The sequence below is a fragment of the Eptesicus fuscus genome, chromosome 20 (assembly GCF_027574615.1).
Source record: "Eptesicus fuscus isolate TK198812 chromosome 20, DD_ASM_mEF_20220401, whole genome shotgun sequence".
In the NCBI taxonomy this organism is placed as follows: Eukaryota; Metazoa; Chordata; class Mammalia; order Chiroptera; family Vespertilionidae; genus Eptesicus; species Eptesicus fuscus.
The window spans coordinates 43,333,320-43,401,970 of NC_072492.1; the positions used below are offsets into that span (position 1 = coordinate 43,333,320).

Below are 68,651 nucleotides of genomic sequence, written 5' to 3' on the forward strand. Positions count from 1 at the left end.
TGAGGTCTATCTACTCTTGCACTCCTTTTTTTTTTTTTCAGATGAGAAAATTAAGATTCAGAGAAAGGAAACGACTTGTTTAAGGTCACACAGCTTTCAGCTCCCACTGGGGGAGGGGGATTATAATTTGGGGAGTCTGGGCTTGACAGCTAGGGCCAGAGGCACTGAATTCACTTCCCAGGTTTAAGAGTGTGTGTGTGTGTGTGTGTGTGTGTGTGTCTGGGGAGGGGAATGTGATACCACACACTGCAGTCCTTTCTCCATCGAGCCCTTTTCCCACTCTTTCCGCAGAACTTCAGCTCCTCGCTCTGAAGCTCTCCTTTTGGGGCAGAGGGAGGGATTCTCACAGATTCCCACGGTCCAGCCTTCTGCTAGGCGCGGCTCCTTTAAGACTCGCCCAGTCTCGGGTCTATTAAGGCGAGGAGAGTGGGGCGTGATCCTGTGGGCCCGCCTCTGGCTGGTGATTGGCCAGGGGGCGGGCAGGGGCGGGCCTGAGGGAGAGGGCCTCCCCCAGCCCCGTACCCTCCGCCCCCCAAGTCTGGGGCTCCGGGTAAAGTTTCAGCCTCCGCACGTGACTCGCCATGGCCGCTGCCTTCGGCCCGCGCTGCTGAGCTCGGTCCCCCAGACGGCTCCTCTCCCGGGATCCCGCGCCCCTGACGCCGAGCTAGACCGAGGCGCAGGGCCAGGGCAGACGCCGTGCCCGTGGGCGCACGGACGGATCGCGTCCCCCCGCTGCGAGGTAACCTCTACCCCGGGGGTTTTGGAGAGCCCCCGGCTCCCACGGGCATCGGGGACCCTGGCTCTGCTCCTGATAGGAGCTGCGGATGGGGACCGGGAGCCGGGCGGGTTCCGACGGGAACCCGGGGTTTCCTGGGCTTCCCACCCCGCTGCCGCCGTGCCCGGGGTGGGGGAGCCCCGTCTGTGCGTCTGTCTGCGCCCGTGTCTTCGCGCGCAGCCGGGCGGCGTCCGAAGCCGTCTGCCGTGCGTGTCCGCGGCGCCCGGGCCGTGGCAGGACCGCCGCTGGGAACTCCGGCTCTCTCTCCTTTCTCTTCAGAAACGAGCAAAACAAAAAAGACTTTCAAACCTGTTTGGGGAGAGATCGGATGCCCAACGGACGAGCCCCCTCCTTCTTTCCCTCCTGTTATCTGAGCTGCTCTGTGGTTTGGGGAGAATCAGCCCGGGGGCCCACCCCCACCAGAGGCAGCGGGCTTGGGGGGCGGGGCCCGCTCAGCTGGCGTGCCCGGTGGAGTGAGGGGAGCCGTCAGAATGGGGTGGGGGAACCCGGGCCGCCGGGAAAGGGATGACTGGATCTGGTGTTACCATGGGGTTGTGGCAGCTTTTTGGGTGAGAAGAGGATGGAATCGACTGGCCGCCTTTGCTTTGCTGAGGGTGTCTGGGACATGGTGCCACCCACGAGGCGGGGAAGCTGCTGGCCAGATGTGTATGTGGGAGGGGGGGCACTGGAAAACCAGCTTGGCTGTGCCCCCTCTCTGGGCACTGCCCTGTTGTCAGGCTGCTCCGTGGGAAGGGGGTCGGGCCACCCGAGTGCTAGGCTGGGGATGGGCACCCACTCATATGGAAATCATACCAAAAAACAGCCCTCCCCCCTCCCAGCCTGGGAGATTTCTTTCCCATCCATTCTGTCTTGGATAGGATACCCACCTGGCGTGGGCTTCCTCTTCTGTAACTAGCTTGCCTTCTGCCCGCGGGCTGTGTGCACATGTGTGTATGTAGATGTTCTTCAAGGGACTTGTTCCTGAGAACACTTCCCCACTCCCCCACTCCTGCTGCGTACCCCCAACCCTCACTTCTACCTCCGACCACCGCCCCCTACTCCAGTGTCTCCTGGTCAGGGGATTCGGGCATGTCTCTTGTCCCCTACCCTGGCTGCAGGGGTCATAGGGCAGGGCTGGTCTGGGGAAGCGGTTCAGTAAGAACACCGGGTCTTACTAGGACATGGGCTCAAGCCTTAAACTCCCCCAGGGCTTTGTGCTTGATGGGGAGGCTGGTGGGGGAAGCCCCAGGTTGGAGTAGGGATGGCTTGGAGCCTTGGGGCTTCCCCTGTGGAGAGGGGGGTGGAGATGAGTCTGGGGGCGGGAACAAGAGAGGGTATTTGGAGCTGGAGGAAGAAGGTGGGTGTGGGGGGGCGGGTTGCGGAGTCAGGGAGTTGGTGGCTGTGAAAGATGTTGGTGCACTGGGAGGGGCCGGGACCTCAGTTCTGCCTGGGAATCTGGACCCTGTGGGCCCTGAGACAGAGCGGTTACTAGGGTCACCCTCGAGTGGGCCCCTGAGGATGTTGGATTTTGCGGGATTTTGCGGGTGTGAATGAGCGTGAGGCAGTGTCACTGCAGGAGTTTCCCCACCAGACCGGGAGGGCGGCCCGAGGCATTGGCAGTTCTGCGAAGACTCTGGGCTCGGAATGGCTTAACCTGGGCACCTCCTCCCGTAGCCCCTAAATCTCTGCCCTTCAGTTTTACCCTGGATGCCCCTGCTACTCTAGGACACCTCTCTGGCCCCCCCTCCTACTCCCAACCATGTGGCAGCCTGGCAGGAAGCTAGCTGTGGGCAGCACCGTCCTGATCACCCCCATGCATTCCCCGTTGGGCACAGTCACCCACATGTGCCATGACGTGGTTCCTGCCACCCTGTCTAGTGTGGGGGAGAGGGCATAGTCTGAGTGGCCCTTCAGGCCTGCTTGGGGGGTATTGACCCGCGCTCCTGTTAATTCACGTTCCTTCCCCTGAGTCATTTGGTCAAGTTTATTAGGAGGTTCGAAGTTGGCTGTGCCCCCTGACACCTCCCCCCGCCCCCCCCAAGCCACTCCTTGCTCAGACTCTAGGGTCTTAGGTGGGGTGCTCCTCAGAACTGTGTGACATGAGGGCGGGGCCTGCCCCAAAACACCAGCCTCAGTGCCCAGTTCCCTGTCCCCTGGGCAGCATGGGCAGGGCAGGACCTAGGCCGGGTGTCTGGGGGTCTGTTGGTGAGCACTGAGGTCTGGGTGAGGGCCATCTGGGGAAGGTAACCCTATCCCTGTGATGAACAAACAGGGTTAGCTCCACTTGCCCAGCACCCCCACACCCCTTTCTGGCGGTGGTGGTGTGGGGAGTGTGGGAAGCTGGCAGGGCCCCTGGCGAGATGACCAGGGTTGTCTTCACTTACTGGGTTTTGGGAAAGGAGTGTGGCAACCCTGCTCCAGCTCCCAGGGCTCTGGCTGCGCAGCCCCTGCCGCCTGCTGTCTTTCCTCCCTCCGTCCCCCTCTCCACCCTCTGGCTGCTGTCTGGAGCCCACACGGGTTTGTGGGGGGTGAGGGCCTGGATCTCCGTGTGTGTCCAGGGAGCATACTGGGGATTGGCAGAATTGGCGGAGGGTGTCTGGGTGTCCCCGCAGGGTGGGCGGTGTGCGGGGACCGGGCCCAGAGTGTGAGAATGTGTCAGGGTTGGTGCGTCTGTCCCAGTCTGGCTCGGGTGTGGGTGTCTCTTGCTCCGTCTGGATCTCGCCTCCCGCTCCAGTCCCCGCCCCCCCCTCCTTCCCCAGCTGGGACCGCCTGCCTGCTCTCCCTCTCTCTCCGCAACTGGAGCCTCCCTTGCTCCTTCCTGGAATTTGGAGAGGAGGAGGAGGAGGAGGAGGCAGACAGACCTCCCACACTCTAGCCTGCCCGCCTGGCATGGCAGGGAAATGAAATAGGCGCTGGGGAACTAAGGGTTCCTTGGCTTCCCCAGACCCTCCAACACACACCCCAGTGGGGGGGGCAGGTTTTACCGAAGGCGCGTGGCTGCCCCCACACCCGCCAAGTGGAAGCCAGGCCTCTTTCTTCCACCCAGCATCCTGCCCGCCGGGGCCCCTGCGGGGACCTCCAGGCACCGCTGTGGGCCCGGGAGGGGGGTGGGGGGGATTAGACTGCTGCCAGCCTGGCCAGCACCTGTTGCCAACCCCCAGCCCCGTAACTGGAGCTGGCTGGGAGGGGGCTGCAAAATGACAGGTGGAATTTCTGCAACCAGGCAACCCCCCCTCAGCCCACTGGCTCTGCCTTTCCCTTCCCAGAGCGAGGAAAGCCTGCCCCCTCCCAAGTGTCAGCCTGATCTCAGGGATGATGTCCCTCTCCGGTGGGTGGGGGCAGGGCCCGGGAGATGGGGAGGGGGGTGAGTTTATTGCTATCTGCCCAGGGACGCCCCACTGGCTGCAGAGCTGGGCTGCCCTTGTTCACGTGTTCTGAGCTCTGCTGCTCTGGCAGGGCTGGGGGCGCGCGTGGATGGGGGCGCTTTTCTGTTAATGTTTTAATTGCATAAAAACTGGGAGCTCAGCTCTGGGCCAGTGGGGAGTCTGGGTCTGGCTGGCCTCCCGGTTTGGGCTAAATATAGTCTGGGACATCTGCAGAGAAGGGGAGGGGGGCAGAGGGAGCTTCCATTCCCCCCACCTCTGGCCAAGGTGCCCTCTCTGGGCGGGCACCTTGGAGCAGGGAAGGGGATCCTTCAGCACAAAAGGCAGGGGAGAGGCGGGTGGGGGCTGGGCACAGCGGAGACCTCTCCAGTCTGGAGGCCAGTAGAAGGCTGGGATGAACCCAGAGGCTCAGGCCAGTGCCTGCCGGCCCGAGTGGGGCGCAGGGGGCTGGAGCGAAGGGCTCTGCTCGCCTCCCCTCCGAGATGCCTCCATGTGTCACTGCGCCCGGCTGCATGTCACCGCGACCCACTGGCTGTGTGCTTGTGTGTACACACCTACCTCGGAGCGGCTCCCTCCCCCAGAGCCTCCGTCCCCTGGGTCCTGCTGCAGGTTCCCAGCCCGTCTTCCTTTTGTCCCTTGCCCCACAGTGAAACCTCCGGCCCAGGAATCGAGACTTGAGAAGGGGAAGCTGCGGTGGGGAGTTCTCTGATCTCCAGTCACGGCAGGAAGTGGAGGGGAGGGGGACCGAGGAGGGGACCTGAGCGGCAGGCGTGGAGGGAGGGCCCGTCGTCAGTCCTGCAGCCAACCTTGAACGCGGTGGTAGGGGGCGGCCCACCTCCCAGCCACCCCTCTTCCCTCCAGCTCCAAGTGGGGCCAACCTCGGGAACAGCTGATTTCCCAGGGGCTGCTAACCATCTTCATCACCCTCCCCACACTGGAGAAAAAAAAGTCTTCCTGTCATGTGACTGTCACTTCCTGTCCCACTGTGGTTCCTGGGATGTTTGTTGTTGGTTACCATGGAGATGGCCGCTGTAGGCTTTACCCTGGTTCTTGTGGGGAGGAAAATGCCCCCTCCTCCTAGACCCACAATGGGGGGGGCCTGGGGGGCCTGTCTTGGGGGCTGTGTCAGGCTGAGTGTGTGTGGTCTCTGATGTCCCCGATCCCCCTGGACCCCCCAGACTTGTGTCTATGGGAAGGAGTCACAGCTATCTGCTCAGATGAGTGTTGGGGAGTCTGTGACCACATGTGGCTGTGCTTGGCTGGCTGTGCAGACCCTGTCCCCTCCAGCCTGGGTCCCGCGCTGCCTTATACAAACGCCAGTTCGTGTCTCCTTTTACTTTCGTCACCTTCTCCCATCCTGTGTTCTCATGGACACTATCCTTCCCAGGGAGTTTCTGTGACTTCTTGGGGTCCAGGTGGAGTGGGGTGGGGCTCTGGGCAAGATCTCTGGTTGTGTATTTTTTGGGGGGGGGGCGGCGGGGAGAGGGGTGCCCCTCCCACACAGCCTGCATCAGCTTCTCCCTGACCCCAAAGGCCTTGTGCTTAAGGGGCAAGCCATTGGGCTCGGTGACCCATTCTTCCCCCCCCCTCCTGGGCTTCTCTGCTCTGTTCACCGGGGAGGGAGAGGGGAAGAGATTCCCCCAAGTTTTAGCCCCAACTGAGTAGGCGTGGAGTAGGAAGTTCCTGGGGGGTTGCTGGAAGGGGGGGTATGGGGCAGGGCAGAGTCTGACTCAGGCCTAGTCTGGGGTCAGAGCCAAAAGGATATCCTGAAGCAGGGGAGGGGGGGCGTTCCCGGCTTCCCTGCAGCCGGGGTCCCCAGGGAGGGGTGCTGGCCGGGAGGGGGCTGGGAGCACTGAGTCCTGCTGACAGCCTTTCATGCTGGAGGACTCAGAATCGGGGTCGTCTCTGGGTTGGGGCAGAGTTGAGGGGATGGGGGCATTGCTGTAACCTTACACACACACACACACACACACACGCGCGCGCACACACACACACACACACACACACACACGCCTCCCGTGTGCTCCATCCATCCAACGCCCCCGTGGTGAGCGGGTTGTGCTGCCTACACCGCGGAGGCTGGGAGACGGTGGTGCGGGGCAGCTGCCAAGGTGAGGGTGGGGAAAGCCCCGTGCCAGGACGGGTGTGAGTTCGGTGGTTTCCAAGCTGGGGGGTCCCTTTCTGTCTGTGCCCCTTTGGCCCCCTCCCCAGACAGCGCTGCCTTTGTTTGGGCCGCACACTCCTGTGGTCTGGCTGTGGCCTGGGCTGGCTCATCTCTTCCTCTTCCTGTTTCTGCCTTCCCCAGGCTGCTCCCTCCTCCGAGGCCTGGGCTGCCCCCTGCCCTTTCACCTACTCTCGGCGCTGAGAGCCCGAGGCTTCCCCCCCGGGGCTCTGAAGGTCCTGAGCACAGCTCCCAGGGGCTCTGGGATGTGGTCCCGGGGTGTGCAGGAGTCGGGGGCATCGCCCCGCCCACCAGAGACCCCCCATTTCCTCCTCCTAGAACTTGACCTGTCATGGCCTTGGGCTTGTCCAGTTGCTCTTTCTGCCTGTGACTCAGCCACGGCTGAGCGTGTGGCCGTGGAGGTCAGGTAGCCCTGCGTGCCGGGGCAGCATGCGGGCCAGGTAGGGCACAGGCTGGGGAGGCATCAGACCCGCTCTCCTCGAACCCGGCGCTCGTCCTGAAACCCTGGGGCAGTGAGTGGCAGCCTCCAGAGGAAGACACTGGACTGCAGCCCTCCCCCTGCCCCTCCAAGGATGTGCTCAGGGCCATCACATGCTGGGATCAGGTTTTCAAACAAGTCCTAGCCCCAGCGGGGCTGGCCGGCCTGGGATTCTGAGGGGCCGGTGGGGAGGAGCTACCCTCCACCTGTCCCAGGTGATCCTCTCACACACTCCTGGGGGGGGTCTCTCTCCGGCCTGCAGCCCAGACCCTGGTAACAAAGGACCAGAGTGGCCAGAGAGTGGGCTTGCTGGGAGGAGAGGGACCCCTGGAAATAGGGAATAGTGGTCATCACTGCTCCCCAACCCTTGCCCGCAGCTCCGAGGAGCATGGGGGAAGGGGGAGGTTGTGGCTTTGTGTGTGCGTGTGAGTGTCTTTTCCTGGAAAGTTTATAAATAGATCCAGCCCACTGCTGGGGTTTGAAATCTGCCCTGTCCCGCCCTGCCCTGCTCCTGGCAGGGTAGGGGGTCCAGAGGGGCCAGGGGTTTGCTTCTACCAGGGCTGGAGTTCCCATTGCCATGCCACCCCCCCCCCACCCCAGTGGAGCTTGAGCTTTGGGTGTCATTTGCATATGATTCATTGACTGTCTAGAATTGTTAGGAAACCCCCTGCGCCCCCTTCTTTTAAGCTCCCCAATCCTGATTTCCCTCTCTGAGCCCCTCCGGGACTGACTGCCTGACTTCCATTCATTGGGAGCCATTGTTTCAGGAGAGCCTGGGGAGTGGAGAGGAGAGAGTAATGGGGGGCGGGAGTGGGGGGGCCGGCTGGGCCAGCTGGGTTTGGGGACCCCTGGCTCATCTCCCCTGACAATAGGGAGGAAATGGTCAATTTCTCTTCCCCTCCTCCCCTCCCCAAATCCAAAGGTTTCCCCTTTTTGGTTTGTGAAATGAAAGAAGGGAATTTAGGAGAGGGTTGTGGTCAGGCCTCCGCCCACACCCCAAATATCCCTCTCCCCACATCCCTCTCCTCCGTCTGGGGGAAGCAGACCCTGGAAAGTGGGTAATTCTCTTGCCCAGCTCTGTCCACAGATGCTAACCGTGGTCGGGGAGAGGAAGGGAGAGCAGACACCGCCCAGGGAGGCCCCGGGCGGGCGGTGCTGAGAGGTTGAGGGGTGTGGGGGGAAGGGGGGGGCAGTTGCCCAGCACCTCCCGTGTGCCAGGCGCTGTGCTGGGTGCTTTCCAGGACTTTTATCTCTTAAATCACACAGCCAGTTGTTGAGGTAGACAGTGCACAGGCGAGTAAGCAGATGCTGGAGAGGTTAAGTGACTTGCCTAAGGTCACCCAGAGTGGCAGAGCTGAGATTTGACCCTTCACACCTCTGTTCTTTTCTGCCATCTTCAAGGCTCAGCCAGCGCCTGCCTTTTCCTCTGGGCGGGTGACTCCGGGGCACCTGACCCTGGGCAGGGATTCTGGCACCGTGGGGAGGGGGGGCCCCGGGGGCAGGGGCCTGTGGCTGGTGGCAGGCGCTCTGGCCCCCACCCCTCTTTCTGCTGTGCTGAGTCTGTGGGCCTGCGGTTTTCTATCCCTCGAGGGAGGGTGCCCCTGGGCCGTGGAGGTGGCGGGCAAAGGGTGGGGGTTGGATGTGGGTAGCTTGTTTTCCCTTTCTTGGGTGCTGGTTTCGATTCTGTGACTGTGTCTTCTCACCCCTGGGTGCAGGGGCCCGGGGCCCGGGCGTCTCCTTGAGGGTCACGGCTCCAGAGGGAGCTTCCGAGGCAGAGCCTGTGCGCGTTGGCTCTGTCCCCATCCTCCATGCCCTTGCCCATCCCTGTTCCCTCACCAGCCTGGCCCGTGGCCCATTTCTGTGATCTTTACCCCCTCCGGCTGCTCAGGGCCCTCCCCAAGGGGCTGAGTAACTGCACTTGAAGTCTGAGGCTCAGATCAGGGTGGGGAGACCGGCCAGCCTCTCCCTGGGGTGTGTATCTGTGGGGGAGTCTGAAGTTTGGTCCAATTTCCGACTCCTCAGGGGCAGAGGAGCGGAGGCATTAAGGTGACTGTCGTTCTCTCTCCTGTGGGGGCAACCGTGGGTTCCAGAGGGCTGACGGGTCCACCCCCCAGTCCCCCAAAGCTGGGCCAGGACGCCTGCAGTCGGAAGCGACCGGCTTTCCGGGCCTCACCCCCTGGGCCCCACCTCAGGGCGGCAGCCCCAGCGTGGATGTGCGTCCTCCGAGTATGTCTGAAGGGCGCACCTCTGTGTGTTCAGGGAGCGCGGTGTGTATGGGGGGGCTGGACCCCAGGGAGGCAGGCATAGGGGCCCGCCTGGCTGTGTGAGGGCCAGGGGAAACGGGGGGGCTGCGGTTGTGTGTCTGCGGGGAGCTGAGTCCTGGGGCTGGGCACGCAGGCCCGGAACCATGTTCACTGTGGTGGAGCCCAGGTGCGGAGAGATGGTATCTGCAGGCTCCCCCTTCTCCCGTGCGTGCCACACACACACACACACACACACACACACACACACACACACACACAGGCCGGGAGTGCGAGCGCGCTCTTGCCCACCCGTACGCTTCCCATAGCCCTGCGTGCATGCGTCTCTGTAAGTGTGTGTGTGTGTGTGTGTGTGTGTGTGTGTGTGTGTGTGTGTCTTAGTCTGACTGTCAGTGCTGATGAGGCTCAGCCAGCCCCTCCTTCCTTTGCCTGAGTTCCGTTGTGTGGGGCCCCACAAGGGTGTGGGGGGCCTGGGGTGGCAGTTTGCCCAATGGGTGGGGCCCTAGTTCCTCTGACGTCAGCCCTCTCAACCTGGGAGGGAATCCGCAGAGTCCGATGGTCGTCATCATTAATAACAGTAAAAATCATGGTCATTAACAAGGTCCAGCCCTAGCCGGTTTGACTCAGTGGCCAGAGCGTCGGTCTGCGGACCAAAGGGTCCCGGGTTCCGTTCTGGTCAAGGGCATGTACCTCTGTCGTAGGCTCCTCCCTGGCGCAGACCTCGGGGGCCCTGGTCGGGGCTCTCTGTCTCTCCCTCTCTCTTCTACTCTCCCTAGAAACCAAGGGGAAAATATCCTGGGGTGAGGATTAACAAAAACAAAAACAAAAACACAAGGTCCAGATTTCACTCCGAGGAGAGCGGCCCCCGCCCGCGCACGTACCTGTCCCCACGTCCCCGTGCCTGGCTCAGGCTGCCTGGCCCAGCTGGGCCCAGAAGCCCTGGCCTCGTCCACAGTGGCCTTGGCAGCCATGGTCCTCCGCCAAATGCTGGCCATGTGCTTGTCCGCCGGACTCCAGGGCTGAGCCTGGGGAGCCTGGAGCTTGGGGGGACGGGGCTGGAACGGGAAGCAGTCCTCACTTTGGCCCCGTTACTTTCCTTTTCCCTCCCTCCCTTCTCTCTGTCTTCACAGCTTTGTTGAGGTGTAATTCGTAGACCATAAAATTCACCCACTAACGCACACAGTTGAATGGTTTCAGTGCATTCAGACTTGTGCAAACCACCACCATCCATTTTAGAAGGTGTTCATCGCTGCAGACGGAGGTCCCATCCTCTCAGCAGTCACTTCCCATTTCCCTCAAACCCACACCCAGCCCCTGGTAAGCCACAATCTACTGTGTGTCCTTATAAATGGCCTGTTCTGGACATTTTATGTAAATGGGATCAAACACTACAGGGTCTTTTGGAACCAGGTTGATGTTTTTCAGGTGCATCCATAGCGCAGTGTCTATCAATGCTTTAACCCTTCTTTATGGCAGAGGAGTATTCCATTGTATGGATATAGGTGTCATTTACCCGTTCATCAGTGGACGGGCATTTGGGTTAACTTTTTGGCTGTTATGAACAGTGCTGGTATGAACACCCATGTGTAAGTTTTTGTGTGGACTGATGTTTTCCTCTCTCTTGGGTAGCTACCCAGGAGTGAAACGGTTGGCTCATTATACGATGATAACGCCGTTCGTTTGACCTTTTGAGGGACTGCCACCCTGTTTTCCAGGGCAGCCGTTCTCAGTTCCATTCCCACCAGCAATGTAGGAGGGCTCCGGTTTTTGACATCCTTGCCAACACTGGTTATTATCAGTCTTTTTTATTATAGCCATCGGAGTAGATGTGAAGTGGTATCTCATTGTGTGTTTTTTGATTGGCTGTTCTTTTTTTGTGTGTGTGTGTCTGTCTTTGCTTTTGTCTTTCATGTATGTACTACACATGTATGTATATGCATGCATTTATGTGTGTTTCGGTACGCGTGTCCTATAGCCCAGGTGGATGGGAAGCCTCTGCTTGTGGATCTGCTCCTCCGTTTCTCTCTCTGCGGTCTCACCGTGTGACGGAGTCTCTGGGTTCGCCTCTGTCTCTCTCGGCCCTGTGGTGTTATCTGTACGTGTCCTCTGGCCCCAGCTGTTCAAACAGGGTGTGGATCTGTGTACACACTGGTGGGGGACATCTGGCCTTTCATCTGGGGCCCACCCCCACCCCCTCCGGGGATGTTGCTTCTGCAGACAGAGTATGTGGGTGAACTCTGAGATTAGCCTCCCTCACCCCTTCAGTGTAGGCCCTGCCCTCCGGACACACTGCGCCCCCCTCCAGCCCATCCTGCTGTTAGGTTCGGCACTGGGGGTGATGCCCAGGAGCCCTCAGTTCGCATTTCCCTATTTTCACGTATGTAAACAGGCCTCCTCCCCTGGCCTGTGGGACAAACCCATCTGGGGTGCTGGGGCTTGGATTTGGGGGGGGGGAAGTGGTGTAAGAGGGGCCCCTGGCTTAGGAGTCATTTTTCTGAGAAGTGCCAGTGCTTTAGGGAAGCGGGTTTTCCTCCCCCTCCCACTCCCCTCCAGCCCTCATTCTCTGCATCTTGACCTCAGGTAACCCACACGGGGGAAGGAGCTCAGCCGCCTGCGTCCGCTACAGGGGACCTTTGGGGTGGCACCGTAGACCCTTCACCCTCAGGACTGTGGGTGAGAGGCCTTCCGCGGCTCTGAGCTCTGCCCCCGTCTCCCCGGCCTGGCTGTGCTGTCCTGCCACCCCCAGCAGTGTCTGGGCCCCGCTCCCAGGCTGTCTCTGCCAGCCAGGCACGGTGCCAGCTGTCTGCCCTGCCGGGTGCCACAGGAAAATCTCCGGCCGCCCAGGTTGGGGAGCTCCACGGGGAATGCCCGTGTGCCCGCTCCTCTGTGCCCGCTCACCTGTCTTTCCTCTCTCTGCAGCGTCACAGGACATGGCCCCCCGAGCTGCCTAGCCGGGGCCCACCTAGGAGAGGCATCCTTTTCGGCGCCCCGAAGGCCAGCTCTGGACCTTGCCAGGAAAGTGCCAGCTCGCAGAACTGCTTGACCGAAGGACCAGCTCTCGGGACGTCCCCCAACCCCTGGCCCCCAGCTAGCGCGGGGGCTCCAGGCGGCTGAGATTAGCCTGCTAGCGTTGGACAGCGGCCCCAGGACAGAAAGGGGGGGTGGGCTGACCGCCCAAGCCCCCTTCGGGCCCAGGCCCCATGCCCCGAGGAGGGGCGGCCTGAAGCCCGCCGGAGCCTTCCGCCAGACTGTCCGCCTGCCTCCGGACCGTGGCGGCTGGGCATGGCCAGCAACAGCAGCTCCTGTCCGACACCCGGGGGAGGGCACCTCAATGGGTACCCGGTGCCCCCCTACGCCTTCTTCTTCCCCCCGATGCTGGGTGGACTCTCCCCGCCGGGCGCTCTGACCACTCTCCAGCACCAGCTTCCAGTTAGTGGCTACAGCACACCCTCCCCAGCCAGTAAGTGGGGTGATGGGAGGCTCGGTGGGGGAGCCCTGGAGGGAGCAGGCCCGGGGGCTGGCCGCTGGGTACATCTGTCCTGCTGCAGCCGCGAGGTCTTCTGCGGACAAGGGACACCATCGTGTGGGGGGGCTCCGGGAGGAGAAGCTTGTAGGCTGACCACGTGGTTGTTTGATGTGGGGGCCGCAGAGGGAGAGATGAAACAGTGTTGCTCCGCGGTGCCCCCCACCCCGCTTCTGTGCTGAGTCTTTGAGGGCCTTATAAATAGCTCCAAGGCCTGGACACAGCCTGGAGGCGAGTAAACAAACCTCTCGACATTTGGTGGAAATGGCAGCTCTGCTGAGAGCGCACCCACCTACTCCCCACCGATCCCGGCAGAGAGGGGCAGGCTGCTGGAACCCCCTCCCACTTCCAGCTCCGCCCCGGCGGGAGGGAGAGAGGGAGGAACCCAGGAGCAGCCTGGGGGACAGGGCGAGTGTCCCAGGAGGGGCTTGGACTCTGGCTGTGGACACATGCATGGTCTTGGCAGGGCCTGTGTTTTCTCCCTACCTCCTCCCTCGGCCATGGGGGCTGCCGGTTTGCTGGACGGGGGTCTCAGTGCCCTTCCCTGGCTGGCCGAGCCAGGTAGTGGGAGGTGGCGGCGGCTATGGCCAGCTGGCAGAGTCCAGGCCTCGGGCCTGCCAGGCCGCTTACAGTAACTCTGGCCCCCAGGGCCCAGCTGGGCGCCAGGCCAGGGCTTGGGGGGGAGGAGGGAGCCAAGCCGGGGCCTGGCCTGGGGCTGGAGGAGGGGTGGAAGCAGCCGAACAGACCATGGACCGGCACGGACCGGCAGACTGGCGGGTCCGTCGCTGGCCTGGGAGACGTGTCCCACCTCTCCTGGTGGGCAGGGACCGAACACCCTGCCCCGGGCACCCACTGCCCCTCCCGCAGCCACTGGCAAGCTGCCTGGCATCACTGGTCTGGCTGGGTCAGTGCCCCCTTCTCCGTGCGGGGGCAGCGCACTCGCCCCAGAGCCAGGGAGTCTCTGTCCCGGGGGCAGGTCCTGGCTGGGCGCCTCATGCCCGCACTGGCCTGGCGCCCACCGCCACCACCGCTTCCTGGTGGCCGCCTCTGGCTCCGCCATGGCCCCCTTCCTCCCAGGCCCCACCGGCTGCTGGGAGTAGGAGCCCTATGTCTGTGCCCCTTTAAACCCTGGGGCCCGGGGGGGGGGGGCAGTCAGGTACTGCCTCAGTTCCCACCCCGCCTTCTCACACCTCTGTCATCTGTTTCCTTCCTCTCTTCTGTCTTCCTCACATGGGATGCGAGGCGGGTGGCACAGGGACCGGAGAGTCGGGAACTGATTCTGGCCCGGCCTGCCAGGGGGTGCCAGGTGATGGCGAGGCCAGTCCTTGGGTTCAGGGTTGCCAGGGAGTGGGTGGGTGTGGCTGTGGTTCTCAGTATCCATAGGGGGCAGTTGCTGGGTCGTTGCTGTGTCTATAGGGACTGGGGCTCATGTTTCCACCTTGGAAAAGGAGCATCTACTTCCTGCGGGGGGGGGGGGGGAGCGGGGGGCCGGGGGTGGGGATTGGGGAAGAGGTGGGGGGGGGCTGTAACCTGGTGTCTGTGGCCTTGTGCTTCCACAGGTGATGGGAGCAGAGTCCCCGACACTGCTCCCCTGGGGCCTACACTCCCTGAGGGTGGGAGGGGGCCTGTGCCACGAGAGTGAATGCTTTCCCCTCCTCTGAATGTTGCAAGCTTCTTCCTCTTTCTCAGAGGTGGGTGGGGAGGGCTTCCGGGTCCCCACTTCCCACCCTGGTAACCTTTCCCCCCAGGGTGGGGTGCCCACATTGCAGGCGAGCGAAGGCTTCTCTGGCTTTCTCCGCCCAGGTTAGGCAATGCCCCTTCCGGCCCCTCCCTGCGAGCCCGCGGCTTCCCTGCTCCTCTCCGCCTCCTCCTCGTCAACAACAACAGGACTCGTCCTACCCAGACCCCCGGCTTCTGAGCTTCTCCCTAACCCACCCCTTTTCTGGGACCATCTCCCTCCTTATGCAGAGCTGGGGGCCTGGATCTCAGCTCCGGGCATGGAAGCAGGACAGATCAAAATTCCCATGCGTGGGGCAGCCTCGCCTGCCTTCCCTGCCGCCCCTGCCGCCCCATTCCTCCCGGGAGCATTGGCGGACTCTGGCCCTCTGCCACCCTTTTGTAGGAAACCTCGCTGATGAGGCTCCCTCCTCCCACTCTCCACCAACAAAGGTGTTGGGACATTCCCTCTCCCCCTCCCATCCTTCTCCCCAAGGGGAGGCTGGGTCTGGGGTGGCCCCTTCAGAGAGACCTGGTGGCCTATGGAAGGACGTAAATATTCTTGGGGTATTTGCCCTGCTAGTCTCGCAGGAAGGTCCCCGAGACGGTACAGGATTCTCTACCCCAAACCGGCCCCCGGGGCTGGGTCTCCCCCGAGGACTGGTATTTACTGTGGAGGGCTGGATTCTGTGTGCCTTGTGGTGAGGGTCAGGGCTGTGTGTGTTTAAGGGATGGGTGGGGTCAAGGTTGGGTGTGTGTTGGGAAGGGAGTTAATGGTTTATGTGTATTGGGTGAAGAGGGTCACAGAGTCGAGTGTGTTTTGGGGAAATCCAGTTGGGGGAGCTGGGGAAGGGGTGTCACAGCTTGTGTGCCGGAGGGGCCTTGACTTAGGGCAGAGAGTGTTTCAGGGGGCGTGGCCTGTGGATTGTGCTGTGTGTTTGGGGAGGGGCAGGCCTCTCATTCTTATCATCTAGGCTGGAGGGGAAACTAACCTGCCTTTTTTTGTTGCTCCCCCAGAAATTCCATGGTGGGGTAGGGTAGTGTGAGTTCAGGCTTTGTCACCTGCTGATCTGATAACCTCTCTGAGCACCAGAACCCCCTAAGAGGGCCGGGATGAGGCCAGGTGGTGGTCACAGCCGTCGCACAGCTATTGTGACAGTGGGAAGGGCCCGGACCTCGGGCCCTCATAGGTGGGTTGCTAACATCTGTGGAGCACCTACTGTGTGTGGGGCCTTATCTCTGGTTTACAATCTTAATCCTCACAATCTGGGAGAGGGACGCTATCTCCATTTGCACACGAGGAAGCGGCTCTGGTGGAGGGTGAGGCTGGGTTCCGTGGCCGGGAAAGTTGGGCTATTTTCCAACAACCAGACTGGCAGCTTCGGGAGGGTATTTTGAGGGGCACTCCTGGGTGTGGGAAGCCCAGCGGGGGCCGTGCCTCTGCCGAAATCCCCCCATGGCCGAGGCCCTGCTTCTGCGTCAGGAACTCCCGCCTTTCCCCAGTAGGGGGCGAAGGCAGCATCGCCCAAGCCTCACCCTCTCTTCTCTGTTTTGGATTCTGAAGGCTGGAGGGAAAGAGCGATAAGAGGCCCGGGCCAGATCTCCATCCTGTCCTGGAAGCTGCGGATACAATCTGTTCACACCCATCCCCGCCCCCCCCCCCCCAATCTACCCACTGCCGCCCGCCCGCGGGAGTTTGCAGAGCTCAGCAGGCAACCTCCCCCCATCTCCAGACAGACACTGTAGGAACAGAGTGTAAAAACCACAGTTCAGATTCCTATTTTGTTTCCATGTGTGGGGTGGGGGCAGGGAACTGGAAGCCGTCAGTGGAGGAGCCGGAAGTGGGAGCCCCGAAAGATGGGCGCAGCCTTTCCCTTTCTGTCCCTATACTCGCTGTGTGGACCCTGGGGAGACAGAGGAAGGGGTGTGCCCTTCTCCTCTGCCACTCTCTCCCCATTGCGGGCTGCGCCCTCCCTTCCTCCCTCCCTCCCGCCTACTCTTTCCCTGGACAATATAGGAGGGGCAGCCCAAGGGGAGAGGGGGTGCAGCTAAGCGATGCCTTTCCTGGGACCCAAAATGTAGAGTCAGCCAAGACCGCTGGATGGGATTTTGAATGAAAAGGGGGCCCCTCACCTTTTATCTGGCGGCATGCGTAATGCACAGGCCCCCTCTGGGCAGGATCCCGGCAAGGGTTGGGGGAGGGACTCCGGGAAGGAAGCCTGCCCTCTTAGACTGGCCCAGACCTGGGACATGGTAAGGGCCATGTGCCCGTGGGGACCTGTCTTGAGGGGTGGCCTGTGTAGAAGGAGGAAGAGGTTTCCCTTCTGCAAATGACTTTGGGGTGGTGCCCACCCCGCCTTCCTCCCCCTCCTCTTCCTCCTTCGTGGGGAGAAGCAGGTGGACAGCCGGTGCAGCTGGGCCTCCCAGGGTGGACTGGAGGCCCTCAGCCCTCACCAGATCAGAAATAGAGGCCCTCCCCTCCCCCCCCCCCCATTTTGACGACTGGGTGCTGGGAACCTCAGCCAGCCCACAGACCAAGGCTCTGTGGGCAGCAGTCTCACAGGAGAGCTCTTCCTGTTTGGCCGTGGGCAGGTCACCCAAACCCTCTCTCAGTCTGTTTCCTCCTCTTGAAAGCAACACTCCTGATCCCCCTCTGGCTGGGCGAGTTGCTGCGAGGCCACGGTGACCTGCTTGCTGGTGGTGCGGGCTTGGGGGAGCCTGGAGTCCCCTGGAAGTGATGAGCAGCGATGATGCGGGGCCGGCAGAGCCAGGAATTGTCTTGGGGGACGGCCACCCTGGACTGGGACCTGATGTCCGTCTGGTTCAGAGCCTCATGATTTCCTGTTTATGATCCTCTCCAGATGGGGTTGGGGACAGGAGGGAGCCCTGCCTGGCACAAGTGGGGGCCGGTTCAGTGGAGCCCACAACTGCTGAGGGCCCGCTGAGCACACAGCCCTGGAGGAGCTGTGGGGGGTGCTGCAGGGGAGGACCCCAGGCCTGCAGCCGCCAGCAGCCACCAGCGGGCTGGCCTTCCTTTCCCCCTCGTCTCTCGCTGCCCCAGGACCCTGTGTTCTGCTCTGACCTGTCCCATGACCTTGCTGTCGCCCAGAACAGGCATCTCACCCCCAACTTCTCCCCTTCCTCAGCTCCAGAAATCCTATCCATCCTTCAGGGAACATCCAACCCAGCCTCTTTCCAGAAACCTTCAGAGACGCTCCCCACAACTCGCTGCACTCGTTCTCCCTCCTTAGAATGCCTGTGGGTCTTCATTTTTTTTCGCTTACAACACCCATCCCTGCCACGAAGGGACGTCTCCCCACCCAGCTCCTGCTGCGAGCTCGCATCCTTTAGGAGATGCTTTCCTTATCCCTAGGTCTTGGGTGGCAGGGACAGTCTCAGATCCCTTCGTACCTCCCAGTGGTGGACACAGAACCTAGAACAGGGGTCGGCAAACTGCGGCTTGCGAGCCACATGCAGCTCTTTGGCCCCTTGCGTTTTTAGCAAAGGCCAGCTTAGGAGGACCCTAATTAAGTTAATAACAATGGACCTCCCTATATAGTTTAAGTTTAAAAAATTTGGCTCTCAGAAGAAATTTCAATCGTTGTACTGTTGATAGTTGGCTCTGGTGACTCATGAGTTTGCCGACCACGGGCCTAGAACATACCTGGTGCCCAGGAGCTACATCGTTTGGGGGGAAAGACGCCAAGGGCGGCGGAAGCACCTGTCTCTTCCCCAGCAATCTCATTCACTGCCGAGGCTGGCATTCGTGCCCCAGCCCCTGGCATGCCACCTGCGGCCCAAACCTCACTTAGGTGAGCTCTCACTTTGGAGACCCACACACCACCTGCTCCCCAGCCCAGGAGGCTTCTCTACTTTTTAGTCTCAGGAACTTGGCTGGTGCACAAGCCACACACGAGTCCTCTTGGCTATCTCCTTTCCTAGTCCCACTCACCCCGCCCCCGCCCCCTTGATTCTACCCTCAAAAAGTCTCAGACCCTGACTTGTGTTGTTCAGTGGTTACAGCGGCAGCCTGCGCACCAAAGGGTTGCGGGTTCGATTCCTGGTCAAGGGCACGTACCTGGGTTGCAGGTTCCATCCCTGCCCTGGTTGTGGCGCATACCCGAGGCAGCCAATCCATGTGTCTCTCTCACATTGATGTTTCTCTCTCTCTCCTCACCCCTCCTTCCCGTCCACTCTCTCTAAAAACCAGTGGACAAGTGTTCTCAGGTGAGGTTTAAAAAAAAAGTTTCAAGAATCCACCTTCCTCTGTCTATCAACACAGCCAGTTTCCTCGACTGCACTACCGTTGTGCGCTGTCCAGACGGCTGCAGTAGCTTCTAACTGGTCTCTCCTGCCCTCCCACAATCCATTCCTCACATATCTGCTAGAAAGATCTCATAATGCTGTAACTCAGATCTTGCCTCTCCTCTGCTTGGGATTTTTCCTGTGGGTTCTCCTTGCATTTAGGATAAAATCCGAAAGTCTGAATGAACAAGCCCACGTGGTCTGGCCTCAGCACACCTCTCCAGCCTGGTCTTGTGCCCCTTTTCCTCTTGAATTTTATGCTCGGTCTACTCTATTCCTCTGCCGGTTCCTTGAATGAACTCACCAACTTCTGTAACCCCAGGACCTTTGCACAGGCTCTTTCTTTTTATGAGACTGCACTTCTTCCTACTCTTTGCCTGACTAACTCGGTCTCTGCTTTGAGGTCCTCCCTGACCCATCAGGACCTACATTAATTCTTCAAAGCACGCTATACTTGTGTCATACTACCAATTATCTCAGTTTGCAAACGCACGCGTACGCGTGTGTGCGCGCGCGCGTGCACACACGTATAATCAATATCTGCTTAATGGCTGTTGCTCCATAAGGACTGCAAGGACAGGCTCACCAGAGTGTCCACATAGGAGGTGCTAAAAAAAAAATACATTTTTATTTCTTGAATTGGCCTGGCATGGTAGGAACATGCGCTTTGACAGCAGAGAGTTCAAATACACCCCCCTTTATTAGCAGTGTGAACTTGGGCAACCCACCTCGCCTTGCTGTGAAATAGGAATAATGCCCGCTTTTCTCTTGGAGTAGCTGTGAGGATTCCATGACAATATGCATATGTTAAGAACCTGGCTTCTAGGAGAATGTCCTTGGGAAGCAGGTAGATGCCTGTCCCCTGCTGGGATGAGGGAAGGGTCAGAGGGAGTCCTGGGACACCCTCTCCTCCGGGAACATGCCCTCCTTCCCGGACCTACCCCACCTGGGCCTTCCTCCAGGGAGCAGGCCCCGCAGGCTTCCAGAGGAAGTGGTCAGCTGGAAAGCACCAGCCCGTCCTCTGATCTCCCCAGGGCTGGGCGGTGCGGTGGGGGCCGATCCCGGTGCCGAGGTGGGAGACACCCGGGGCCGTGCTCTGCTCACCGGAAGCCCGCGGAGCGGCGGGTGGAGAGTCTCCGCTGCACGCAAATGTGCCCAAGCACCGCACCGCCGCGTCGGGTTCCGGCAGCGGGCGGGCGGGCGGGCGGGCGGCCAGTCACACATGATGTCACAGACAATGACACAAGCCGGGTGTCTCCATCCGACACAGCGTCTGAGCTGCACAATGTCACACCCGGGACGCCCGGCACGCCGCGCCCTCCGTGGCGCGAACACTTGGCCACACACACCCCGGCCCTTCGCCGCCGTGACCACGCTCCGCGCCTTCGGGGGAGCTGGCCCGACCCGGCAGGACTGGGGGCCCGGCAGGCGAGCCCCGCGGGCGGGCTGGCGAGCGGGTGATGTCACGGGCCGCGGTGGGTGGGTCACCCGGAGGTGAGGCGCCGCCGGGCGAGTTCAGCGAGAGTTCAGCCGCATTGCATTAGGCAAATGAGGCCCGGGCCGGTGGGGGTGTGCTAGGGGAGGACCCCGGGACCACCCCCCTCCTCCCGCACCCACACCTTCCCCGCCGGGGCTCCGCCGGTTCGGGGGCTGACCCAGCCTCGGGGGAGGCTGGCAGCCGGAACTGGGGTGGGGGCGACGCCCGCCCCGCCTCCGTCCTCGCTCCGCGCGCAGCCCCCTCCTCCCCGCGCACCGGCCGCAGTCTGAGCTCGGCCGCTCCTCCTCGGGCGCCTGTTCCTTTCTGTTCCCTTCTCCTCCCCCTGCCCAGGCTCCCCCCACTCGCCCGTGCGCGGCCCGCCTCTCGGTCTCGGTCCCGGCGCCTCTCCCGCCGCAGCTGGACCCCGCGGGAAAGGGTTAAGCCGAGGGGCGGCGCCTGGGCGCACCGGGCGGAGGGAAGGAGGTGGGGTCCCGGGGAGGGGGCTCGAGGTGGGGGCGGCGGCGCGCACCGCCGGAGCCCCAGCGACGGGTCTGGGGAGGCGGGGCCGCGCGGGGTCCCCACCCCACCCGGTGTCCCGGCCCCGGAGAAGCCCGGGCGCCCCGGCGGGGAGGAGGAAGTGCTCGGGGCTCCCCGCCTCCCGCGCTGATCCCGCCCCCGCCCGGCGCACTCGGGGCGCCGCGGGACTCTGCCTCCAGCACCGTGAGACTCCGGACGGGAGCCCCCCTCGAGGTGAAGCTGCCGAGTTCCCGGGCTCGGCCTGGCGTCCCCGGGGGCAGTCGAGGGGCCCCCGCCCCCCCAGCGCACACAACTTCCCCGCTTTTCACCTGGAGCTGGCGGAGCGGCGGGCCGACTCCGACGCGGGACTTGGGGCAGCGGGCGGCCCCCCGCCCGGGTCGCCTTTCGGGGCGGGGGACGGGCCCCTCGCCCCCAGCTGCTCTCCTGGGATGGCGCCGTCGTCTGAGTGAGGGAGACGACTCTCAGGACTCCCCCGCCTGGACCTCTTGTCTTTGCGGAGATGTACGAGAGTGTGGAAGTGGGGGGGCTCACCCCCACTCCCAACCCCTTCCTGGTGGTGGATTTTTATAACCAGAACCGGGCCTGTTTGCTCCCGGAGAAGGGGCTCCCCGCCCCCGGCCCCTACTCCACCCCGCTCCGGACTCCGCTTTGGAATGGCTCAAACCACTGTAGGTACCGGTCCCCCCTCTCCTATTGTAAGGGGTGGGGGTGGGCCGGGGGGGGCTTCCGCTCCTCGGGGGGGGGGGATGCGTCCTGGGGGCGTGGTGGGGTCTTGTCTCTACCCTTCGCTGTCCCTTGTCTCTCTTGCTGAAACCCTGGTGCCTTTGCTGGACAATTCAACTCCCGGAATCACCCCGGGCCCCATTCCTGCAGTGTTATATATACTAGGGCTAAGAACTTTGGGGGTTCCTCCCTTCAGGAAACATTCGTTCACTTTTCCTTCCACTTCTTGGAGCGGAAACGAAGCCCCTTGGCCCACTTCAGATCTTTTTGCTTGGAATCCAGTAGCTTCACAACAGAGTGGTCCCTTCTCCCACCCGAGAGGGTGGGGTCAGGACCCCATTTGTGGGCTTGTCTGCCCTGAGGAGGAGGGGCCTCCTCCCCAGATCCCAGCCCCTGTCCTTGTGTCCTCAGAGTGGGTGTCAGGGAGGCGTTGGCAGTGGGCTGTGGCAGGAGGGGGCAACTTCATCAGACACCCCTCTGCCATGCTACGTGACCCCTTCCATCTTGGGGAGGGGCCCCCTGTCCATCTGAGTGTAGTCCTGGCCCTAGACACTTGGCTGGCATCCTGGGGGGTTCCGTCCCAGGAATGAAGGGGAGAGCTGCTCTGGGCATGAGTGTGTCTTTTGTTACCCTGTGCTCACTTGGGGACAGGGGCAGGTACTGGACGGCCCCTTCCTAAGGGGTGCTGATGAGAACCCCGGAGTCCTGGCGGGCTGCTCACCTTCTCTCCTCTCTGCCCCGTGTCTGGGTTCAGGTTCCTCTGGTGGGGAGGGGGCTCTGTGCACTGGGGGAGCGGGGAGCGCCTGGGGTGCACATCTGGGTGTGTTCAGACCCAGCCGTGCAGGCGGTGTACCTGGGTGGCTGGAAGCTGGCACTCCACTGGGCGGGGGGGTATTGTTACAAGGCTCGGGTTTCTTCCCCGCTCCCCTCGGGCTTAACTCTTCCCAGGAGCTTCGCCCATCCTCCTGAACCTGCTGTCTCCCTCCTGAGGGCCTGGCAGATTGGAGAGGGGTGAAGGGCAGCCCCCCAGCTCCTTTGCTCCGGGAGAGAGACAGAGAGACACCCCACCTCTGCCTCTCCGAGAGCCACCTTAACCTCAGCCTTTGCTTTTGTCCTGTCCCTTGACCTTTGCCTGGGGGGTGGCGGTGCAGATTGGCTGGGAGGCTGCAGGCTGCAGGCTGTGGGAGGGACAGGGGTGTGAACGTGGGTTGACTTTGGCAAAAAAAACCCCAGAGAGGTGAGAAGTATGACGCCAGGACCCTTCTTCCCCTCCTCCCAGAGCTGGAGGGTCATTGGGGCCGGGCTGCAGGGTTACCCCCTCCACGGCCTTGGCTGCCTCTCCAGGGGCCTGGCCTTGGGTTCCAGCCCCAGCTCTTCCTCAGCTCTGGGGCAGCTCAGCTCTTCCTGGTCCCAACTGAAGGGGGAGCGGGGGAGCGAGGAGCCCAGCAGGCTGAGGAGCTGGGAGGCAGGTGATGGGGAGGTGGAGGCCTGTCCCCCACACCCTGGCTGGGGTAGAGCTCCAGCCTGGGCCTGGGCCCTGTAGGCCACGGAGGTGAATGAATGTGGGTGGGTGGGGTGTCAGTGGGCTCCGCTCCGGGGCTGGGAGCTGGGAGGGGTGTTCTGAGGCCCTGGGAAGACTGGAGGCTGGAAGTGGGAGTAGCCCCCTGTCTAGTACAGGGGGCCGTACCCCCGCTTGGTGTGGGGAGGTCCTGTGGCGACAGGAGCCCTCGGCCTCCGCCACCCAAGGTGGGAAGCGACAGCAGGCCGGCTTCCAGAGACCGGCTCAGTCCTGCAGGGCCCGGGGGACGTTGCCATCCTCCCCAGCGCTCCTGTTTGGGGGCACTAGAAGACAGGGGGGGGGGTACACAGGATGTGGTTCCCCATCTGTCCCCCACCGATCTCCGCTGCTCACGCCTCCGCCCGCTCCCAGACGTCCAAGAATGTGAAGCACGTGGCCCCGCACCGGGGGGAGGGGATAGATGCTTATCGGTGGCCGCCGGGCCTGGGGCCTTCTTCCTCCGAGCTGCCTGCACCCGAGCCCCCCACCCCTGGAGGAAGGGGAGCACCGAGGGCCCCGCGTCCCCTGCCCAGCCCTCCAGGGGCTGCCAGGGGAGCCGCAGAGGAGCGGGCGCCAGCTGGATCGGGAGGGGAGCTGCTGGCCGGGGGCCCGGCTGATTTCCTCCTGATCTCCTCCAGGAAACCGGCCCCTTGTGCGAGCCTGCGAACGGCTCCGGGGCGTGGGGAATCCGGAGCGCTCTGCGCCTCCTGCCCGCGGGGAGGGGCGGGGCGGGGGCGGGGGAGGGGCGCCCGGGCTGCCCGGGCCGGCGGGGACCCAGGCTTCCTGGGCCGGTGCCAGCCGCGCGCTGGGCGCTGGAACTTTGAGCGGAGAAGGTGTGGCGCCTCTCCGGCCCCGTCTCTCTGCTGGGAGAGAGATTTGGGGGCTGGGGCCTCTGGGGAGGGAGGTGGGCGGGGAGGGGCCAGGCATGGCCGTCCTTCCCGCAGGGGTTGTGTGGACAGACTGAGAGCTGTGTCCTCAGAGTGCCCCGCGCCTTCCCAGGCTGCTGGCTGGAGGCCTGAGGAGGTGGGCGCTGGGCCCGGACTCCGGGTTCAAAGGGTGCACTTGGAAACCTCAGCTGTTACCTGGGTGACAGGTGGGGTGTGCTGGAGGTGGGAGCACAGACCAGGTCTCAGCCTCCAAGGCAGCCAGCCCGCTGCCGGGTGGGTGGGAGGAGGCCTCCCCCAGACCACACTGTAGCCCCGCATGTGGGGTCATCCCCCCTCTCCTGCCGGAGCACAGTGCGAACGGGCGCATTCCTTCAGTCCCAGAAACACCCTCCGGACTTTGCCTGAGCTCCCAATTTCTACAGACCTTTGCCCCACTGGTTTGACTCTGACCTGAGAGCTGTCTGTCTGTCTGTCATCCTGGTATCCTGTGTGTCTCCCCATGCCCCACCTCCCCTCCTCCATCCCACTCGACTCCAAAGCGTCCCTGTCCTCTCTCCCCCTCCAGCCTGGTCCATTTCAGAGGGGGGGGGGGGCTAAGGGCTGATGGGCAGGGGAGGCAGGTCAGTGCCTTCATCCTCTGCGCCTTGGAACGCGGACTGGGATTCTAGGCCACAGCCCCTCCACCACACCCCCGTGTCCTTGACACCCCCCCCCCCACACACACACACACACCAGTCTGGATTGTCTATTGTTACTCCTTTTACGTCTTGGAAAAAGTTAGCACAACAAAGGGCTCCTTTGTCGCTCACCCCTCTGCCTCCTGGCCTCCCCCAGGCCCCCCACCCCTGCCCCCCACCCCAGCAGCTGTTCTCAGGCCTCTTGCCTGTCTGATGTGCTTGTCTGGCCTCCAGGAGAGCGAGGTGGGGCGAACCAGGCGAGGGCAGTTTGGTGTTGGGTGAGGGCGGGGAGGGGAGATCAGTGAGGAGGCTGTGGACTGATGGGGGTTTGGGCGCCCACGGTCGGTCGGTCAGTCTCTGTGCTGTGGGCTGGCCTCTGGGCAGGCACGGGACATGGGGCCACAGCAGGGCTGGTCGGCCGGGCTGACCAGGGAAGTGGTGCCCGGCCCTACGAGGAGCCGGGAAAGCCCTGCCAAGGTGGTTGGCCTGGTTCCCTGCCATCGGCCTCCTGGCCATGCGTGGTGTCTGCGGGGATGGGGCAGGGTGGAAGCATGCGGCCGGCCCCCAGGGCCCAGGCGCCGCTTCTCTCTGGGCCTGGACCGCGGGGCCAGGTGACCGATGGCTCTAAGGTGCTTGGGCCAGGAGCTCTGGGCCCTTTGGAATGCCAGAGCCTTGTGTGCTGCAGTTTGGGGTGAGACTAGGTGGGATGCTGGGGTGTGGGAGGAGGTAGGGATCTACCTGCTGGGGGGAGGCATCCTTGAGTTTGGACAAGCGGACTTAGCAAGGCCTCAGGAGGATGCTGGGTGGTCCCGTGGGCGTCTGGGGTTGCTTTGGTCACTGTTCTCCATCCAGCACAGTTTACCCCCGGCTGCCCAGGCTTTAGGCACAGACGGCCCCCACCCAGCCCAGCCCTGTCCTCCCTGGGGTGATGGGCAGGGGGCCAAGCACTGGGGAGGGTTTGGCTAGTGAGGGCTGCCTTGCTGGCTGGGTCAACCCTCCTGGCTGCCCTAGTGGAGCTGAATAACAGGAGGGGAGGGGGTAGTAACCCGGACATAGTATTGAGGCCAGACAGACAGGGCATTGATGGGAACAGACCCCCCATTGTCATGCTGCTCCCCCCAGACTGGGCGCCCAGAGCAAGGGGCTTCCGGGGCCCAGAGGGACTCCTCTCCTTGTCTCCGGGGAGTCCCCCCTGCTTATCAGGAGTCCCGCCTGCTTCGCCCTAACATTTGCAACTTTTCTTTGCTCACCGGGCCTGGAGTCCCTGGCCTGGGGATTGTTTGGGTGGAGGAGGGGCCGTGGCTGCTGTCAGAGAGGAGGGGGGGGAGCGGAAGCCGAGGGGGTGGGGGAGTGGCCGCCTTTGAATATCCTGTTGACCCCAGTTTCCTCTGCCCCTAGCTTGTGTCCTCTTCCCTCCCTCCTCATAGGCCCTTAACTCCTTCCTAACTGGGGAGCCGGGTCCAGGCCGCCTCCCACCCCCGCTGCCCAGGTGTAGCCCTGTCCACATACAGATCTGATGGTTTATCATCGGGCCTTTCTGGGTTTGAAGGTGGGGTCCTGGGAAGTAGATAGGAGTGATGGGGTGCCGATGGGTTCATTGGCAGCCGGGCTGGGGAGTCCCGGCTCTCCTGAGCCCGTGTTCCTGCCCCTGAGTTTGAATCCTGGCAGCTGTGGTGAGGCTGGGAGGGGCTCCCGGGAGAGAGCTGGAGGCAGGGTGGGCGGGCACGGTATTCAGGATGGCAACCGGGGTCTCTAACTGCCCCTCCCTCTTCTCTCTCTAGCCATTGAGACCCAGAGCAGCAGTTCCGAAGAGATAGTGCCCAGCCCTCCCTCGCCTCCCCCCCTCCCCCGCATCTACAAGCCCTGCTTTGTCTGCCAGGACAAATCCTCAGGCTACCACTATGGGGTCAGCGCCTGTGAGGGCTGCAAGGTGAGTTGAGTCACTGGGAAAGGCAGTCCTGATGAGATCAATGAATGTCCCTGCTGCCACGTCCCGGGAGTATGCTGTTGGGGGTGCAGGGGGGGTCGTCCTTGAAGCTTCTGCACTGGCTCCTATGTGGCAGGTCGCAGCAGCCTTGGAGGTGGGGAGGAAGCCTGCAATAGAACCCCCCACGGATGAGCAGGGGTTCCCCCAAACCAAATAGGTCCCCTCCTGCCCGAGCTCCTTTCCCTGTCTGCATCCTCCAGTTGGCAGGGCGTAGGTCTGCTCTGCCACCGCTGCCCAGGTTGCCATGGTGAGCTGGCTGCCGCCTGGCTCTTGGCTGGGGCCCCAGGAGGCCTGCCCCCAGTGGCCCTGCCTGAACCTCCCCACGGCGGCCTGGCAGGAGGCGGTTAGGAGCAGGCGCCTTGCCTTGGCCTCTCCTTCAGATGCCCAGGCTGTGGGCTCCCCCGTGTCTGGCTGGATTTCCCTGCGCCCGCGTTAGGCTCCAGGGTCCAGATGTGGTTGCCACCTTCCCAGCGGCTGTGGGCATGGCCTCTCCTCACCTCCCAGGGCCTGAGCCTCTGTACCTGTTTCTGCCCCAGAGGTTGGGGGCTCAGAGGCTGTACAGTTTGGGGGCTTGGGCTCCAGACTGCCTCTCAGCCTGGAGTAGCTGCCCCCAGGTGTGGGGCCAAGATCAAGGGCAAAGCAGCAGGCCTCAGGGTGTGTGTGTCTTTGCCTGTCCTGTCTGTCCCTGGTCTGTCATGTCTCTGGTTAGCCTGTGTGTGGAGCCCCTAACCAGCCCGGGATCACCCGTGATCAGTCTGTGCACGTCTCCCTGGTTGGCAAGCGTGCGTCCTGCTGCTTGTTTCTGAGAGTGTGCGCATCTCCATCCCTCCGGCCAGCCTGAGTGTGGCCCTGCATGCCTCCTCCTGCTTGCTTTCTCTTCCTGTGCTCTGGGCCCAGGCTGAGGGTTCCGGAGCTCTGCCTCTCTCCTCTCTAGCCCCAGCTTCCCCCTTTCCTGACTCCCTGGCAGCCCTGATGTCCTTTTCCCAAGGAGGGAGGAAGCAGGGTCTGTGGGTGTGGGTTGGGGGTACTTGCAGGGTAGGGGCAGGCACTGCAGTTCTTTGGGGGGCATCCTAGTATAGTAGGTGAGCCCTTCTCCCACCTTGTCTGGCCTGTTCAGGTAGGTGATGGCCAAAGGCTTGGGAGCCCTGGCTAAGGCCCCAGGCTGGTATGGCTCCCCCCGTGGGTGTGGCTGATCTGACTCCCTCCCCTCCATACTCAGGGCTTCTTCCGCCGCAGCATCCAGAAGAACATGGTGTACACGTGTCACAGGGACAAGAACTGCATCATCAACAAGGTGACCCGCAACCGCTGCCAGTACTGCCGGCTGCAGAAGTGCTTCGAAGTGGGCATGTCCAAAGAGTGTGAGTGCCAGGGGCCAGGGGCCGGGGGCCGGGGGCCAGGCCACCCGCTAGGCGGGGCCTGTGGTGCTCCTAGAGGCGAGGGGAGCGGGTGGGGGAGTGTGGGGGTGTGTGTAGGGATGTGAACTTGCACACCCGTGGTATGGTGTGTGGGCTCATGGCTAAGGATGGTTTGTGTCTAGCGGCAAGGACCTGCCTGCCTGTACATCTGGCTGTGTCCATCGCAGACACCGTTCCTGTTTGCACATGGCTGGCTGTGTGTGCTCGTGTGTCTGCTGCAGGCCAGTTGGCTTCCAGGCCCTGCTGGCTTCGGATTGTGCATCTCAGGGAAGGGCCTGTACTGAGGGTGTGTGTGTGTGTGTGTGTGTGTGTGTGTGTGTGTGTGTTGTGTGTTGGGGGGGGGGTGCGGCTGGCACAGGGATCTAAAAGCCATTGTCCGGTGACAGAGCCTGGGCCCTAGGGTTTCAAGAGAGAATCAGGATGTCTCAGATCCCTGAGGGATGGGGGTTTCCAGTTTGGGCTCAGCTGAGGCTGGATGGAGGGAGGTGGGAGGGCTGGACAGGGAGACCCTCTTGTGTTGAATCATGAGTGTTGCCGTGGTGACCAGTGATTGATGATGTCAGAGATAAATGACGCTGACAGACGCCTCCTTGTCTGCGTGGCCGTTGCCATGGAGCCTGAGCCTTGGGGGATGGGGTGGGGGAGGGGGTTGCAGGACCCCCTAGCCCTTTGTAGGTTGGGCAGTGGAAGAAGAAAGTGGGGAAGGGGTGTGGGGGGACCGAGGGGTCCTACATCACACTGCCACCTCCCGCCACAGGGGGCAGGGGCTGCCTGGCTAGGAACCCAGGAAGTGACGGCTCCATGCTGCATCAGGGGTGACAACTTGGGACCTTCAGGGCCCAGCACTGCCTCCTCCCTCTGCTCCTGCCACCTTCCACTCCCAGAGCTTTTCGGTGCAGAAGGACCAGGGTGGGGACCCCTCTCCCTCCCACCGCCATCTCCCCCTTTCCCTCCCTCCCTCTGGTTGCTCTGTGCCCCGGAGCTGAGCAGCTGCCATTTCAATAGAATTAAAGCTTCCGAATGATAAACGTCTTGTCACAGCTGCAATTTTCTCTTCCCAAATTATCCCCCCACTCTCCCTCTCCCTTCTCTCCCTTGCACTTTATTGAATTTGCAGAATCGACATGAGTGATCTCCAAATTATGCCAGCTTCCCCCCCCAACCCACTGCCCCCTCCTGGGGCCCCCACCCCCACCTCTCTTCCTCCAGCGTCAGCAACCGCCACCACTGGCCCTGTGAGTGATTGTGTGTCTGGGCTAATCGGCTGGTAACGACCCCATCGCTTCTTTAAAGCCGAGTGGTGTGTGCGGCTCAGCGCCCCCGGTGATTTGTCAGCTCCCCCAGCTAATGGGCCGAGAGATTCTCCCATCCGGCCCCCCACTCTCAGGCTGGGGAGCCCTACGCAGCCCCTGCCCCAGGAGAGGAGCTGCTTCCTCCGCAAGCCAGTCCCAGGGACCCCCGGGAGACCGCTGCCTGGAGGGCTGGGGCCAGTGGAGGCTGCTGGTTCCTCTTGGGAGCAGAGGGAGTGGGGGACAGGGAGGCAGAGCGCGAAGGTGGGCACTGCACACTTGCCTTCAGACCGGGACCCCACGTTCCCGGAGTGTGGGAGTGTGCCTGGAGTAAGTGTGTGCGAGTATGAGCACAGCGGGCTGGTGCCGTGGTCCTGGGGCCCGCGGGCAGGACATGGTTGTGGGTCGGGTGGTTATGGAAGGGTAGAGCATGAGTTGACACCGTGTCTGCCTGCACACTCGTGTGTCTGTGCATCTCTGTGTGTGCACATTGTTGTGTGCACTCCTGTGTGTGCACATTGTATGTGCATCTCTGTGTGTGCACATTGTATGTGCATCTCTGTGTGTGCACATTGTATGTGCATCTGTGTGTGTGCATATTGTATGTGCATCTGTGTGCACATTGTTGTGTGCACTGCTGTGTGTGCGCCCACCGGGTAATGACTCCTGCAGCCAGCACCTCTGGTGGGAGGAGCTTGGGCTGGGGATGGACCGGGCCTGTGGATGAACCCCTGCCTGCACCTGCTCTCTAACCACGGCCTCGCCCTCCACAGCCGTGAGGAACGACCGGAACAAGAAGAAGAAGGAGGCACCCAAGCCCGAATGCTCCGAGAGCTACACGCTGACGCCGGAGGTGGGGGAGCTCATTGAGAAGGTGCGCAAAGCGCACCAGGAGACCTTCCCCGCCCTCTGCCAGCTGGGCAAATACACTACGGTACGGCTTCCCTGCCCTCCCGGGTGCCCCTTCTGCCAGGCTGGCTCCCCCTCCCCCTCTGCCCCCTCCTCCTGCTTCCTCCTCTGGAGGAGTGCTCAGGAAGCCAAGGCGGGTTCGGGGCAGGCCTGTGGGGGCTGGTGGAGCCGGGCCCAGGAGGGGAGCCTTGAGGAGGCCCTCACTCTCCCCCGTCCTCTCAGAACAACAGCTCAGAACAACGTGTCTCTCTGGACATCGACCTCTGGGACAAGTTCAGTGAACTCTCCACCAAGTGCATCATTAAGACTGTGGAGTTCGCCAAGCAGCTGCCTGGCTTCACCACGCTCACCATTGCCGACCAGATCACCCTTCTCAAGGCGGCCTGCCTGGACATCCTGGTGAGGGTCTGGGCCCTGCCCCATGTCCTTGGAGGATGTCCTGCCACTCAGATAACCACCTTCCTAAACATCCGTCTGGAATGGACCTGTCCCAATGCCCCGCCCACCCACACAGCAGCCCTTTCTCTCCCCCCCCGTGTCCATGTGCCCACTTGTCTCCCCGTCTCCCTGGCCACTTAGCCACCCCGCACCTGGATGGACACTGGTTCACCCACTCACCCACACATTCATCCACCCTCGCCCCATCTTTCTATTAAGCCTCCCCCCCAACCACCCGTCGTCCCCTCTGTTCCGTCGGTAATAAAGATTCCCCTGGGACCCGGTGGGGCAGGCCTTGAGCTGGGTGTCAGGAGCAGAGATGAACACAGCGCTATCCCCTCCCTGGAAAACCTCCTGATTTTGGAGGCAGATCTGCAAACAGGGGTTGTGAGCTGTGATAAGAGCTGGCTGGAGAGGGGGAAGGGGTGTTCTCCCTGGATGCATATGAGAGAGCTCCAGCTGTGGGCCCCAGGGAAGGTGTTCAGAGGCGATGACACCGAGGGTGTGGAGGGGGCATGGGAGAGGGCGGCCCTGATGGAGGACAGGCCTGCTGCGGGGCGTCCAGCTGGAGGCGGGACTGGTGGGGCCAGAGGCTGGGCTGGGCTGGAGGCAGGATTGAGGGCAGTGGGGATGCCCAGGCCTCCACTGACAAGGACTCCCCTCCCTGTCATTCATCCTGACCGGCTCAGCCCTCCTGCCCACCTCCAGGCTGGGGAACCTGGGTGTGACTTCCTGGAAGGAGCAGGCAGGTGCAGTGTGTGCCGCCTCCCATCCCCACCCAGGCCCTGGATGCAAGAGGCAGGATCAGGGTTTGACACAGTTGAAGCCGATGCACATTTATTGAGCTCCTGCTGTGTACCCTGTCCTGGGGACTGTGGACATAAATTCGCTATGATTCTTGCCTGGAAGTTCTCGTTTCTAAAGAATTCTAAATCTCCTGCGTGGAGACAGGAGGCCGACCCAGAGCCAGGCCGATACAGAAGCCGCGTGCCATGCGTGGCTATTTAAATTCACCAAAATGAAATTCAGTCGGTTCCTCAGGGGCACTGGCATGGTTTTAAGTGTTCGATGGCCACACTGTGGCTGGCGGCTCGTGTCTGGATGGTGCAGACTTAGACCGTTCTCATTATTGTAGAAGATTCTATCGGGCTGCCCTGGGCTGGCTGCCTGCCAGGTGGGCCTGTGGGGCTGGATGCTGGCGCTGGAGGTGCTGGGGGATGGGCTGCGTCCCTAAACGCGTGCCTCCCCTGCACCCAGATCCTGAGGATCTGCACGAGGTACACGCCCGAGCAGGACACAATGACCTTCTCGGACGGGCTGACCCTGAACCGAACCCAGATGCACAACGCCGGCTTCGGCCCCCTCACAGACCTGGTCTTCGCCTTCGCCAACCAGCTGCTGCCCCTGGAGATGGATGACGCCGAGACGGGGCTGCTCAGCGCCATCTGCCTCATCTGTGGAGGTGGGCAGGGGCCGGGGGTCCCGGGGCCAGGCCCGGGGGGTGGGGGAGCCCCTCACCAGGGTGTCCAGGGATCATCAGATCGGGAAGGGACCTTGGCCCCTGTCAGGTCCTGTGCAGAGGGGGAGTCGAGTCACAGCAAGGGTGTGGCAGCGGAGACCTGAACCCGGGTTCCCTACCTGGTCAGACCACCCAGGTTCATATCCTGGCCGGCGCTGACCTGGAGCAGGCTGCCAAAATTCTCTGAGCCCCCCCATGTCTGCAAGATGAGGCCAGCATGGGCCGAGGCAGGTGGTCATTAATAACGAGGGCGCGCCGTGCCCAGAGGAGGACGGTGGTGCATGTTGGCTGCTGTCACTATTTTATTGTTACGAGCTCTGCCTTGTCGGGCCGGTGTCCATGGTGGGTGGAAGCCGGAGGCCTGCCTGGGCGTCTTCCTCTGCTGGGTCCCAACCCCATGAGCGGGGCTGTCTCACAATTGAGAGCCTGTATCAGAGCCCACAGACCCCTCCGCTGCCCTGTGTGGGGAGGCCCCAGGAGCAGACGCCCAGCTTGTGTCCTGGGCAGGCGCGCCCCCCAGTGGCCGCGGCCGGGAGCACCGTGGTGTTCCTAGCTGGGCCCGGGCAGTGGCTCAGGGGGCTCCTCTGCCTCCGCAGACCGGCAGGACCTGGAGCAGCCGGACAGGGTGGACATGCTGCAGGAGCCGCTGCTCGAGGCGCTGAAGGTCTACGTGCGGAAGCGGAGGCCCAGCCGGCCCCACATGTTCCCCAAGATGCTCATGAAGATCACGGACCTTCGCAGCATCAGTGCTAAGGGTGAGGCTCCCACACCTGGCGGGACGGCCCCTGTGCCCGCCAGGGCTGGGCCCCAACAGCTGGCCTCCGTGGACACCAGGGTCTTTGTGCCCAGGACAACGCCCCACTCGTGGGGACCCAAGCTGTCCCTGTCCGTCTAGGCCCCGCCCCCCCCGAGGCCCCACCAGGCCCAGGTGACCGCCTGCCTGTGAGCGCCAAGGTGGCAGTGTCACCTTTGCTTGGTGGTGAAGGGCATGGCTCTGGAACCAGATGGCGGGGGTGCGTGCCCTTGAGCAGGTCACTGGGCAGCTCTGACCCCATCTGAGGAGAGGACAGGGATGGTGTGGACAGGGGGGCTGTGTTGAGGCGTCAGCAGGAGAAGCCATAGCTCACAGCATGCAGGCAGGGCCCGGTGTCGGGCCAGGCGGTCGGAGTCAAGAACCCCTTTCCCCGCTGCCCCTCGGACTTGGGGACTCAGAGAGACGGGGCCCGAGTCAGTGCATGGTGGATGCTGAGACTGGGGGTGTTGGTCCTCGGGGAGCCATGCTTGCACCCAGGGCTTGCAGGGCTGCGCGGTGGGGTGTGTGCTGACCTCTGCCCTCCTCTCCTGCAGGGGCCGAGCGGGTGATCACGCTGAAGATGGAGATCCCAGGCTCCATGCCGCCTCTCATCCAGGAAATGCTGGAGAACTCCGAGGGCCTGGACACTCTGAGCGGACAGCCGGGGGGTGGGGGACGGGAAGGGAGTGGCCTGGCTCCCCCACCCCGCAGCTGTAGCCCCAGCCTCAGCCCCAGCTCCAACAGAAGCAGCCCGGCCACCCACTCCCCGTGACCGCCTGCGCCCCGTGGACACAGCCCTTGCCCCTCGGCCCGGCTTTTCTCTGCCTTTCTACCAACCACGCGACCCCGGCCAGCCCTGCCCCTCCCTGTCTCGCTTCCCGGGACAGGAGGCAGGAGGGAGGAGGTGGCGACTCTGTGGACAGAGGCCCGGGTGCTGTGGACTGTTACTCTGCGGCCTGGGTCGTCGGGGGCAAGGTCACGAACTGAGTGAGGACCCCTGGTCCTGGGTCTCAGGATGGGGCCTGGGGGCCTCGTGTTCATCAAGACACCCCTCCGCCCACCTCGCCACATCGTCATCACCAGCAAATGCCAGGACCTGGCCCCTCCATCCTCAGAACTTGCAAGCCATTGCCCCCCGGTTGGGGACCCCCCCATTGCCTCGGTTGGTGACAGGGGGGGTGGGCCAGGGGTGGGGGGCTCCCCCTGTACATACCCTGCCATACCAACCCCCAGGTATTATCTCTGGTTTTTATTTTAATTTTTTTTGGTTTTGATTTTTTTTTTAATAAGAATTTTCATTTTAAGCACATCTATACTGAAGGAATCTGTGCTGTGTATTGGGGGGAGCTGGATCCAGAGCTGGAGGGGGTGGGTCCTGGGGGCGGGCAGCGGCTCCAAGGGGCTCCCACTCTCTCTCTCCATGTCCCTGTGTCCCCCTGGCCCTCTCCCCAGCCTTTTTCTCCTCAGTTTCCTCTTTCAAACTGTGAAATACTAACTTTCCGAGGCCTGCACTCCCCTCCTTTGTGTTGGGGAAGCAGCCAGCCCCCCCTCTCCCTCGGCCTAACCCCTGGGTGTGGACAGTTCAGGCAGCCCCAGGGAGGAGGGTGCCCACCGCCAGAGGCGGGTCAGGGCCCAGCAGGGGGCCCGCAGAACATACACTTGCGTGTTCCTAACCCGTGTCCTTCGCTGAGCTGCCCCCTATCTGGGCCCACAGGATCTCAGCCCTCCTGCCCCCCACTGTGAAGGGGCTGGCCGAGGGGTCTGAGCTGTCCCTGCTCCCCAGCCTCACAGCCACCAGCACCACCCACAGGGCCCCCAGACACGCACACACACACACATACACATGCACACACACACACACACACACACACACACACAGGCCGACAGATACTCTTGGCCTGAATTCCTCCACTCCCCTGGCCTCCCCCCGCCAGCCTCCACCCCACACCCGTGCTCCCTCTTGCCCCGCAGGACGGGCCTAAGGGGGTCCCCTCTCATCCCCTGCACCCCTGGGCTCGGGGAGCTGGCTCTGCCCTGCCCCCCTTGCCCCAGGGTTGGGGTCTCATCCCCAGAGCCCGCTGGTGCACCTGTTACTGTGGGACTTTCCACTGAGATCTACTGGATAAAGAATAAAGTTCTATTTATTCTACACCTGCCTCAGCCTTGCTGCCTCACTGCCTTCCCTCAGCATCTGGGCAGGGGCTGGGCTGGGGGGTCCGATGGGAGCCCTGGGGGCCCCCTGTGCTGTGGTCTGTGAGATCCTGTGGCCGGAGACAGGGCCGCTCTGAGGAAGCCCTTGGCCTGCGTCAGGGAGCCCCGGTCTGGAGGTGGGGAAGGGAGAGGGGGAGAAACTGGCCCCACCTACAGGGAATCGCCCAGCAGGGAGGGTGCCGGCCCCAGATCTCAGGGAGTCCCTGTCTGAGAGAGGAAGCCGGCTCAGAGTGCCTAGCCCTTGGGGAGATTGGGTCTGGGGCTTGTTTAACAGCAGAGGAGTGTGCCTGGCCCGTGTGGCTCAGTAGTTGAGCATTGACCCACGCACCAAAGAAGGGGGGTTTGATTCCAGCACATGGCTGGGTTGAGGCCTGCTCCCCAGTAGGGGCTGTGTGGGAGGCAGCCGACTGATGCTCTCTCTCGTCAATGTTTCTCTCCCCCCCCCTCCCTCCCTCTCTAACATCAATTTAAAAAGAGAAGAGTTCTATTTTTGGAGTGAATACAGACTTGACCTTCACGGCAGAGTGGTAGTTGGCATGGGGACCTGGATCAGGGGCTCATGGCAACCTTACAGGAACACGGGATTGGGTTAGAAGCTCAGGAGGCCAGCCTGTCATCCCTCGGCCCCCAGGAGGACTGTCCTGCCCTCTGCCACGCCCCGAGGTGGCTCCGGGAGCAGGGAGCTAGGACAGGTCGCAGGAGAACCTGGATGCTCCTGGTTGAGCGGGTTGAGTGTGGCAGCCCTCAAGGGTCCTGAGACCAATTCTGCCCACCCCTCGGACACCACACATCCAGGCTCAGAGAGGGCAGTGCCCTTGTCCAGGGTCACACAGCAAGTTAGTGGCAGACGGGGGGCCAGTACTCAGGGCTCCCACCTCTCAGCCAGGGCTCTTTCCTGGATCCCTGCAGCCCCGAAGGAGGCGGCAAACAGCGCGGTCTGGGGGGCCTGGGAGGTGGCAGTGGAAGCTGTGTTTGGAACAGTTAGCAGCGAGGATGGGCAGGAAGATTCCTGGGCACGAAGGGGTTTCTCCCTCTGGGGTCCGCCTGCCATTTCTGCATCCGCCACCAGGTGGCGGCAGCTCCTCGCTTATCTCACCCCCTGGCCGTGGCTGGCGTGAGCGTGGGACAGGGGCTCTCTTCCTCGAATATTTCCTCACATTTTCTTTGTGAAATGGAAATGAAATTTAACACAACATACCTACCCAGGAGGTATGCATTTCAGTATGTAAATGCTTGGGGGGCACAGCCACAGGGCAGATATGACATAGTCCCATGTTTGCTTCTGTTTTTAATGAACATCTTTGGATTTAAAGGAAGGAAGAGGGTCAGAAGCACAGGACAGTTAAAGAGTATGGTTGGAGGTTGCAATTAAAACTGACAGTGGGTAACAAAACCATGCGAACCGCCCCCCTCCCCTCCGCCCCCCAGTGACACCCTTAATGGCCTGTATGGAAATCAGTCAGGTTTTCACTATGTCAGTGTTCAGTGGGACATTCTTTAGTGGGGAGCACCTCTTGGCATCCTGAGTCCCTGCCCACTAAATGCCAACAGGGTCCCCCTCCTGTGACTGGAGCCGTGGCCCCTACATTTACAAAGTGCCCCCCTGGGGCAGTACCTTTGCTGCCAGGACCCTCCAGAGCCTGAGGTTGCCCCCAGTGGCTCACAGTTCATCGCTGCCGGGCAGTTTCTCTGCCACAGCACAAGGGGCATCTTGTGCCCAGGGGCTGTCCTGGGCGTTGTAGGATGGTTAGCAGCAACAACCCTGGCCGCTGCCCACTTGGAGGCAAAACTGGTCACTGTGTGGGTAGGAAGAGCAACTTCGGTGCGGACTGGAGCACGGACACCCTGGGAAGCCAGAGCGATGGGCTGGCAGCCTGAGAAGCAGGGCCTGGGTGTGTGTGTGGGGGGGTGGGGGTGGGGGGCAGGGTGCTGGACTTACTCTGAGAACAGGGGAGCCCATAGGGCAGACGGAGGGCGATTTAGAAAGTGCCCGCAGGCTGCTGTGTGGAGTCTGGGCAGGAGAGCCGAGGAGGAGTTGAAGAAGCAAGAAGAGGGGAGGACGACGGCGGGAGGGGGGAGTAGGGAGGAGAGGGCCAGGGAAGTGGGAGAAGATGGGGCAGAGAGAGTCATGGCAGCTGCAGCAGGTCTGAGGGTGCAGTCAGAGGGTGGCCCTGGTGTCACGTGGGTCCTGGGTGATCCTCCGGAAAGCAGCCCCACTTGGGGCAGTGAAGGAGAAAGACAGATGGGGCAGCGGAGAGGCAGGACAGGAGGCAGCCTGTCCACAGCTCTTCCTATTCCCCCAGGAGGCGGAGGATGGTGGCTGCGAGACAGCGCAGGGCCAGGAGCCTGTCTTGGGGAGATTTCTCCTGAGGACGGGAGGGACGCAGCGGTGTTTGTGAGCTGGGGACACAGCAGCAGGGCGAGGAGGGTGGAGCTAGAAGCGAAAAGTCTCCCCCTCTGACCCGCTGCCCACCCCCATTCTCCCTCCAGGAGGGAGGCCTGCCCAGGTGCAGGGCACCTCCTCCCCTGCCTTCCTGTGATGCCCTTGCAGGTAGGGAGGGAGCCGCTATGGCTGCTGCTGGCACAGACCCTGACCACCCACAGTGCGTATCAGAGATTCCCACACACAGCTGACACAGGGCCCACACAGGCCCACACAGGATGTGCATGTGTGTATACACGTGCACATAGAGTTGCCACAGGATTACCCCTGCGTGCGCACACCAAAGGGCTCACAGAGGTTTTACGTGTGCACATACACACACCTCCACTGTGGCCATGTGTACACGTGTGCACATACACAGGGAGCCCACCCAGAGGCCACGCCTGTCTGAACGAGGGCCTCGGGGTGCTGGAGTCGCAGTGGTTTTTTGTCCCCAGCAAAACAAGCAGGTCACCACCTGAACCCCACTTGACGCTCCGCTTGCTCCCCTCCCGCTGGCGCCCTCCTTTCCACCTGGATCGGATCGCGGCATCTGGACCTGCCTCAGTTCATTCTCTGTCCCAGCTCGGCTGGGAGCACGAGGGCGGTGCGAACGGGGGCTGCTGGGCCGGCCACCCGCAGGCGAGGCGCGCTCCGGAGGGCAGCGTCCTGGGAACGGGTCTAGCGGAGCCACTGCTTGCTGCTGCGGCGGCTGCGGTGGCGGCGGGGTTCTGCCTCTGCGCTCACCCTCCGCCCGAGGCGGTTCTAGATGGTCAGGTCCTGGCGGACCGTGGCCAGGGACACCTTGCTGCGGCCGCTGCCGCCCTCGCTGTCGCCGCCGGCGGGCGCCCGGTGCGCATAGGCGGGCGGGGCGTACGGGTCGGGCCCGGCCCGGCGCGAGGCCAGCGCGGGCGGCGGGGGCGGCGGGGGGCGGCGGCGGGAGCAGCTTCTGCGCCTCCTCGTGCGCTCGGTTGCAGCGGTTGTCGCGCTCGGCCACCTGGCGCGGGCGGCCCTTCCAGAGCAGGTGGCCCAGCTCGGCCACGCTGAGCAGCGCCGAGAGCAGCCCCACGGCGAAGTAGAAGACCACGAAGACGGTCTTCTCGGTGGGCCGGCTCACGAAGCAGTCCACGGTGTGCGGGCAGGGCGGGCCGGTGCACGCGAAGTGCGGGGCCACGCGGAAGCCGTAGAGCAGCGTCTGGCCCGCCAGGAAGGCCAGCTCGGCGCCCAGGCGCAGCGCCACGCTCAGCAGGTAGCAGCGGCGCGCGCGGCGGGCGCGCAGGGCGCAGGGCGGGCTGGCGCCCTCGGGGGGGCCCCGGGCGCCCGGCTTCCCGTCGTCGGCCGCCGCGCCGCCCGGCTCCTTGCTGGCCTGGTGCATGGAGTAGATGACGAAGAGCACGGGCGGCGCCGAGAGCAGCAGGATGTGGAAGAGCCAGAAGCGGTAGTGCGAGACGGGGAAGGCGCGGTCGTAGCAGGTCTGGCGGCAGCCGGGCTGCAGCGTGTTGCACACGAACTCCTCCTGCTCGTCCTCGAACACCGCGCCGCCCACGGTGGCCAGCACCAGGATGCGGAAGATCAGCATCACCACCAGCCACAGGCGGCCCACCAGCGGCGACTGCAGCTGCACGGCGTCCAGCAGCGAGCTGAGGAACGCCCACTCCCCCATGGCGCTGGGGGCGGAGGGGGGGGGGGGGTCAGCGGCCGCAGGCAGGACCCCCCCCCCCCCATACCCACTGGAGTGGGCTCAGGGGGACCTCCTCTAACTTCCTGGTGAGTCGGGGGTCAGCGAGGTCTGGGTTTAGCAGGGATTTTGTGGGACAAAGAAGTTAGCAAGGGGGGCGGGGGCAGGAGGGGTTTGGTGAGTCTCAACCAGGGGTGTCCCTCTCCCTGGGGCCGATGGGGGCTGGGAGGAGCCCCCGCCTGGCGCTTCAGCCTGACCCCTGGGCCTGCTGGGTTGGGCCGTAGGTCCCTCCAGAGCCTAGATTCGCAGGCGGGGACCTTGGAGACCCCCAGGGCCACCCTGACCGCACCTGAAGGAGCAGAACCCAGCGGTGCCCTGTGTGCTCGAGGCTGCTGTCCCTGGGCGAGAGTGGTGCCTCGAACCCAGGACTCCACACCCAGTTTGGTACCCCACCTTTTTCTTTCTCTGCCCTTTTCGCTGCAGTGGATTTCTCTCTGGGTTGTGGGGTGACACAAAAGGAGTCCTACTCCGTAACTCCATCAGGAAGGATCCTCTGTCCTGGGTATCCCCTGCCCTCCGACCCCAACGAGGCAGGAATGCGGCCCAGGCCTCTCCCACCTCCCCCCTGGCGCCCCTGGCTTCCAGGTTCCCACATCTCCTGAGAGAGAGGCTCCCCAACACACACTCACACAGGCCCCACAGGCTCCGGACACCCCCAGACCCTCAGTCGACCCCACTCACCCTGTTCCTGGAGCTGAGGTGTTAAAGTTGAGCGAGGAATCTTGGGAGATGTCTGGGACCTGTTCCTCCTGGTCCCTCTTTCATTTTCCCTTTCAGATTTGGCCGGGATGGATGACAGGACAGGATGGCCGAGAGGGGCTAGCTCTCCCCCCTCTCTTAAAGGGACAGGGTGACCCTGTTGGCTGGGTCCACCCTGGGGAACAGACGTAGGGACACACCCCTTACTGGATTCTGCCAGCCCTCCCTTTCCCACCCCCTCCCCCCAATTCCACAGCTGTGTCTCCATCTGGAAATGGGGGAGGAGGCTGCACCCCTTATTGAGGAAATCTTATAGAAGTCGGTCCCCGGCAGACTCCCCCAAACTGGAAGGCCTAGATCCGCTATCAGCTGTCTCCTTAAAGGCGGTCTTCAGGGCTGGAGGGCGGCCTGGTGCCGGTGTTGGGGGCACTGGCGTTTAAGGGGCAGCAAAGCCGGGTAGTTCTGGTTCCAGCTCTGCTGCTGACCTCGGACAGTCACTGAGCTCTTCTGGGCCAGGGTCTCCTGGTTGGTCAACCGAGGCGACTGCAGCCGACCCCCCAGGTTCCTTCCAGCTCCGCGTCCTAATGCTGAGGTCCAGCCACGTTACAGAGGACAAAACACGGGCCAGGGAACTCCCTTACGGAAAAACGTTTAGGTATCAAGAGCGACTGACTGCCTTGGGTAGTTAAAGAAAAGCTGTTACTTCCTGCTTTCTGCAATTCCCAGACTTCCTCGATGAGCATGTTGTTGTCTAACGTGGAAAATAGACAGAAGGGCTCCCTCCCGTAAGGCTCTGAATGGAATCACCTCCTATGGCGCTAGGATGACCCATGGTGACCTGAGCCGCCAGGGAGGGGACCCTGTCTCTCTAGGAGTTTTCCCGACCTGCACACCAGGCCCCTCCCTCGCGGATGCACCTGCTCTGGGCCAGGCCCCGTGCAGGGGTGGAGGACTGGATGACCTTGGTAGGAGGGAAGCTGAGAGTCAGAGGGTCTAAGCCACCGTCACACAGCAATAGCAGGCCGCAGCCTCAGGCCTGCCCCTCCAGGTTCTGAGTTCAGACCCTGAAGCCTGTCATGGAACTGGCCTCCGTCGAGCCTGGCTGCCTTCCCAGGGGGTGTCCCCGGGGCCCGCCAGTCCGGGGCTTTACTGGGCGGGTGGGCACAGGCACAGGGGTGGGCCTTGCCTACCCTTCCTGGGGGGGAAGGGTGCCAGGACTCACCTGCTCCGTGGCTTTTCCTTTCCCCTTCAGCCCGGGGGGCCTGTGTGGTTTTCCGTGTTGACAGGGACCCCGGGGCGGGTTTCAGGAAGGGGTGGGAAAGGTGCCCTTCACCCACTCTGGCTCAGGGGCCCGGCCCGGCCTGGAAAAACCCCAACTCTTTCCACCCTCGTGCAGGGTTCCCTTGGGAATGGGCCTGGGTGGGGAGCGACTGTCCTGGATGAAGTCCAAGGGAAAGCACATGCTGGGGCCACACACCCCCAAAACAGGAAGTGGGGTGGGGGCACTGCAGACCTCACCCCATGACCTCCTCCTGCTTCTGGCAAAGCTGCTTTCCAACCCCCAACTTCCGCCCACGGCCGTGGGGCTCCGGGACACACCTCATCACCCCTGACTGTCCAGGAATGGTCCCTGCCCTGTCCCCTTGCTCCCTGCTGGGTCAGCCCACTGGCCCAGCCTGGAAAAACCCCATAGGCCTGCCCGCCTGCCTGCGGGGGGTGGAAAGTGGCTGAGGTGGTGATGGGCTGGGGTGGGGCGGGAGGTGGGGAGCCCATGTTTGCCCTGTTGTGTCCCCAGCCCCTGATGCCACAGGCCAGACACAGGAGACTCTGCAATCGCGGCCCGTCCTCCTTCCCAGATAGCACCGTCCGGCTCGGGAGGAGGTGTTGCTGATGCTAACCAGGCCTGGCGGCACGTGGCTCCATTCTTGGCCATGCTTGCGGCCCAGGGACCGTGCTGCCCTGCGCACGGTCAGTCCCTGTCCCAGACACTCGCCCTGCCCCGCCTGGCTGTGGAGCCACTTCCCATGTCTGCCACACACGGACACACACATGCAGGCACATGATTGTGTGCGCCCAGTAAGTGGCAGCACCAGGAAACGACTGCATCTCCTCTCCCCTGGGCCCCTCTGACATGTGCAGAAGTCTTTACAGAAACGTCGCCTTTTAGTGAGGCCTTCACCCCCACCGGAAGTGGAATTTAACCCCTACTTCTTAGCCCTTCCCTCAGCTTGGTTTTCTTTGCACTGATCACTGGATAACATGCTTTTCTTTTTTTAAAAATATATTTTATTGATTTTTTACAGAGAGGATGAGAGAGGGATAGAGAGCTAGAAACATGGATGAGAGAGAAACATCGACCAGCTGCCTCCTGCACACCTCCCTACTGGGGATGTGCCCACAACCAAGGTACATGCCCTTGACCGGAATCGAACCTGGGACCTCTCAGTCTGCAGGCCGACGCTCTATCCACTGAGCCAAACCAATCAGGGCTGCTTTTTCTTACTTATCCTGTGCAGCATCCATCTCTTCCGCTACCACGTCAGCTCCAGGAGGGCATGGACAATCAGGGCTTTATTCCCTGTCCGGTCTCCAGCACCCAGAACAGCTTCTGGCATGTAGTAGGTGCTCACTAAATGTCAGTCAGGTGGGTGAGGGAATGAAGTGGGGCGGGAGGTTACAGAGGGTGCAGGTCTTCTTTGCCTCAAATGATGAGACCCGTGGTGGGTCCCCTGCCTCGGTCGCTTGTTCTGGTGCCTTCTAGGGCTCATGATCACTGAAGTGGCCGATCAGAATGTCCAGTCCGGGGTAGAAATGAAGACTGCAAGATGGATTGGTGGTAAAAATCCTCCTGCCCCCAGCTCAGCCCGAGTGTGGCAGGGGTGGGTGTGAGAGGCTGCGGGCATGGTTGGTTCTTGGTTACTTCTCCTGGTCCTCTGAACCCCTCCCCCACCTGGCTGCACAGTTTCTGACCCTTCAGACTCCTCCCTAGGCCTGCACACCCTCCGGACCCGACCGCCTTCTGCTCACAGGCGTCCCCTGCTCCTCTCGCTTCTCCCCTGGCCCTCAGCCTTGACTGGAACTGCTCGACAGCCAGGCCTTACCTCCTTCCTTGGCGCTTAAGATTAGTTTCAGCTGGAACAGCAAAAGTGCTAAACAAAAGATGCACGGACATCTCTAGCTTGTAAAAGCCCCAGGAAGCTACCAAAACTGACCTGCTTGCCTATCATTGGCTGGGATGACCTTCCACAGGAAGCTGGGAAATGTAGTCTTTATTCTCGGTGGCCTTGCACCCAAGACTACCTTCATCGTCGCAAATCTGTTTCTGCTATTGGCCCTCCACACCGCCTGGGGGAGTCAGAGAAACTCAGTTCCTTCCCTTCCTAGTCTTGCTTGTCACCTTGTCCCCAGGCCCTTCCAAACCACTGCCCCTCTGGGCCTTCCTTTATGTGTCTCCGCCAAGTCCCACCCCTTCTTTCTTGTTCTAGAGCAGGGAAGTCCTGACTGCCAACTGGAGGCCCCCACCTGGGCTCTTTCCCCCATTGCACCCATTTCTAGGTTGTACTTGTAGCAACTTGGCTCAGAAGGGACAGAAAGTGGGCCTGGCAGAGGCTGGGACCTGCAGGCGGCTCCCTGAGTGACCAAGGGACTTGGGAGTCGACTCCCTCTCTTCCTTTCCTTGAAAGCCCCGAGTGAGTGAACTGACAGATGAGAGAAACAGCCTTGGGATTGGGTTGATCTGACTTACCAAGAGGCATTTTTCAAAGTCCCTTTCCCCTCCATGCAGCTCTGAACGGCCCCTGTTTGTAAGTGCCCGGTTGTATAAGCAGCCGCAATCTCTTCCTGCAGCCTTGGGTCCGTGACCTTCTTTCTCTCTCCATCAGCCCAGGGGCAGAAGTGGGATCAGATGAACTCAAGATCAATTGATGGGCACCAGTCCCGCCCTAAGAGCAATACTCCTGGGTCCTGAGGGCTGCCCTTGGCCAGGCTCTGGGAAGTCACAGAAAGTTACCAGAGTCAGGAGACAAAGCCACTCACGGATCGGGCTTCCTCTCCTCCTGCTAAAATAACATTTACTGGCATTCCTTTTTGCATTCATCAGGACGTATTGGGCCACTTTGAGGCCAATGAAGATACTGTCTTACTGAAAAGAAACAAATCTGACTTTGGAAAGTACTGAGGACAAATGCAAGGGGGAATGTAAAATGATACAACCTCCTTGAAAAAGTTTGGCAGTTTCTTGTAAAGGTAAACATATACCTTTATAATTGACCCAACAATTCCAAGTGGAGTATTTACCCAAGAGAAATGAGAAAATATGTCTATAAAAAACATGCTAATGTTCCTAACAGCTTTATTTATAATAGGCTCAAACTGGAAACAACTCAATGTCTTCCAACAGGTAAAAAGATAAATAATCCATACAATGGAATAATATTCAGCAATTAAAAAAAAAATCCAGGGAACTAGCCCTGGCCTGGGTGGCTCCATTGGTTGGAGGTCACCAGTTCGGGGCACATGCCTGGGTTGCAGGTTCAATCCCAGGTCAGGGCGTGTGCGGGAGGCAACTGATTGATTGATGTTTCTCTCCCTTCCTGCCCCTCTCTAAAAAGAAATAAAATAAAATAGGAGGAAACATTTTTTTTTTTTTTGTTAACCCTCATTTGAGGATGTTTTTTCCATTGATTTTTTTTTAGAAGGGAGCGGGAGAGACAGAGGGAAATATCGATGTGAGAGAGACACATCGATTGGTTGCCTCAAACGCGACTGGAATTGAACCTGAGACCCTTCAGTCCTGAGGCCGGCACTCTAACCACTGAGCAAACCGGCTAGGGCAAGAGGAAACTATTGATACGAGCAGCAACATGGATGAATTTCAAAAGCATAATGCCAAATGGATGAAGCCAGACACAAAAGCACACATACTGAATGATTCCATTGGTGTGAAGTTCTAGAATAGGTAAAACTAACCTGTAATAGTGAGATTCAGATCAATCCTTGTCTGGGGTTGGGGTTAAAGAGACACATAAGAACTTTTCTGGGAGATGGAGATATTTGGTCTTGATTGTGATGGTGGTCATGTAGGTATTTACATTTGTCAAAAGTCATCAATCTGTACATTTAGCAGGGTACATTTTATGCATGTAAATTATTCCTCAATAAAGTTGCTCTAAAAAGGAGAAGGTGATGTTGGTCTGTACTGCAACTCCTTTGAGGTGATAGGAGAGACTAAGACTCTCGCTAAGTCATCGTTACACACGTCTCTGTCCACCTCTCTGAGCAGGCTTCTCTCCTCTTCTTCCTTCATGTCTGTTAGGTGTGACAAGGGTCTCATGGTCTGGGCCCGTGGTCGGCAAACTGCGGCTCGCGAGCCACATTCGGCTCTTTGGCCCCTTGAGCGTGGCTCTTCCACAAAATACCACAGCCTGGGTGAGTCTATTTTGAAGAAGTGGCGTTAGAAGAAGTTTAAGTGTAAAAAATTTGGCTCTCAAAAGAAATTTCAATCGTTGTACTGTTGATCTTTGGCTCTGTTGACTAATGGGTTTGCCGACCACTGGTCTGGGCCATTCTCACTAAATGCTCCTCTTGCTAAATGTTGAAAGGTAGCACAGTATTTTGCACACCAGCTGTAAACAGGATGAACTCAACCAATAAGTGTAGCGCACTGCAAAGAAGTCAACATGCAATTGAATAAACAAATAGTGTCTAGTTTTCAAGAGCAACTTGACCTCCTGCTCTAGAGATGTCATTCTCAGGAGTTACAGCTGGCCAGCCTTTTGCAAATGAGCTGGGGGGCTGCGCTTTAAATCACCTGTGAACCCTTTTGTATCGGAGGGTGTAGAAACAGAAAAGACTGAAAAGGCTCCTCAGAAGATGCTTTGATGGGGATTATCCTCTCTTTAGTCACCCCAACAGCACCCACTTTAATGTGGTTGACAATGTGAAGGCGATTCTGGGCTGAACACGGCTCAGCGGCTTTGCAAACTGTCTCCACAGGTAAATTGTCAGGTGGGGGCTGCATGAAAGCTTTCTGGTGGCACCCAGAAGTGAACTTGTGCCTCCCAAGCTTAGCATTTTAAAAAATATATATTTTATTGATTTTTTACAGAGAGGAAGGGAGAGGGATAGAGAATCAGAAACATCGATGAGAGAGAAACATCGATCAGCTGCCTCCTGCACACCCCCTACTGGGGATGTGCCCACAACCAAGGTACATGCCCTTGACTGGAATCGAACCTGGGACCCTTCAGTCTGCAGGCCGACACTCTATCCACTGAGCCAAACCAGTCAGGGCAAGCTTAGCATTTTTAATCCTCACAACTGAATAGGCAAAACTCAACAATTCTTTGCATTTCTTCTTTCTTTTCTTGTTTTTTTTTTTTTTTTTTCTGCAAAAAGCTTTATTGTTTCTATTTGGTCCAATGCATGGGAGAGGGGTTCAGGGAGAGGCTCAGGTAAGAGCCAGACACAGGGGGAGGCCGAGGGGCCCCTCCAAGGCCTCTGGGCTCCAAAGGCTCCTGGTCGAGCTTGAGGGGGAGCCTTTGGAAGAGATACTCGCCCAGCCCAGCCTGGGAGCCCGCAGCCTGTGGAGGTGAGTCAGGTGTCGCCCATCTTCTTGATGAGTTTCACCTCCTCACCCCGGAAGTGGTTCTCCAGGAAGTCACGGAGCTGAGGGTCTGCGCGGGCAGAACCAGGGCCTGCAGCTCCCAAAGGGCCTGGGTCAGGCTCCTCTCCAAGGCCAGGCGGCTGCCATGGCGTCCTGAGTTTTGCCCACTCACCTTGGGGAGGCTTCAGCACGTCCTGGAAGAGAAGGCGGCCACCGCGCTGGTTTTACAACTTTCAGAGCCGCTCAGCGCCCTCACGCTTCTCCCACAACTCTCTCGGAAGAAGCGGCCGGTGCCCTCGAGAGCCACATCATTGCCTTCGAAAGAGAAGCCCAGAGAGAGGCAGGTGTGGGCGCCCGCGGATGCAGGTTGGCCAGGCGGTTGATCGCAGCTTCCTCCTCGGTGGAATAATTCCGATGAATTTGGGAGCTCATGGTTGTCCGGCAATCAGGAGTTAAGGTAGGAAATCCCCGGTGTGTTGGCTGGTCTCAGAGGTGGTTCTGAAGGTGGTGACTGGTTAAGAGGCTGGAGAGAGGTCGGAGAAGGGATGTCCCTGGGTCTGTTCCATCCAAACACTGTAGAAGCAGGAGACAGATCTGGGACCGCGGAGGGCACTATCATTTATTATTTCTTTTTTTAAATATATTTTATTGATTTTTTTATAGAGAGGAAGGGAGAGAGGGATAGAGAGTTAGAAACATCAATGAGAGAGAAACATCAATCAGCTGCCTCCTGCACACCTCCTACTGGGGATGTGCCCGCAGCCAAGATACATGCCCTTGACTGGAACTGAACCTGGGACCCTTCAGTCCGCAGGCCGACGCTCTATCCACTGAGCCAAACGGTGAGGGCTCATTTATTATTTCTTATTAAATATGTTTGACATTGTTGCATCACACTTACTTATAGGAAGCCCATTGTTTCATAAAACTGTTCTACAGTGCGGCCATTTATTGCCAAGAGTGCATGTCACTCTTCTCTATAAGCACTGTAGTGACACCAACCTTCCCTGCGTGGGAAAGTATCTGCTGTCGCTACTTCACTCATGAACACGGCCTGAAAGAACTACACGTTGCAAGAACCACCTTATGACAAGGGAATCCAACAGCAAACCCTATGCCAGTGAGCAACTGCTGTTTGTTACAGTTTGGTCCGGCAAAGACACGGCATATTAATGTGACTGCATTCTATTAGTGTCTTTAGAACCAGGGCGGAAAAGTTAGGCTTTCTGATGAAGGAGGACCTAGTGAGTGATTCCTAAGAAAAAATAAACTCCGAGTGAACTTATCAGCAGCATCCAGAACCGAGGCTGGCATATCTACTGTCCCAGGTGATCCTGGGTTCTTTAGGTACCAAAATGGACTTTGGAGTTTGTATTAGTCTGAGTTCTCTAGAGAAATAGAACCAATAGGATAGACCAGTGGTCGGCAAACTGCGGCTCGCAAGCCACATGAGGCTCTTTGGCCCCTTGAGTGTGGCTCTTCCACAAAATGCCACGTGCGGGCGCGCACGTACAGTGCGATGGAAACTTCGTGGCCCATGCGCAGAAGTTGGTTTTCGGCTCTCAAAAGAAATTTCAATCGCTGTACTGTTGATGTTTGGCTCTGTTGACTAATGAGTGTGCCGACCACTGGGATATACTGTTAAGTCCTCAATGATGATGAAAGGTGGAACCAGGTGGGTGATGTAAATCTGAGTCCCAAGGCCCGAGAATCAGGAGCACCAAGGTCTTAAAGGCCGATTAGATGTCTCAGCTTAGCGACAGCAAATTCGCCCTTTTTCTGTTCAGCTCCTCAGCAGATTGGATGATGCCCACCCACATTGATGAGGGTAATCTTTGCTCAGTTTATTTATTTAAAAAAATATATATATACATATATATGTATATTTTTTATTGATTTCAGAGAGGAAGGGATAGAAATATCAATGATGAGAGAATCATTGATCGACTGCCACCTGCACACCCCACACTGGGGATCAAGCCCACAACTTGGGCATGTGCCCTGACCAGGAATCAAACCATGACCTCCTGGTTCATAGGTCGACGCTCAACCACTGAGCCACGCCAGCTAAGCTGCTCAGTTTATTGACTCAAATGCTAAATTCTTCTGGAGACATTGTCACAGACACACTCAGAAAAATGTTACCAGCTATCTGGGCATCCCTTAGCCCCCTGAAGCTGACACATAACAATGAGCCATGACAGAGTTTTCAACACAGGCTGCAGACATCCTGCTCAGGTTTGCAATGTGCAGCACAAGCGTGAATGAGAAAAGCGCCTGAGATTGATTCCAGGAGTGGTAGCAGTTCAGCATCACATTAGAACTAGAACCTGTATATTACTTTTATAACCAGGAAAAAAATATTTTCATTGTCAAAGAAAACGTAACATTATTTTTCCACGTTGTAGGTTCAGCCCTTGATTGGGGCACGTATGGGAGGCAACTGACTGATGTTTCTCTCTCTCTCCCTCTCTCTCAAATCAATAAAACACATCCTCGGGTGAGGATTTAAAAAAAAAGTTCTGGGAAAACATGACTTTTAATGGCTGTATATTACATGGTAAGTAAGGATGTACTAGTTTAACCAATTCTCGAATGCAGGACATTTGTGCTGTTCCCAGTTTTTCACCAGTGTATATAATGCTTTTCGACTCAAACTTTTTGTTTTTCAATTTTCAGAATAATTTCCCAAAAGTGGAATTACTGGGGAAAGGGATATTGGGCAGATAAGAACAGATATCCATTACACTTGAAGAAAAAGTTAGTGAGTTAAAAAGTTTTCTATGTGCTTGGATTTCAGGAAAATGGCCAGAAATCACTGAAGTCCCATTGCACCAGAACAAATTTATCTACTAATACAATTTTTTAATCCCTTATTTTCTCAATAACCATTTTTTATAACTTGTAATTGATGTAATACCTACTTATTTAAGCAATGTTTCATATTTTTGTATAGAAATAACTACATTTTATAAAGGGTTTAAATGTGTATAATCACTTAAATTTATTAGCACCAGAATTTTAATCTCCTAAGATGTCAGTGTCTTAAGGAACAAAGAGTTAAGGGCTGTATTATTCCCTTGGAGTATTTTTTAAAAATATTTTTATTGATTTCAAAGAGGGAGAGGGATAGAAACATCAATGATGAGAATTATGGGTTGGCCACCTCCTACACGCCCCACACTGGGGATTGAGCCCACAACCTGGGCATGTGCCCTAACCAGGAATCAAACTGTGACCTCTTGGGTTTATAGGTCAATACTCAACCACTGAGCCATGCCAGTTGGGCCCTTCACATCTTTTTAGTTAGCAAGTACTTTACTGATCAGGAGCAAACTTCTACTTTCTAAAGGGAAATGTTTCCGATTATTTTTCTTTCTAAAGAGGGTGCATATGCTTTTCGTCCACTATTTATTTTGTAAACAAATGTGCACTCACCGGACAGGGATTTCACCTTTGATTTGTAACCTGCTTTCTTTTTAAAAATCTATTTTTATTGACCAGAATAGAACCTGGGACCAAGAGCCAAACCAGTTAGAGCCCTTTTTTTCATTTTTTTTTTTTTATCAACAGTACCCTTGGGGATATGTTTAGGTTATCCCTCTGTCAATCATTTACTTTTCTTCTAGTACCTTTAAAAAAGTTTTATTTTATTTAATACACTAGAGGCCTGGTGCACATATTTGTGCACAGGTAGGGTCCATCCCAGACAATCGGGCTGATTGGGGCCAGCTGGCAGGGGTGGGGAGGGACTGTAGGAGATTGGCCAGCCAGCTGGGGGAATGGACCACTGGAGTTGGCTGGCCACAGGTTGGCTGTGGAAGCATACTGACCACCAGGGGGCAGCTCCTGCATTGAGTGTCTGCCCCCTGGTGTTCAGTGTGCATCATAGCTAACGGCCCATTGTGAAGTCACAAAGGTCGCTCAGGCTTTTATATATGTAGATTTTTATTGATTTCAGAGAGGGAGAGAGATAGAAACATCAATGATGAGAATCATTGATTGGCTGCCTCCTGCACACTCCCTACTGGGGATCAAGCCCACATCCTGTGCATGTGCCCTTGACCAGAATCAAACAAGGGGCCCTTTAGTTGGCAGGCCGATGCTCTATCCACTGAACCAAACCAGCTAGGGCTAAAAATAGTTTTATTTTTGACATTTAAATATTTAGTATATTTGAACTTAACTTTGGTGTAAGATATGAGGAGGGGTTGGATTTATCTAATATTTGTTTTTTTCAATTAGCCAATTGCCCCAATATAATTTACTGATATCAAGTAGTTGACTAGGTTTATTAAAATAGTTGACAAACGAACAAGAAAAAAAGTTGTTGAAGTAGTAAATTGTTTAAAAATATACACACATATTTAAAACTCTACTGATGTAGGGCCAAGGCCTTTTGCGTGTGAAGAAAAACGCAATACTCATGTATAAAATCCCTGGAGAAAAAACCCGATTGGCCTCAATTAGGTCATCGAGCCTATCTCTTAGACCCACCACTATGGCCAGGGGCAGTCAGGAACATTATAATATGATCAGAATAGTTCTGAAAAGGAAGTGAAGAAAAGTGTCTAAACGCTTATTAAAAAAAAGAAGTGAAGAGGGATTTTACTGTAAGAAAAAGGTATAATGCAGGGAGAAAAAAGGACAATCAATGGGTTGCAATGTTTAGAATATTTTATTGTAGTACAAAATTGTTGGAATTAAGCTAAATAGAAATACATAGTAAATATTTACAAGAACATTGATAACACCACTGAAGTCACACACATGTAAAAGGCAGAAAGATCTTAAAAAGTTTGCAAGTTGAAAATTATAGAGATTTCCTAAATGGAAATAACAACTCATTTCATTGCTGAGTATGGCATCAATAAAATATGTAAGATCTTTGAGTAAATGGTGATCTCACTCTTCTGCCATCCAGCACTCTATAGAAATTTGTTTTTGGGAAATTCAGACTCAGAGGCAGCAAGAAAAGTCAAAAGTTGAGATAGTCACATAACTTATGGTATAATTTCCTTCATCCTATTATCTGTGTTGAGGTTAAACAGCCAGGGTGTTTTTCTTTAGCTTCTGCTGATATTCTGAAGAATATGAAGCATTTAAACAACTTCTTATTACTTGAACAAAAGTTCAAAAAAGGCTGAGTGGGGAGTATATTTTGTACTAGAACTACAAAATTCTATCTGATGGAAAATAGTGCTCCAATTCTAACTTAATGTATGGACAATAAACTACATTATGCTGAAGTGACTACTACATAACTATCTCTAGAGTTCAGAAGTAAAATCAGATTTTAAAGACAAAAGAAAAAACAGACTAAAAACATAGACAAAGCAGAGAAGAAAACAATGCCCATGAGATGGATCACCCTTTAGATGGTGTTATAAAGAGATAAGGGACATTGCGGTCTACACACTTCACTTTGATGATTCCAGATTAAAACTAGCTTCCCCAAACTAAATTCACAGGGGAGGAAACAAACTAACAAAAAAAGATTGAGGTAACTTTAAATAATTACTTAAAATAGTCACCTCACATTTTAAAACAGATCTTCATCTGATTCTTCGAGGTACTTAATAGGTTTCTTTGTCCGTCCAGATTTTACCCGAGGAGCCACAGTTGAGTCCAAGTCCAGATGGAAGTCATCACTCTCCCCCTTGGATTTCTAAGAGAAAAGACAAAGTAATTTGCACGTGTTAACCTGAGAGCAGAATTTCAATGTAAAAAATATGTAATCTAAGTCTGAGACAAGTCTCTCATGGACTAAGAGGTATGTATCTTTATTACTAAAGTAAATACAGTAAAAGCTAATGAATTGGGATTTAAATTTTCTTACAAACGTGCTAAATTACTAAGAGCAAAGCTTGGTTATGTTTTAAAATACCTACAGCAGCCCTAACCAGTTTAGCTCAGTGGACAGTGTTGGCTTGTGGCCCAAAGGGTCCCGGGTTTGATTCTGGTCAAGGGCAGGCACGTACCTCGGTTGCAGGCTCCTCCTCAACCCGGGCCCTGGTCAGGGCTCGTGCAGGAGGCAACCAATTGATATGTTTCTCTCACATCGATATTTCTCTGTCTTTCCCCTTCTCTTCCACTCTCTCTAAAAACCCATGGAAAAATATCCTTGGGTGAGGATTAACACACACACACACACACACACACACACACACCACAAAACCCCCAAAATCCACCTACAGCAAAGAGTCAGTCAGGATAAGCACCCACCTTGCTTGTGACTGCTTTAGAAATCATTTTCTCAAAATTAGAGTCGGAATCATCAGAAGTGGATTGCTTTCTTTTGCGGCGAATCTTGGTTTTGGGCGGATCAGGCTTTTGAGGGACATCAGAAGTCAAGCTTGGATCCTTTTTGGTTCCTTTTGGTGCAGCCCTTTTTTTGGCACCTGTAGTGGAGGTGGAAGACTGACCTGCAAGTCAACACAAGCATTCATCATGGCCACGCTCAGATGAATTGTTCTCACTGTGAACTTTCTTTAGCAACCTGTTGACGGCTTATATTTAACACAGGAAAAAGACAATCTAATAGAGCTGAAAATATATTAGAGAATCAGTGTTCTTAAGCATCCATTTAAAAAATAAGTATATGTTTTATCTTAAACATTTGCAAACTGTGTGTAAATCCTGTCCCGGTCATAGCAATGAGCTAGATAATGTCTGGCATTTTGAGAAACATGCTTATCTTACACCTTTTGACCACCATTTGTTATTATAAACATCTAAAGATTAGATTTGCTTTCATTTGGAATTTAATTTCATTATCAATAGTAAATTTTGGGGATAAAAAAATTAAGATTGACTTGTGGCGACTAATATTAGTTAATCCCAATATTATTAACACATCTCTAAGACTTAGGCTTACTTTTTGCCACTGTCTTCTTTACTGTCACGTGACCTCCTGGTTCATAGGTCAACTTTCAACCACTGAGGCATGCCAGCCGGGCAGCACATTATACTTTTAGCACATTAAGTGTAGAACCCCTATTTGCAAAATTAAACCTAATGAACAACATCAATGTAATGCTAACGAGAACCCCCTTTTATTTTCAAAGGCAGGACTTGGCTAATGTAGTCTGCATTAGAACCCAGGTGGGTCTGAGCACCGAGGAAAGCAGACGGCTCACTCTTTTTACTTAATACACACCTGATGTGGCACTCTTCTGTGGCTTCAGTTCTTTGTTCGTATGTCTAGAAGAAAAAAATTACATCCTGAGAACCAATTCTAAGTGTGTCAAACAACAGAGAATTCATCATCAGCTATCAATCACGATAAAACCCATATTAGAAAAGATACTTACTTTGGGGAAGTTTTGGTCTTAACTGGACTATCTGATGGGACAAAATCTTCATCTTCACTTTTTTTATCAGTATCTGAGAAATCTTCATCTGAATCCAAATCCACTGTGAATTTGGCTTTTGCTATTAAAAACATACATTTACAAAGAATCAAAGAGGGTAACAGATTATTTGATCCACAGATTGATATAACATTTTATGAAGATTTAAGCTTCAGTTTAATTTCCTAAAAGATGTTTTAATATAATTACTGCTCTAAGATAGAACAATTTCTGGGATTAAGTGCCCTGAAATATATTGGCCATTAAAATCTCTTAGTGTATCTACATATTCATCAGTTTTTCTTACTTGCTGCTCTTCGTGGCTCTATTTCTCGTGGAGGGACATCAAAATCACTTTCATTACCGCTCATATCAGATTCCGAATCAGACCAGGGGTTTCTCTTCTTTCCTTTTTGGATTGGTTTAAATGGCAAAGTAGTTTGTTTCTTTGCCTTGTTACCTAGAAGGGAGATTAACCAACTTTACATATTCTTAGACCCACTTTTCTCTATCATCCATCCTTCAAATATTTCCTGAGCTCTGTTCCAGTGAACAGAAACAGAAGTTTCTTCTCATGGAGCATACAGCTTGGTCAATGAACCCCATAATACGTGTTGCAGAAAACAGATGGTGGCGTAGGTGAATCACCTGTACTTGCAGCCTCCCACAGCACATTAAAATACAGAACAACTATCATTCAGAACCGCCTAAAAGGGGGCTGAATGGAAGTCCTACAACTAGAGAAGTAAAGAAGAAAGCACACTGAGACTGGTAGGAGGGGCAGAGGCGCTGAACGGGTTGGACTGCCACCCACATGTGCTGCTTTTTTAATAGGGAGGGAGACGGTCTCTGTGGTGGCTGCCTGTGAGGAGCAAGGGGTCCCAGCCCCATACCAGGCTCCCCATCCTTCCCCCCCAGCCCCATATCAGGCCTCCCCTTTGCACACCCCCCCCAGCCCAGGCTCCCAGAGCTGGGAAAAGAAGTCCCCATAACTACAGGCTGTAAAACCCAGCAGGGATTGGGGCTCAGTGACACGGAGACTGCTGGAGACTCAGGTGTTCCTTTTAAAGGGCTGGTGCGGGAACTGAATTGAATGTCCTGCTTACTCTGAGCTCCAGCGTCAGGATGAGGCTCTGGGGGACCCAGGCATATAAGGGGCGGAACTGGATGTCTGGCATCAGGGCAGGAACTTGGGGGCAGCTTTCTCCCAGACCTGGGTTCTCACAGGGGTTCCTGTGCTGGGACCTCCCAGTTGCAGGGCTGACTTGTAGCCTTATCTGTTTGCTCCGCCCCAGTTATTCCCTGAGACCCTGCCCCATCTATTTTGCAACCCCACCCAATCTCTTTGCAGCAGCTTGTCCTTGCTCAGGCTTCAGACTTTGCTAAAATATCTCAAACAAGCTGCAGCTGGGCTTAGCAATAAAAGACTTAAGACCCTGCTGGAGCATGAGCCTAACTTGCTTCACAGCTGCACCTTGCCTGGGCACCTCCAAACCCAATAGAAATAGCTCCTGCAGGGTGGCCCTAGGCAGTGGATGATTTTGCACCTCCCTGGAGGCCCTAGAGCCAATGATCCCAGTGGACATCTTCAGACCATAGCAGATTATATCTGTACACATCCATTAGCAACACACTCATGGGGCAGGCTCAGTGAGCACCAAAGCCCCATTGAAGCAAGTCCTGCTCCATAGGGGTATTTCTGCACAGCAGCTCTCTCACTGTAGCCGTAGCTGGTCCTCACAGCCAATTTGGCCTGGAGGTCAATTCCTCCCAAAGAAACAACCCAAATTTCTATCAACTGATGAACAGAACAAAATACAGTCTCTACAGTGAAATATTATTTGGCAATAAAAATGAAGGAAGTATTGATACATGTTTACTACATGGATGACCCTGGAAAACATTATGCTAAGTGAAAGAAGCCAGACACAAAAAACCACATATTATATGATTTCTATTTATATGAAACGTTTGGAATAGGTAAATCTAGAGATAGAATTAGATTAGTGGTTGCCTAGGGGGAGGAGGAGTTGGGAGGAAATAGGGAGTGACCTTCAATGGGTACAGTGTTTCTTTTGGGGGCAAGAAATTGTTCTAAAACTTTAGAGAATACCAGAACCATTAATCGGTCCACTTTAAAGTGTGAATTTGGTATGTCAATATCTCACTGAGGAAGTTAAACAAAGTAGATACTCAATAAAGGCATTAATCTTAAACTCTAGGGATAATACAAACATGACTAAGATGTGGTCACTGTACTCAAGCTTTTAACTGGCTAGAAGGAGAAATCTAATTAACTGAGTTTGTTTTCTTTGGATCCCAACTGAGGAATCCAAGTTGCCAAATTAACGAATATTTTATTACAAAATGATCTCTACTCAAATCAAATCCCAAAAACAATGTTAGTGAGGTTCAAACTACTTCAGATGTAGCTCTCCTTCATGTTATGCACTAAGAATTTATTGAATATCTATGTGGAATGTGCTAGTAACAAACACAATTTTATCTCAACTTGACCATTTCCTTAAAATGTTTAATACCTGGTTCTCTTTTCTGTTTCTTCTCTAATCTTTGTTTTAGGCTTTCTGTTTCCACACTGTCCTCTTGAGGGCTTCCTTCAGTATTTTCATTCTAAAGGACAGCAAGATGAGAATGGTCAAGCTCTGCCAAATTTTATTACAGTAAAATCTCGATATAACAGATATATTCGGGAAGGGGGGGTGCCCGTTAAAGCTGAAAGTCCATTATATAACAAAGTAGGTTTTCTGAATGTGCATATTTAAAATTTGACAAATTAGTGAGTTTACCCGTTTTCACTTATGTAGACACGTTTGTGTAGTTAGAAGTTTAATGTCACAGAAAAATTTATATATTGAATAGATCTAATAAATGTGTGCATTCACCAGTCACTTCGAGTAAACAAGTGCACACTGCTGGGGCATGCCTTAGCACGTCAGAACATTGACTTAGCATGTATTAAAACTACTGCAGAAAGTCACGCCACTGACAAGAGAACCAATTACCTTGTACAAATGCAGTGCGAACACGTGCTAATCATTCATTGGATATTGTTTATGAGCAGTGACACTTTGATTTAAATATGTAGAGTATAGTTATGGAAATGTAATCTTTATTTATGTTGGCAAAATCACTAGTGTTTTTTCCAACATATATCCTATTCCCTAAAATTTGTTAAAAATAACAATGAATAACAAAAAATATAACTTAACATAATTATAAGTAAATCTTGGTTAAAAGCATTTAAAAGTTAATAAGGTGTTAATTTTCATATATGACATACATCCTAGATATTTTGTCCATTTTGAGGTCTGCAAAAATCAAGGGTTTACTGTACTTGGAATAATATAAGGTCAAGTATACAAATCTATATCAGGTCAAAGAGTGATTTTCTTTGGGTCTGATTAAGAACTCTGAATAAAGGTACAAGTATGACTTTTTCAAGATATTTAAACATTAAAAAAAATCAGGATCATTAGAAAGGAATGTTATACCCTGGCCGGACAGCTCAGTTGCTAAAGTGTCATTCTGATATGCCGAGGTTGTGGGTTCAATCCTCGGTCAGGGTACATGAAAGAATCAATCAATGAGTGCATAAATAAGTGGAACAAATCAATGTTTCTCTCTCTCTCAAATCAACCAATAATTTCTTTTTTTAAAAAAGGAATGTTATGACTAGATATAGGGTAAATTCCAAACTATGGGAGTAGAAAACTTATAATTTGTTCAATTTTAAGTGAAAATAAGCTTAAAGTGTTTTATGTATAATGTTTTCAAGAGTATTACCTTAATTTTCCTTTTAATTTTCTTTTCTGCCTCTGCTTTCATCTCTGTGGTCACCCGGGGGACGACTCTTTTTCCACTTGGGGAAGGCAAAACTTCAGCCATTTGTGTTTTTTTCCCTTTTCCTTTCCCCCCTTTCCCAGGAACTCCTACTTGTTCATCTTGTTTTTCCTTGGCTTCAACAGCCTAAAAAAGGGATAGAAGAAAGCAAGTTTATAAGCTAAAAAAGGCATTATAACATCTTTATTACTTTACTAGAGGCCCAGTGCATGATTGAATCATGCACGAGTAGGGTCCCCTACACGCTTTCGCTTTTCGCGGTGGAGCTGGGTGCCTGTCCGCTGGTGTACCAGGCCTTTCAGAAGCCTCCGGCTCGGCGGAGGCTTCTGAAAGGCCTGGTGCCGGAGCAGACAGGCACCCAGCTCTCCCATTTTTGATGGTCCGCGGCCGCTGAGGGGGGCTACCCTGCTGTTGAGAGGCGCAGCTGGGTGTCCGCGGCAGGCCCCCTCAGCGGCCGCAGATCTGGCCGTTGAGAGGCACAGGGGGCGGGAGTCCCGCCCCCTGTGCCTCTCAACAGCAGGGTAGCCCGCCTCAGTGGCAGCGGATCCCTGCCTCTCAATGGCTGGATAGGCCACCCCGAGTCCCACCCCCCAGCCTCCCACCGCCCAATCATGGGCGTAGAGGAGTGATGGTAATTTACATGTTACTCTATTATTAGATAGGATAGGGATAGCATAAAAGGCAACAATTAAATGGGTTTCAACTAGTTATATCTTAAAATAAATTTGTGACAACCTGTTCCATAGCTAAGGATACCACTACAACAGTGAAAATATAATCAAGACACACTTTGAACAGTGTGGGGATAGAAGACTGGGTGCGACTCTTGATTTTACCACTGAATTTTTCTGAGGATAAAAAGAGCAAGTTCGTTAGGGATAAAATTTGTAAACTCAAATAAAAAATAAGGATGTAATTCTAGTAATGTATACTTATACAATCAACTGATTATAAGCTGCACATCATACTGAATGCAATAATATAAATTTGCATGGTAACCCTTTTAGCTTCATTTACGAAATGCTTTTTCTTATGTCAAAATGTAGGAAAACCAAATAGTGAAATTAACAGGATCTTCAAAACTACTAATTAGCTAGCCCTGAAGATAAACTGTTTCTGTCTTTTTAGGTTGATTTGGAGGACTGGGTTGGGTTGGTCTTCTTTCACATTTAAATTCTTATCTTCTTAGTCCCATTAGGTCAAAAATCAACTCTTGCCCTCCTTTCCTTTTCCCCTTTGTCCAGAAACTTCCAGGTTAGTATGTCCCCTGCATCATTTACTTTATTCTAACTAGTTTAAAATAGTTTATTCCTTTATGTATTATCTTGGAATATTTCCTTTTGCCTCAATATTCTTTCTACTGCCAATTGTGAAATTTCTTGATAAAGAGGTGTATTGATAGAATTTATTATTTCAATAGTAAAAATTCTAAAATGGACATTATAAGCTACATACCTCCAGCTCTTCAATAAAAGCAGCCAAGTCTTCTTTCCACAAATCTGATGGACTCTTTCTCTTTAATGTTTCCAGCTCTTGTTCCTTCATAAGATAGTCAGCAAATTAAGAGTTAATTTATATGCATAAACAGCATTTTCATGAAGCACACAAGTTTTTACTTTCACGGTTAGAACATAACTAAGCAAAATGTACCATCATCAACTCACCTTTTCATTTCTTTGTTTACACAGTTCATCTTTCTTTTCTTTCGTGAGGTACCACAGAGGCATATCAAGAAGGTAGTTGAAAGTTGGTCCAGTTGCAGAGTCACTTTTCTCAGTTTCCTTTTCATTGTCACTCTCTTCATTTTCTTCTTCTTCTGTAACCTATGGGAAGAATTAAAATGTAGTTTTAATAGGAAATGTGAAACATAGACACTAGATTATACAGTCTTAATAATATAGAAAAATGTTAACCAAGAAATTACCTTTTGCTGGGCTTCTTTCCAAGCCTTCACAGGATCCGAATCATATCCCCTCTGAATCAAAACTTTAATTAATTCTTTTTTGGGCTTATTTTCTATTTACAAAAATATAAACAGAGGTAATAGTTGGTTTTGAGTAATATTTTAGGAAAGTAATAAGATTTTACCATAGTAATTCAAAAGATTAGAACTGGAAACTAGTAAGCTGTTTTTATCCTGCATACATTTTACATTCTGATATATACAGCTGACCCTTGAACAATGTGGGGATTAGGGGCACCAACCTCCTGAATAGTTGAAAATCTCCATATAATTTGATTCCCCTGCTACTTACTTACTAATAGTCTACTGTTGACTGGAAGCCTTACCAATAACATCAACAGTCGGTTAACACATATTTTCTGTGTTATATGTATTCTTACAATAAAGCTAGAGAAAATAAAATATTAAGAAAATCACAAGGTTTATCTGTTTTTTTCAAATTGTCACAAACCTTCCAGAATTTTCCAAAATATTAAAAAAATTAGTTTACCCACACAGTTCAAATTTGTGTGAGTCACCCTGGCCAGGTGGCTCAGTTGGTTTGAGCATCATCCTGTACACCAAAAAGGTTGTGGGTTTGATCCCCGGTCAGGCGTGTATGGGAGCCAACCTATGGGTAATGTTTCCCTCTCAAATTAATGTTTCTCTCTCTAAAAAATCAATAAAAATGTATCCTTGGGTGAGGGTTAACAAAAAAAAACAAAAAAGACACACAAAAATCCCATGTTGTTCAAGGGTCAGCTAAAGTTAAGTATTTTCCTTAAAACCAGTACCTTTTTCATTTCATGGCACATATAAACTAATTACTAAAATTCTACTGCACATAAAAAATTTTTCTGCTGACCTAACAAAAAAAATAGGTGTAATGTTAATTCATTCACCCCGGACAGCTATTGTTGTTGGCTGCTGTCATTGTTTAATTTGACAATCTAAGGGAGAGCCGTCAGTGCCCCTGACTAAATAGTCAGATATTGCATTTTTAAAAATTCTTGCAGCACACCAGTTGAAAATCGCTGCCCTAAAATACTGACAAATGTAAATTACCACAAGAGGGCAGTCAAATCATATGAGGTTATGATCTAATCATAACTCTTAACAAAAGATAATCCAAATATTTATTTTTGGTCTCTACCTCAATTATGGACCCTGGTTTTTAAAAACTTCATTATCTGATCAGGCAAGTTTTTAGTGCCACCATCCAAATATTGATTTTTCCTTGTTGCATTTGTTCCCCTTTTCTTACCAAAAAAAGTAAATAATTTTTTTTTTTTTTTTTTTTTAGTTTACTGATTTGAGAGAGAAACATTGATCTGTGCTCCACCTATCCATGCATTCATTGGTTGATTCCTGTATGTGCCTTGACTGGAGCTCAAACCTGCCACCGTGGCATATCAGGATGACACTCTAACCACCTGAGCTACCTAGCCAGGGCTCATTCCCCTTTCCTATAGAACCTCTCTTCCAATGTTTACAGTAGTCAATATAACCTTTACTTTTTGTTTTTCTTTGAGTCATGTCTAATATTACTTATTTTAGCCTTGTTTTAAGCAATAATAGCTGTGAAATTAAGGGGCTGATATACTAGTGTTATTTTTTAAAATATTCATGAAATCGAAGATGTAACAAATTAAAACATTTTTGTGTACCACCAGAAAAATTTCCTGTAATCACTAGGAACTCACGTTGTCATGTTTTGGGGATTTGCTACTATAACCTAGTAGCCTGAGTTAGTTGCCCAGCTTTCCTAGTTAACCTTGGTCAGAACTAAGCTATCTCTTTTCACCTCCCCCACCTTTTTTTGTGTGTGTGAGGTATTACGAATTTATTTGATCATCCGCACACCAGGTGGCTGAGCCTGGATGGCTCCAGCCCACCTTCCTTTTATTTCAAGCTTCTTGGTCAATGAAACCCCCAAACCCCGCCTCAATTTTTTTTTTTTAAATTGAGAGAGGAAGGGAGAGAACTGATCCATTGCCTCCTGCATGTGCCCCGACCAGGGGTGGACCCTGCAGCCTGGGTATGTGCCCCAAATCTGTAGGGGCCGATGCTCCAACTGAGCCACACCAGCCAGAGCTAGAATGTCTTTGAAAAATCCCTAAGACATGACCTTTCAGGCTTAAGTACACAATTTACTTATAATAGAAGCCATTTATAATCTTACTTCAAAAGCCCTTTATCCTATACTAGAGGCCCGATGCACGAAATATGTGCAAGAGTAGGACTTCCTTCCCCCGGCTGCTGGCACCAGCTTCCCTCACAGCCCCGGCTTCGTCCAGAAGATCATCTGGAAGGACGTCTGGTCGAATTAGCATATTACTCTTTTATTATTATCCTATCTAATAATAGACAAATATGCAAATTGACCATACCTCCGACACACCCACAAGCCACGCTCACCATCCAATCAGAGCGAGTATGCAAATTAACCCAAACCAAGATGGCTACAGCCACAGAGAGCAAGGTTTCCTAGGTAACAGAGGAAGCCAAGCTTTCCGCCTCCCCTTGCCAGGCCTAAGCCTCCATTCAAGCTACAAAGTTTCAATTATAGAAGGTAAACAAATTCAAACAAATGGCGGCAGAATGGAGCTTGAGAGAGCAGGCCAGGGTTGCCGCCGGCAACAGGGGAAGCAAAGCTTTCCGAACACCCTGGCCGTGCCCACCCGCTTAAGGCAACAAAGTTTCAATTATAACCCCAACACAAATGGCTGCCTGCCTCGAAGGGAGCCCCAGGATTGGCTCCACTCCAGGCTACAAAGTTTCAATTGTAGAAGGAAAATAAATCCCAGATACCAGGGCCTCTGCTTGGGTTGCCAGGGGGCGTGGCCAGCCTGCAAACCACCACAGGCCCCTCGCTCAGGCCGCCCCACACCCCAAGGGAACCCCCACCTGATCCGGGACGCCCTTCAGGGCAAACCAGCTGGCCCCCACCCCTGTACCAGGCCTCTATCCTATCTAATAAAAGAGTAATATGCAGATTGATCATCACTGCAACACACAGTATAGCTGCCCCCATGTGGTCAAAGATCCTGCCCCCATGTGGACATAAGATGGCCACCACAAGATGGCCAGCAGGAGAGGGCAGTTGGGAGGCACCCGGCCTGCAAGGGAGGGCAGTTGAGAGGGACCAAGCCTGCAAGGGAGGGCAGTTGGAGGTGATCAACCCTGCAGGAGAGGGCAGTTAGGGGTGACCAGGCTGGCAGAGGAGGGAAGTTGGGGGCAAACAGGCTGGCAGCAGAGTGGTTAGGGGGTGATAGGCTGGCAGGCAGAAGCGGTTAGGGGCAATCAGGAAGGCAGGCAGGCAAGCAGTTGGGAGCCAGCAGTCCTGGATTGTGAGAGGGATGTTCAACTGCCCGTTTAGGCCCGGGTGGGATCAGGCCTAAACGGGCAGTCGGACATCCCTCAAGGGGACCCATATTGGAGAGGGTACAGGCTGGGCTGAGGGACAACCCCCCTCCATGCACAAATTTCGTGCACCGGGCCTCTAGTAGATAATAAAAGCCTAATATGCAAATCAACCAAATGGCAGAACAAATGGTTGCTATGATGTGCACTGACCACCAGGGGGCAGATGCTCAACACAGGAGCTGCCCCCTGGTGGTCAGTGCATTCCCACAGGGGGAGCGCTGCTCAGCCAGAAGCCAGGCTCACAGCTGGCGAGTGCAGTGGCGGTGGTGGGAGCCTCTCCCACCTCCATGGCAGTGCTAAGGAGCAGCGAGCAGGCAGGCAGTAAGAAGCGAGGGGTCCCAGACTGTAAGAGGGATGTCTGACTGCTGGGCTGAGGAACCCTCCCCTGCCCCCAAGTGCATGAATTTCATGCACCGGGCCTCTAGTTTCCTATAAGACTTTTCTCTTGATCAATTAGTTTACATAGGAACCTCTTCTAGCTCTTTTCTGTCTAAATGTCAACTAAATCTTGATTTCTCAAGATGTTCAATCTAGTAAAAACTATGTCTTTCAAACTATAAGACACCTAATTATTTCAAAGAAATGCTCATTTAAGTAGCCAGCAAACTAAATGGATTTTGCACTCCCTCCCCACCATTACTCTCTCCAAAAATGTTTAAAGGAAGTTTGGCACAATTGTAGTTTAGTACAGACAGTTATTATCCCAAAAACATACCAATGATTATTTTGCCATCTATTTTCTCTAAGATAAAGCGGGCCTGATTGTTCAGTTTAGCAGATTCAGCGCCAAGCATTCCTAGAAGCCATTCTTTTCTTAATCCATAATATTTAAGCCTGAGTTCATAGAAGTCTCTTAGAATATCAAGCACTGTTTCATATTTCTTTAAACAGCCTACGTGGTCAAAAAGCACCTGGAAAAAAAAACAAGCGTAGAGTCAAGAACAGCTAAATTTGCTAAACTTTAATGGTTTTAGAGAAATGACTTTATTCTTTCAAAATATAAAAGTAGACTATGATTTCCTTTTAAAATTGATATTATCTTCTTAGTATAAATTGTAAACATATGGATCTATCTCATAAGACATACCATAGAGTTGCATGTGAGACTAGTTTGGAGTTTGAAGACTTTGTGTAGTCCAACTCTCTCAGCCTCAGCCAGTTTTTCTTCAGTCATCTTCACAACAAACTTCACAGTGGTATCTGTATGGTATTCCCTATAATCTGTTATGAGAGGCGGCGTCTTCTCAGTGCCATTCAGCATGGGTTCTAGCACCTGTTCTTTGTATGTCTAAAGAAATAATCCTTTTGTAAGTATCTGAAACACCAGCTCCTGAATAGTTAACAAGCATTACAAAAAGTGTTTTGGCTGATCACACACACACACACACACACACACACACACACACACGACTCCCCCATTACTTACCTGGGTCCATGTTCTGATGGGAAGCTCTGAGATTTCAATGGTTGTGGAATTAAGAATAGCCACTTCACCACTAATCACATATTGATTTGGAGCCAGCTCTTCAATAGTACCCTTGAAGTTCTTATAACTTGGAAGCTAAATTGGTATTTAAAAAAAGAATGTTTTCTAAATGTGACACTAAAAACACAAATCACAATAGCATAAAACAATAAATCTAACATTTCAGTGTGAAATAAATTGTATACTTATAGCCTCTTTAATCATATAGTCTATTGAGTTGAAACCAGAGGAAAATGAACATTCCTAATAAACACAAAATAGTTACCATTGGCAAAAGTTCTTCTCCATCCATCAAACGCCTGATATTATTCACAACTTCACGAATATCAAAGTTGGGGATTTTGCAGGACCACCCAGTACCAATTCCTTCAGCACCATTTATCAGCACCATGGGTATAATAGGAATATACCATTCAGGCTCCACACGCTGGTTGTCATCATATAAGAACTTTAATGTGTGATCATCTTTTGGTGGAAATAACAACCGAGCCAAAGGACTAAAGGAAACAATCAAAGAATGTTATTTTACAAAAATACTGGCTTTGATATTTAACTTTAATGAAAAGTATCAATACATGGATTTACCTCAGCTTTACTTGCTAATGTTCGCTTAACAATGTTTATTGAGCACTTTCATTGTGCCAGGCACTAAAGACTTAAGTCTCAGTTTCCAAGGAGCTCACATCCTTATATAGGAGCTAGACAATGAACTTAGATTTTGTCAGGAGGTGCAATAAATGCTAAGAAGAAAAATAGAGTAGGTAAGAGTGATTGAAGGGGTGCTAAGAAATGGTAGGTACTTTCTGATAGGATAATGTTTGAGAAGAAAAGAAATCGAGAGAATCAGCCCGGAGGTTATCTGCAGAAAGAGTATTGCCAGCAAGATGGACCAGTAAAGTAAAAGGCCCTGAAGAGGGAGTATGCCTGGCATGTATAGACAAAGACGCCAAGTGTATTCTAAGCAGAGATAATATGAAATGGAATAAAAAGGCATGGGGAATGGGTGCATAGATCATGTGAGGACTGGTTAGTTAACCTAGGGCTTTTTTTTGAATATATATTTTACTAATTTTTTACAGGGAGGGAGAAGGATAGAGAGTTAGAAACATCAATGATGAGAGAGAAACATTGATCAGCTGCCTCCTGCACACTCCCCACTCGGTATGTGCCCGCAACCAAGGTACATGCCCTTGACCTGGAATCGAACCAGGGACCCTTGAGTCCGCAGGCTGATGCTCTATCCACTGAGCCAAACCGGTTAGGGCTAGGGCTTTGGATTTTACTCTAAATGAAGCAGTTGGAAGGTTCTGCACCAGTGACCTATTTTTTAAAAATTGGTTGCCCTAAGTGACTTTAAGGTTTTTAGCCTGAAAATTAGAAGGATGGTATTCTATTTATTGAGACAGGATTTTGTTTTGAACTTGTGTTTGAGATACTTGTTAGATATCCAAGTGGTAAATGATAAGTGGATAATTAGACATATAAAAGTTTAGATTCGGGACTGGAGTTATGAGACTGTATGGATGAGGTATCATTATGGATGGGAACTGAGAATAGCTAGTGGAAAAAGATCTGATGGAGCTTTGAGGCAGACCAGCATTTAGAGGTTGGGACGATGAGTAGAATACACAGCAAAAAAAAGACTAATAAGGAGGAGAACCAAGTCTGGTGTTTTGGAGGTCAAAATAAAGAGTTTTAAGGAGGATAAAGTGATTAACTCTATTCAGTGCTGCTGAAAGGTTAAATACGATGATAGCTAAAAACTGACCGTTCATAGTGTACTTTCCATAGAATTGTAAAGGAAGTACGATTTCAACTGTGGTATTTACGAAGAATCAAGCTCTATACTCTGATGTAAATTCTGCAGCAGGGTCTCTCAAACTTGGCACTACTGACATTTTGGGTCAGATAATTCTTTGTTGTGGGGGGCTGTCCTGTGCATTGGAGGGTGTTTAATAGTATTCCTAGCCGCTGCCCACTAGATGCCAGTAGCATGGCTCTCCTAGTTATGACAATCAAAAATGTGTCCAGACATTGCTACATGTCACCTGGGCGGCAAAATATCTCCTGGTTAAGAAATACTCTCTATATAAAGAAAAGAAAAGTATATAAAAACATTTATAGTTTCACAAGGAAATAATACTTCTAAGGGATACAAAGGCTATGGCTATCAAACTGAAATAGAATTTTGTCTTTCTGCTCATTGCAAAAGTAGCATAATTAAGCTTTAATGAGTAGTTTTTAAAAAATTAATATTCTAAGCATCTGCATCAAAAGTACATTTTCTGATTGAATTTTTATATTATTTTGTCTACTAAATCTCATATTACTTCAAAATTGGAAATGGCAGTTCACTAGAAATTGAAAGCATTACCCACCTGAGCATTGTGAAGATGTATCGAGGACTAGCAGAATCCTTGCCACCATGCAGCCTGGTACCAAACTGACCAATGGGCTGCAAGAGGTTCAGATTATTGCTACCCACAAAATTCTGAGCCAAATTGATAATGGTCATCATTAGTGACATCTGGGGAAGGAAAGATTCGTTAATCTGATCTGTAGACTTTTAATAATACATACCCATTATTATGACTAAGCCTTACTATAATCCTGTAGGGTTTTATGAGATATAGATGTTTACTGATTTTTCCCAGATAAGTACATGGCAGATGTAGTGCTTTAACCCAAGACTTAGGGCTCCAAGTTCAGGGCTCTTGCCTTCCAATAATTTCAATCAAGAAAGGCATAGCTCCTTTCTCCATTCAGAGTAGAATAAAAAGTTACTTAAGTTACAATATTTCACTCATTTCTACTCTAGCATGTATAACTTTATTCTGTAGTTGTGTGCTGTCCCTCTTGGTTAAACTGTGATTATACCTTGAAGTAAGATACATATTTGACTTATCTTTTGTACCTGGTGCATGGTAAGCATTTAACAAATCACGATCATTTACTAGGTACCCACTATATTTTAATTTTTAAAATAATAGTTTTATTGATTTTTAGGGAGAGGAAACATCGACGTGAGAGCATAACATCAATCAGCTGCCTCCTGCATGCCCCCTACTGGGGATGGAGCCCACAACCCAGGTATGTGCCCCCACCAGACTCAAACCAGCAACCTCTCAGTGCACGAGATGACGCCCAACCAACTGAGCCATAATGGCCAGGGCTACCACTATATTTTTGAAAGCAACAAGCAAGACAATCATTACATTTAAAGTTCTAGAAACCTATAGGCAATCTAGTTCTTTAAAAAAACAATTCAATCACAAAATAAAAAAATGAATGTATGTTTGTGTAAAGTCAAACAATTCAGATATCTATAACAAATTGGAATATCGCCCTTTTTAATTTCCAGGGCTAATAAAAGTCAATAATTTCGAACATATTGTTCTAGACATTTTGCTTTAAGTATTGTTCTGTCTCTTTTTTCCCCAGCTGACAACAGGACACGGACATTCTTCAATGTTAGTATACACAGGTTTACTTCAGTTATATCAATAATTCTATGCATAGATGTGTCACAGTTTATAACAATTTCCCAATCATTGGACATTTTTGATGTCTAAATTTAACATCAAAGTTATAATAAACATATTTGAACACAGATCCTTGCAGACTTATGAATATCCTTATAGGAATATTTTCAGAAATAGATTTGTTAGGCCAAAGTGTAAGCACATTATCTAGTCTGGCAGATTTCACCAAATTGTTCTCTACTACAAAGGTACCAGGCTTATATTTTCACTAAGTGTTTGGAGAATAATTTTGCAGGTATTTCTACTATAATGCTTTCCGGAAACATAGATTGTGTGTTTACCTCACCATGATGATAAGAGGACATCTCAGCCACTGACCCAGCTAACTGGGCAACCTTCACCTCTCGCTTGTCATTCCGTTTGAAACACGTAAACAAAACCTTTCTCTGACCTGGTTTCAAACCTTCAAAATGAAAGAAGTGCAAATATTAGTATCCTCAATTTAACCATTTCTGGGCATTGATTTCTATGTTATGACAAAAACAGACTAAATAATTGGAACTCACCATCCACCATAGATGGGATAGATCTCT

General features: G+C 54.6%; 3 protein-coding genes across 7 annotated transcripts in view; 1 reads left to right on the top strand and 2 right to left on the bottom strand.

Moving 5' to 3' along the window:
- The first annotated feature begins 567 nt into the window (after positions 1–567).
- RARA (retinoic acid receptor alpha) lies at positions 568–34,155 on the top strand. 5 transcript variants are annotated; one of them, XM_008144868.3, is made up of 9 exons: positions 568–739; positions 11,999–12,539; positions 26,264–26,412; positions 27,689–27,830; positions 29,950–30,110; positions 30,308–30,484; positions 31,781–31,985; positions 32,639–32,797; positions 33,390–34,155. In XM_008144868.3, the coding sequence occupies exons 2-9, from the start codon at positions 12,362–12,364 to the stop codon at positions 33,605–33,607; spliced, it is 1,389 nt and encodes a 462-aa protein (XP_008143090.1). In that variant the 5' UTR covers positions 568–739; positions 11,999–12,361; the 3' UTR covers positions 33,608–34,155. The 5 variants fall into 5 exon arrangements, with proteins under 5 accessions (XP_008143090.1, XP_054565277.1, XP_008143099.1 ...); XM_054709302.1 differs by lacking the exon at positions 568–739 and adding an exon at positions 11,677–11,752; XM_008144877.3 differs by lacking the exons at positions 568–739; positions 11,999–12,539 and adding an exon at positions 20,705–21,305.
- Positions 34,156–38,233: 4,078 nt separating this feature from the next.
- On the bottom strand, positions 38,234–39,131 carry GJD3 (gap junction protein delta 3). The gene is given in 2 exon segments (XM_028145837.2): positions 38,234–38,398; positions 38,400–39,131. Coding segments are annotated over 2 exon segments (897 nt in total).
- Positions 39,132–51,567: 12,436 nt separating this feature from the next.
- TOP2A (DNA topoisomerase II alpha) overlaps positions 51,568–68,651 on the bottom strand; it is a 27,973-nt gene continuing 10,889 nt past the window's right edge. Inside the window, exons 17-34 of the mRNA XM_054709123.1 lie at positions 68,625–68,651; positions 68,400–68,521; positions 66,955–67,103; positions 64,842–65,073; positions 64,517–64,651; positions 64,178–64,378; positions 63,806–64,001; positions 59,647–59,738; positions 59,387–59,545; positions 59,178–59,261; positions 57,666–57,848; positions 56,402–56,492; positions 54,169–54,321; positions 53,823–53,943; positions 53,669–53,712; positions 52,735–52,934; positions 52,044–52,177; positions 51,568–51,593 (exon numbers count right to left, since the gene is read on the bottom strand). The exon at positions 68,625–68,651 is cut by the window's right edge and continues 88 nt beyond it. Of these exons, the coding sequence (XP_054565098.1) occupies positions 52,052–52,177; positions 52,735–52,934; positions 53,669–53,712; positions 53,823–53,943; positions 54,169–54,321; positions 56,402–56,492; positions 57,666–57,848; positions 59,178–59,261; positions 59,387–59,545; positions 59,647–59,738; positions 63,806–64,001; positions 64,178–64,378; positions 64,517–64,651; positions 64,842–65,073; positions 66,955–67,103; positions 68,400–68,521; positions 68,625–68,651 (2,315 nt within the window). The 3' untranslated portion in view covers positions 51,568–51,593; positions 52,044–52,051. The remainder of the gene's footprint in view (positions 51,594–52,043; positions 52,178–52,734; positions 52,935–53,668; positions 53,713–53,822; positions 53,944–54,168; positions 54,322–56,401; positions 56,493–57,665; positions 57,849–59,177; positions 59,262–59,386; positions 59,546–59,646; positions 59,739–63,805; positions 64,002–64,177; positions 64,379–64,516; positions 64,652–64,841; positions 65,074–66,954; positions 67,104–68,399; positions 68,522–68,624) is intronic.

Bases quoted from the DNA above. Each gene is read 5' to 3' on its own strand.
- RARA (XM_008144868.3), top strand. From the start codon at position 12,362: ATGGCCAGCAACAGCAGCTCCTGTCCGACACCCGGGGGAGGGCACCTC. The intron at 26,413-27,688 runs GTGAGTTGAGTC...CTCCATACTCAG, and splicing joins GCGCCTGTGAGGGCTGCAAG to GGCTTCTTCCGCCGCAGCAT. The intron at 31,986-32,638 runs GTGGGCAGGGGC...CTGCCTCCGCAG, and splicing joins CATCTGCCTCATCTGTGGAG to ACCGGCAGGACCTGGAGCAG.